The 72089-nt window shown below is 37.6% G+C and overlaps 2 protein-coding genes, 3 non-coding genes and 1 pseudogene across 6 annotated transcripts; 3 read left to right on the top strand and 3 right to left on the bottom strand.

Annotated features, from left to right (window-relative positions):
- Positions 1–19545: 19545 nt before the first annotated feature.
- Positions 19546–19652, bottom strand: LOC147925547 (small nucleolar RNA R71). Its single transcript, XR_015585532.1, has one exon. It is a non-coding gene; the product is annotated as a small nucleolar RNA R71 (small nucleolar RNA).
- Positions 19653–26432: 6780 nt separating this feature from the next.
- LOC147925548 (uncharacterized) lies at positions 26433–30836 on the bottom strand (annotated as a pseudogene).
- A 655-nt stretch (positions 30837–31491) lies between these two features.
- On the top strand, positions 31492–31598 carry LOC147925549 (small nucleolar RNA R71). The gene has a single exon (XR_015585559.1). It is a non-coding gene; the product is annotated as a small nucleolar RNA R71 (small nucleolar RNA).
- A 7209-nt stretch (positions 31599–38807) lies between these two features.
- LOC147925550 (transcription factor MYB114-like) lies at positions 38808–39901 on the top strand. The gene is made up of 3 exons (XM_087489912.1): positions 38808–38928; positions 39314–39443; positions 39537–39901. The coding sequence occupies exons 1-3, from the start codon at positions 38808–38810 to the stop codon at positions 39871–39873; spliced, it is 588 nt and encodes a 195-aa protein (XP_087346038.1). The 3' UTR covers positions 39874–39901.
- A 294-nt stretch (positions 39902–40195) lies between these two features.
- Positions 40196–41626, top strand: LOC104750419 (transcription factor MYB114-like). Of its 2 annotated transcripts, none has more exons than XM_087490331.1 (3): positions 40196–40513; positions 40793–40936; positions 41023–41626. In XM_087490331.1, the coding sequence occupies exons 1-3, from the start codon at positions 40488–40490 to the stop codon at positions 41513–41515; spliced, it is 663 nt and encodes a 220-aa protein (XP_087346457.1). In that variant the 5' UTR covers positions 40196–40487; the 3' UTR covers positions 41516–41626. The 2 variants fall into 2 exon arrangements, with proteins under 2 accessions (XP_087346457.1, XP_010470513.2); XM_010472211.3 differs by having other exon boundaries at positions 40200–40513; positions 40807–40936.
- Positions 41627–67844: 26218 nt separating this feature from the next.
- On the bottom strand, positions 67845–67951 carry LOC147925551 (small nucleolar RNA R71). The gene has a single exon (XR_015585533.1). It is a non-coding gene; the product is annotated as a small nucleolar RNA R71 (small nucleolar RNA).
- Between the last annotated feature and the right edge of the window lie 4138 nt (positions 67952–72089).

The following is a 72089-nucleotide window of genomic DNA, read 5'->3' on the forward strand; positions in this document are numbered from 1 at the left end:
TATTGATTATTTTGTGCAAGATAGGGATGCTTAAATATTTCCACATATCTCTTGTACAGCAAATACCACTTGCCGCACTAATCAATCCCTCCATATCCTGACTAACATTACTTGAACAAAATATTTTTGATTTTTTCTCAAGCGTACATTATGTCTCGAAGCAAGAAAAAATGTCTCCAAAACCTTTCGAATCACTCTCACTTTAGCAACAAATGCATCTGCAAACAATATAAGGTCATCAGCAAAGCAAATATGTGACAACTTAAGCCCTCCCCTTAAAAGGCAAATGGTATTCCAATCCCTTCTTCCTACTGCAGCCTCAATGAGATGACATAGTCTCTTAATGCACATAACAAACAAATAAAGAGATAACAGATCCCCTTGCCTCAAACCTCGTGAGGGCTGAAAAGATTCCCTCTTCTCCCCATTCCACAACAAGCTCATACTCGAATTAGAAACACATTCGATAATATATGCAACCTCTAACTTTTCCTTCAAGAAATCTCATGTTATGCGACCTTATGCTTTCTCTAGTTCCAACTTTAACAACATCCAACCCTTCCTTCTGTTTTTCCTTCGCATAGAGTGCACCGCCTCCAGAACCACGACCACATTATTGATTCTTAGGCTTCTCGGGATGAAAGTAGCTTGGGTTGGACAAATAAGCTTCGGAATAACATTCTTAAGCCTTATCACCATCATCTTTATTACCACCTTGATAGAACGCTACACAAACTCACAGATCTGAATTGTGTGATCCGCTCCAGCGTTGAAAACTACACATCAAAATCGCCAAAAATAGTTTGTTCCTTGTCAAGTATTATACCAATTCGACCTCAACCAATTTTTGTAACTGTGTATTTAGCCGAATCCCGGCTCGTATATCAACGAGACTCTTCCTATTTACCTTTGATCCCATAAATTATTTGTTATAGATTCATACATCAAGTATTAGGTTACTTACTTACAACTTCCGTCGGCTTCTATATTATGTCGTGCGTTGTTTCTTGGTCAATCCTTTTGCTTTTCTCGTTTGGGTTATGGACTTAGGTTACATCATATGTGCTTAAGGTTTTTATTGTCAGCTCGAACGTCTTCTGTGTGTAAGGTTTTAATATTACCGCGTATATGTATTGTTGTAAATCGATACAAAAACTTTAGATTCAATCAAGTATTGATTAATGGATCTGACACAAGCTTTAAACACGGAAATAGAGAGAACACATAAACAGAGAACACAGAGATTTGGTAACCCAGTTCACTGCATCAGCAGCTACGTCTGGGGAGGAAACATAGTCCTCCACATCCATTATAGATCAAGAGTTACATATGTGTTATGGTTACAACATACCTCTCACACTCGTCTAACATCCTAGATCGAGTCTCACAAGAACAACATATGAAAGAAGAATAACAAGAGATTGGGCCTAAATACACCGAGAATCTACATCTCTCTCTAGCTCTGTTCACCTCTTCAGAACCGCCTGAACTAGGGTTCGGCGCAACTCCGTTTTGCTCTCTCTCTCTCTCTCATCTGGTTGACCTTATGTATTTATACCTAATACATAGTCGGTTCTGTATGGGCTTCAGACCAATATCTGGCCCAGTTTCTGACAGACCAAACAGGCCCACATTAAACAAACATATACAAGCTTCTGATCCACTACAGATTCCTGTTTCAAGTTGGATCACATCTCAACAATCTCCACCTTGATTCAAGCTTGAAACTTTGAAGAAACACGCCTCATAGAACCTTTGGAATCCAGCTCTAAACTTGGCTAAACAATCTTCATTAACCTGGAGAAGCCACACTCATACAACAAACATATCAGCAAAATCAACTCCTGAAATTTGCATCAACCATCAACAGATTATTCTGTGAATAACCACACAGACCCCTGAACCTTGACAATTCTTATGTCCATTACTTCAGAGATCTTCTCAGGGCTTCAACTGCCTTTTACTAAGGAGATTATTCAAACTCCACCTTATGATGCAAACATACAACTTACAACTTCTCAAGTAGTTGTCTTCAACTGGTCAACAAATGCAATTTGTCTCTCTTTCATTATCAGCCTTTCTATGACTTCATATCACTTGCAAATACTTTAAGCCTCGAGATAAAACATGTTTCCATGCGAGATGCACAACAGAATTTCCTGATACGAATTATAGAGACCATACTTCAGTACCAGAGATCACTCCATGATTGAATACCTTCGACACTACACAATCAATTATGTATCTTCAAATCAAACAGTCTTTCCTCTATGGTTCTAACTGACTCCACAGAGACTGTCCTAGTGACTGAATCAAAATCTTTTAATCTCTGCTTACTAACTCAGAAAATCCTTCTGAACCACATAGTAGAACTCTAGAATCAAATATGTTCCAAACATCTAAAAACAGTCTTCGATTCAACAGCAATTTGTATGACAACAATAGATTGAATCCCAAAATGCACCGCTGTTGTTTTCAACAGGTCACGCCGCCTAACTTCCTAAGGCTAGGAAGACTTTCGACACAAAACTTTGTTCAATCCACCATACATAACAAATATTCGGCTAACAGTTTTGACAATCACCATCTTAGCTTACCTTTTTTCAATTCACACTGACCTCTGATACACTTCAAAATGTAGACAAACATCTCTTGAATGTGAATTCCCACACTCGGTTATAGCTTCATACAATCTTGATACATTTACAAACTCCCTTGACTGCTATTATTCAAGACTTTGTATACTTCTGCACTAGTCGCAAAATATACCAGAGCGAGATGCCTGATCTATTCTAAGAATAACCACATTATTCTTGATTAAACTAGCTTCTAACTAACATTATCAATCCAGTTTAAGCTACACAATCATATTGATTTCTATCATCAAATGTAAACTCCATCTTGATGACAACCAATCTGATCAGCTACCAATTATGAATGCAACCTCATGTTTTCTCTTGATCATCATGTCAAACCAATAATGATGGCCTACTATGCAAACTTTAAGACCTTGAGTCTTCCACGTCTGAATTTCACCATAACCATGTTATCTCATCACTTATGAAATTGAAGCCTTTAGTCTCCACATCACTGATTTTTTCCTTATCAGCTTTCACCATGAGTCGGTACTTGTCTTCACACAACTCATGTGTCGCATCAACTATATCCCGGGCTTGATCAGTCTCTGCAACATCCACAGAAACCTGAACAATGACTACACACTTACATGTTATTCCAACAGAACATCCATCTGTTCTTTCTGCTTCAGCACTCGTGTGCCACAGACTATCAAACAACAAACCTTGTAGTCTTGAGCCAATTTCTTTAGACTCTTTCAGCTCCTTGATGATCTCCTTTAACACCTGATCATCAACACTCTGAACCTTCCTTAGATTCACAAGAATCTAATTATTGACACAGATACTCACATCTTGCAATCAACTACACACTTTCTCAAATCTTAGTTAGACTTGAATTCCTCAAAGATCCTAACATGTCTTATTTCCAACAGATTAACCTGAAACTGTTTCATGCTCATCTGCAACTTCTTCTTTGATCTGAACCAGAAAACCTTATTGATACTCAAACAACCATTAACACACATAGGAACTCAAGCTTTTATGGCGTCCCATTGTAGCAGAATCCTATTCATATGGATTGTTCGAACTTCTGAAACTCGCACACAAGCTGCATCAGACCTTCAGCAAACTGAATATACCAAAACACAACCTGAAACCCAACATTGAATCTTGGATAATCCCTTGCAAAATCAACAGCCAACCTTTTGTGCTATACCAAGATTTTGATTCTCTTAACTCATGCAGACCATCAACAAATAGAAACAAGTCTTCAAAACATCACACTTTGACCTTGTGACTGCCGAGGATACAGACTTGACGTTTTCAATATTTGAGCCTAAAACAAGTAGAGGTTAACTCCACCTCAAACTAATCTCTAGTTGGTAACGCAACATTGATGTTTAACTCTTGAGCCATTGGAGGAGACAAGGTGTAGATCCTTCAGAGTTCATAAACCTGAAAACATATGATCTTATCAAATCCGCTGTAGTGAATCTTCCTTCCACCAACATCAACGTTCTGAAACCCATAACAACCACCATCTTCTTCTTTCATGTTATTATAGCACCATCTCTCTGAGAACTATAGATCTGATATAAAGCTAACACTTTCCTTCACAGATCTGAAAGCTTTCTCACAAAGCTTGCTCCTCAAGAACCTGAGGCTCTGATACCACTTGTTGTAAATCGATACAACAATTTTAGATTCAATCAAGTATTGATTGATGGATCTGACAAAAGCTTTAAACACGGAAATAGAGAGAACACATAAACAGAGAACATAGAGATTTGGTAACCCAGTTCACTGCATCAGCAGCTACGTCTGGGGAGTAAACAGAGTCCTCAACATCCATTATAGATCAAGAGTTACATATGTGTTATGGTTACAACATACCTCTCACACTCGTCTAACATCCTAGATCGAGTCTCACAAGAACAACATATGAAAGAAGAATAACAAGAGATTGGGCCTAGATACACCGAGAATCTACATCTCTCTCTAGCTCTGTTCACCTCTTCAGAACCGCCTGAACTAGGGTTCGGCGCAACTCCTTTTTGCTCTCTCTCTCTCTCATCTGTTTGACCTTATGTATTTATACTTAATACATAGTCGGTTCTTGTATGGGCTTCAGACCAATATATGACCCAGTTTCTGACAGAGCAAACAGGCCCACATTAAACAAACATATACAAGCTTCTGATCCACTACAGATTCCTGTTTCAAGTTGGATCACATCTCAGTACTAGGAAGATCACGAATTACACGAATTACTTTACACGCATTCAGTATCCTTGATTTAACAACTGAAGGAACTTTTTCAGAAAAAGAAAAAGAAGCTAAAATAGGTATGAAATTTCTTGCTAAAAATATCAATATTATATAAAATGAAATGTTATGGTATTACAAAAGAAAAGAGTAGAGTGACCTATAGTAAAGTAACCTTGGCAAAAAGCATGAGCTTCCCAAACGCTTTCTATGCTTTGGTGTAGCGATTTTATTGCGGAACTCTCGATTGATTTTTCTGAAAATTGTTAGAGGAGGAATGGATTGGTGAAGAATATTGTTCTTCTGCTTGAGAGCTACAGCTTTCCTAAAAGGAGTTGGATTTACAATCACTAATTTTGCTGCTCAATAGCTATGACGACACATTTGTAGCAAAAAGAATGATGCGAACTTTAGGCATAATTATAGAAAAATTATTTTAAATACCACTAAAATTTTGTTTTTTTCCAAAAATATCATATTTTAGTTTTTTTTTTCAAAAATACCACAAAAGTTTTTTTTCCAAAATTACCACAAACATAAAAAATTGATTTGTAAGGATGTATAATTTTTATTTTTAGGTTTGGATTGACACATAGTTTTAGAATATAGTTTTTAGGGGTAGGGTTTAGTATTTATAATTTGGAAATTAGTTTTTAGTATTAGAACTTCAATTCAATTATATAAAATTTTGGAAAAAAAATTACATTTTAGTGGTATTTTTGGAAAAAAAAAGTAAATTGTACTATTTTTGAAATAAAAACATATTTTAGTGGTATTTATGACAATTGCCCTTAATTATAGCTACACCACTTTTGTTGTTAATGCAGTAGCCAATTTGACAACCTGTAGCCCGTGTTAAAGTTTAAATTTAAATTTAAATGTATATTCCTCGTAAAAAGTGTTAATAATTTAAATTTAAATTTTTATCTTTCTTAAAAATTGTTAATGATTTAAATTTAATGAAAATGAAAACTACGTTAAATAAAAATTATAACTTAACTTAAAATGATTTTTCTTTGTGAAAAAAATTAAAAAATGACAGATGTTCTGAAACAAAAGGAGTATATTGTTTTTAGTCATCCATAAATCTATTTTCCATCGTAATTTTGATTTTGACTACAAAATCATTATTATTCAACCAAAAAGATTTCTTACAGTAGAAAGGAAATAAATTTAGTTACAAATATTGGAGTTCCTGGTGGCCGTCTCACTGTTCCAAATAATAAGATTTTTTAGCTTTACTATTTTGTTTCATTTTATAAGTTTTTTTCGATTCTTATATCTTATTTATGTTTATTTAGTAGTATGTTATAACCATTTAGTCTATTTTTTCTATTCGTTAATTTTTTTGAATAAATATTTAGTCATATATTTTATATAAAAATTTATGATTTTAAAATTTTTATGCTTTCAACTAGTGTAACATCCGCGAACCAAAATGTGAGTTTTGGGAAGGGGTATCGATTGATACCATAGGGGTGTCGGTCGACACCAATAATTTTTGGTCCGACCAGTTTGATTTAATTCACGATTTTGGGTTGGTTTGGTTTATTTGGGTTAACTAAACCAAATATATAAGTGGGAAGCGATGAATTGTGGGTTTAGATAGTATTTTGTCGTCGTTTGCAGAAGAAAAGAGAGAACTTGGGGTTTGAGAGGTTTTTGGCTTCTTTTCGGTGATTTTGGTGAGATCTGTAGCTGTGGAAGGGAGAGTTGTTGCTGGGAACGAAGGAGAAGCTTGTTAAGGTGTTGTTTCCACCGTTTCGCAACCAAATCTTCCTGTAAAAGAGGTGAGTGCTTGACCATGCCTGATCTAAGCCTGAGATCTCTTTTGTTTTGGCTGTTCTTTGTTGTTTGTGGTGTTTCTCTTGCGTGGGTTGGCTGGTTTCATGTTTCTATAGGTTCCTGAGGTGTTTGGGAGAGTTCGGGACGGATTGGAGGCGATTTGGAGCGGAGGTTCGTCGTTCGGTTTCGTGCAGATCGTGTGTGCGAAGGCGGTGTCGATCGACACCAGTTAAGTGTCAGTCGACACCATGTTTGTTGAGTGTCGGTCGACACCAACCTAGCGCCGGTCGACACCGGACTCAACCGAGACTTGTTTTTCTGGTTTGATGTGTTGTTTTGTTTGTTTTTTTTTTTGCCTTAATAATAGAATCTCAGTTGCTTATGTGTATAGTACAATAGATGGGAGGATGACCTCACTGAGTGTTTACGACAATACTCATGCATCTCAATTTGTGTTTGTGGTACAGATAAAGGCAATGTGTGATCGTGGAATCAAGGCGATGAGGAAGAGGATGATCTAGGGTCTCGTTTGTGTGTTATTGATTATGATATTGATCTTGGAACCTTGGTTAGAGTTATAATAGATTATTGGATAGAGTGGATAGGAATGTTATCGTATTGATTATATACTGGTTTTGTATTATTGGTGGGTTTCCGCTGTGCATAACGTTTATTGCTGGGTTATTAATGAGTTGTGGTTGGGTTGGGATATTTAAGTAGTATGGGATGCTTAATTATATATTGTATTTAATATATAAAAAAATGAGTCGGATTGTTTCAGTTTGGTATCAGTGCCCTTACAGCTCTAGGATGGTTAAGTGGATGGTTTAGAGTGGTTTAGGGGTTTAATTGGTTGAATTGATATCTATGTTTGTTGATGCATGATGTTGTGTGATGGAATTGATTATGAGTAGTTATTCAATTTGTATGTGGTATGGAGTCCTAGTATCATCCTCTTTGAGTCTTCAATGAGATTTCACGGTAAGTTGGGTGCTCTGTGTGCGGTTTTAAATTGTGTGCTTAGCCGTCTGTTCTAATAGTGCAAATTGTTAGAGAGGGTGCTGTTGCTGGTCGTGGTCGAGGACGCGGACGTGGTCGTAGTAGGGGCAGAGTCCCAGTGGTTAGTAAGACTGTGGATCAGAGTGTGACAGCTGAGGGTGTTGGCGAGTCGCAGGGCTTCCAGGAGGGGTCCATGAGTGTGGCCGGTGGGGTACCGATGGGACCGTAGGCGCTGAAGGGGTGTCGGTGCTGGAGTGGCCGGTGATGCTAGGGTTCCAGGTGCAAGAGTCCCAGAAGGTGGAGCCCCTGGAGGAGGTGTTGACCTGGCGGGCTTGTTAACACAGCTGTTGGAGCAGATACCGGGAGTGGTACCGGCTCAGACTCAGGTAGTACCGCCAGTAGCGGCGGGGGTGCAGCAGCCAGTGGCTGCGGGTGTAGGAGTTCATTTTCAATATGTCAGTATGTTGAGGGAGATGAACTACATTGGTGCAGAGCGGTTTTCGGGAGGTACTGATCCTACTGTTGTAGATGAATAGAGGACGAGAGTGGAACGTAACTTCTAGTCTCTCAGATGTCCGGAGGAGTTTTGGGTGGACATAGGGGTCCACAACCTGATTAATGATGCTTAGTTGTGGTGGAGATCAGTGGCTGCTAGGATAGTGCAGAGGGAGATGTCTTGGGCTGACTTCGTCGAGGAGTTCAACCGTAAGTATTTTCCTAGAGAGGCACTGGACCAGTTGGAGGTGCAGTTCCTACAGTTATCTCAGGGGACTCGGTCGGTGCGGGAGCTGGACTTGGATTTTGGTCAGCTTCTGATGTATGGTGGTCGGGCGATGGAGTCTGAGGTCGCTCAGATCAGGAGGTTCATGAGGGCGCTTTGTGAGGACTTGAGATTCCACTACAGAGGGAGGAGTTACGCCACGAGGCCGGATATGATGGAGACCCCAGCGGAGATAGAAGATGACTTGAGGTCACAGGTAGAGGTGGTTAGCCCAACAGTTCGGGCATAAGAAACACTAGAGAAGATCGTTCCGGTCAAAGGTAGCAAGCCAGCACAGGAACAGAAGAGGAAGCAAGAAGACACGCCAGGTATGCGGCAAGTCGGGCGAGGGTGTTTCGGATGTGGAGGCAGGGATCACAAGTTGGCAGAGTGTCCCAAGAAAGGTGACATGTAGGAGTATCGTCGATTGTGTTATCATTGTGGGGAGGATGGGCATATCAGGCCTTTCTATCCTAAGTGGAGGCAGACGATAGAGGTACTGACGCAGCCGAAGGGTGGACCAGATGCCCAACCCGATGTTTTGTTTTAGCTGTTAGTTCTCTTTCTTTCGTTTATGTATTTTCGTTTGGAGTTGTTAACGATTATTGCATTTGAGGTTTTTAATAAAAATTGATTTTTTGGGATTTGTGTTTGTGAACCTTGTGGAAAAAAGAAATCGCTTGGGGGTTCTATAAATGGAAAGTTTCCATAAATAAAAAGTTTTTAAAGATGGAAAATGTTAAAGGAGTTAGTGTTTTGCTATTTATGGAAAGTGGCGTTGCAAAAGGAAAATAGAGAGTTGGAACTTGTTTATTTTTGGAATGGGTGCGGGGAGCATCTAAGTGTTCGAGATGTGTTGGAGTGAGGCCTGGGGGTGGCCATGGTAGTCGTGCTATTCTGACGGGGGGGGGGGGGGAATATGATGTTGGTAGGAAATTGCGATGTTCTACGCGGATCACGGGGGGTGGTCCCTGTTAGGGAAATGCTTATAGACGTTATGACGGGGGGTCCTGAACAACTCATAAGGAGATGGGGGTTCTCCTGGGGGGACGGGGGTTCCCTAGATACCGATAGCTCAAGGGACTGCGTTCCTTAGGGTGGCAGAAGAGATGGGGGTTCTCCTGGTACTGAGATCCCGAGGGTGACGACCTGAGGGTGAGACAGTATGACTGGAAGACAAGGGGGTCTGTGAGTGAGATCGGTATGGCTTGAAGGTTGCGGCCTAAGAGCATGTAAGTTGGTGGCAAAAGTGTCAAGGATGTGGAATAAGCAGTGTGACCGGATGCAGATTTAGGAGATTGATGGGGGTTCAATCTCAGATTTCCTGTTGTGATCGGATGCAGATTTAGGAGATTGATGGGGGTTCAATCTCAGATTTCCTGCTGTGATCGGGTGTGGATTTAGGAGATTGATGGGAGTTCATTTTCGGAATTCCTGTTGTGATCGAACACGAATCTCGGGGTTGATAGGGGTTTAGCCTCGGGTTTATGTGTGTTGACCGGGACGATCAGGTTTATGCTGGCCGGGGGACCAAAGTTGTGATGATTGGGAGACTCTTTTTTGGGTTAACCGGTGGGGTCAGGGTTATGTTGACCGTTGGGTCACGTGGATGTGCTGACTGTTGCAGCAGTTGCACGGGAAGCCTTTGTTGGCGGTGTTCAGTCTGGTCGGAGGATGTGCGGGCCGTGATGATGGTTGCACGGATGTCCTTGGCGGATGGACGGTGTTGCTAGATTCGGGGACGAATCCTTGTTAATGGAGGAGAATTGTACCATCCGCGAAGAAAAATGTGAGTTTTGGGAAGGGGTGTCGATTGACACCTAAGGGGTGTCGGTCGACACCAATAATTTCTGGGTCGACCAGTTCGATTCAATTTGCAATTTTTGGTTGGTTTGGTTCATTTGGGTTACCTAAACCAAATTTATAAGTGGGAAGCGACACATTGAGGGTTTAGAGAGTGTTTTGTCGTCGTTTGCAGAAGAAAAGAGAGAAAGGAGATAACTAGGGGGTTGAGAGGTTTTTGCCTTGTTCTTGGTTATTTGGGTGAGATCTGTAGCTGTGGAATGGAGAGTTGTTGCTGGGAACGAAGGAGAAGCTTGTTAAGGTATTGTTTCTACCGTTTCTCAACCAAATCTTCCTGTAAAAGTGGTGAGTGCTTGACCATGGTTGATCTAAGCCTAAGATTTCTTTTGTTTTTGCTGTTCTTTGTTGTTTGTGGTGTTTTGCTTGCGTGGGTTGGTTGGTTTCATGTTTCTATAGGTTCCTGAGGTGTTTGGGAGAGTTTGGGACAAATTGGAGGTGATTTGGAGTGGAGGTTCGTCGTTCGGTTTAGTGCACATTGTGTTTGCGAAAGCGGTGTCGATTGACACCAGTTAAGTGTCGGTCATGTTTGTTGAGTGTCGGTCGAGACCGACCTAGCGTCGGTCGACACCAGACCTAGTGTCGGTCGATACCGACCTAGCGTCGGTCGACACCGGACTCAACCGAGACTTGTTTTCCTGGTTTGATGTGTTGTTTGTGTTTGGTTTGTTTGCCTTAATAATTGAATCTTATTTGCTTGTGTATATGACCCAGTAGATGGGAGGATGGTCTCACTGAGTGTTTATGACAATACTCATGCATCTCAATTTGTGTTTTTGGTGCAGGTAAAGGCAATGTGTGATCGTGGAATCAAGGCGACGAGGAGGAGGATGATCTTGGGTCGCGTTTGTGTGTTGTTGATTATGATATTGATGTTGGAATCTTGGTTAGAGTTATGATAGATTATTGAATTGAATGGATGAGAATGTTATTGTATTAATGATATACTGATTTTGTATTATTGGTATGTTTTCGTTGTACATAACGTTTATTGCTGGTTTATAAATGAATTGTGGTTTGTTGGATTAATTAAGTAGTATGTAAATTTAATTATATATTGTATTTATTATTAAAAAAACAAAACGGGTTGTTTCAAATAAAAAATCTGATATATTAAAAGAGTATTTTTGCAGTGAATATTTCAACAAGTTAGTTAATTTTTAGACAGTGATAATTGTTTTTGACGTATTTTTGTAGTTACCGATACATCTAAATTTGTAATAATAGTCTCAATAACTCAAACCAAATAATTTTTGGCAAATAAAAGGTTTAAAATGTGGATATCAGATATGCACGTTGTCACTCCTCCACCCCACCCCCTCACATGTGTAACAGTATATCTTCTTTAATCTCTCTATATATATATGCCTAACAACTAACAAGGATTCCATATACACTGTTCCGCGACATCTTTATATTTATATATTTTAGTGTATTTAATTAGTCATTTTATAACTTTTATCTTTAGTCCATGGAGGGATCGTCGTACAAAGGTCTGAGAAAAGGTGCATGGACTCCTGAAGAAGATAGTCTTTTGAGGCAATGCATTAATAAGTATGGGGAAGGCAAATGGCCTCAAGTTCCTTTACGTGCTGGTATACTACATACTACTAAGTTGAAAACTATAATTTCGTAAACACGTAAAAATATTATACGCTTTAGACAATCATGTTTTCCATACTTTAGAGTATAGCGTGTAAGGAGTACAGTGAGAAGTGTTCTTCACATTTTTTCCTCGTTCACCCATCTTTATCACGAGTAAAAAAAACTAGGGCTATGAAAAAAAAAAAAAAAACAAAAAAAAAAAAAAACTAGGGCTATGAATGGCAACAGGTTTTTTATTGGTTTTTAGTTTTTAAATTTTAGTTTTTGGATTTTAGTTTTTGAAAATTTAGTTTTCCGTTTTTGGAGTATATTTTAAAATTAATAAACCAAAAAATCAATCATAAAACATTACGTTGAAAATAAAAGTTTTCCACAAAACCTCAAAGTTATGATTTTTAGTTTCTCTTTGAAAATTGGAAAAATTACTCAAAAACTAGTTTACCTTTATATACTTGATAGATTTCATCGGTTTAACTTAATAGATTTTATCTCAAACATTGGTTATCTAGGGTTAAACCGATGCAGGAAGAGCTGCAGACTAAGATGGTTGAACTATTTGAATCCCAATATCAACAGAGGAGAATTTACTTCTGAGGAAGTTGATCTTCTCCTTCGCCTTCATAAGCTTCTAGGAAACAGGTTTATATTGTTCAGACACAAATTCAAATAATTTACTTATTGTAGCTAGTGATTAAATACTACTAAGTCATATATACACAAGTCTTTCATATGCATGCTTAGGTGGTCACTGATTGCTGGTAGATTGCCTGGTCGGACGGGTAATGATGTCAAAAATTACTGGAACACCAATTTGGCTAAGAAGAAAAAAACGTGTTGTACGAGCAAAATGAGAACAAGAGAAGGGTCTTGTTCAGCTAATGCAACGGCCCAAATGCACAATGTTATAAGGCCTCGGCCTCGATCCTTCTCCAACAACAATGGGTGCAGCTCGATAAACAATATGTCAGCAATTTCCTTTGGCGAAGCAAGCACCAAATATGGTATCACAAGTAACAAAGATGATTTTCTCAACAATCAAATGGATGGAGAGAGTATGTGGGCGAAGAGATTTCTGGAAGAGAACCAAGAGGCGGATGCAGTGGGTAGTGTAGGTATTACAATCGACGAGGGAGACAGTTTTTCGATCGATTCAATGTCTTCGACGTTTGAGAATCTTGGAAGTTTGTTCAGTGCAGATACTAGAGAGGTGGATTTGGTTATTACTCAATGATTATCTTAGGTTTGATTTGAGGTGTTGTTATTTAACATTTTTATTTGGTAATATGCAGTTTACTTAACCAAATCAAGACTTGTTCTGACACTGGCAACGCCTATGCGGAAAATGGCAAAAGAGAGGATGCATTGAAAATCCAAATCAAGACTAATCTAAGTTTGGTGAATCTGTTTTTTTCTTTTACTTCTTTTGTTTGTTTTTCATTTGGCTATATGTACTATGTGTTTTTGATTTTACTATTCTTCCTCCCAATTAAGCGTGTATGTTAGACATCTCCAACTTTCATGCTTAGGGAGTATGAGTATCTAACTAATTAAAAAAATGAAATAACAGGAGAGAGAAACTGAAGAGTGTCTATAAGATAACCACAGAGAAACTCTTACAAGCCCTAGCAATGAGATAACCAATGATTGAGATAAAATCTATATTCCTATTAATCAAAAATTTTTATACCCGAGTTCTAAATGTAGTAAAAATATCTATATCTAATTACATTAAGAACCTCAAGTGGGTATCTCCACGAATGGAGATGGTCTTATGTTCTTAACTATTTACATCTCATTCCCTCAGATCTCATGTTTAGATATTGATTTTTGCATTCGCTTAGGGATTTCTCATATTGAGGGAATGTATTAGGTTTTGCAAGACGAATAATACAATGTATCTAATATGTTGTCTGTAGGACATGAGTTAATTAGTTTAGATTTAAAAACTATTAAAGCTTAACATGGTATCATTGTTCAAATTTTGACACAAATAGAAATATCCACATGAGTACTGTATCATCTCGAAGAGATGTGTGATTGCTTTACAGCACATTTTACAATCTGTTTAAGGACTAATCTATCCATATTAGGTTTCCTGAACCTTTCAACCATGAGTTACGGAGGTTAATAAACTCTATCAAAACTTGAAGCCTTTAGTGCGTATATTCTTCTTTGATAATCTGTGAAACACACAAACTATTGTGATTCTACCTTCAAAAAGGACTTTCATATTCGTATTTCTTAGTTTGAGATCACACACTTAATTCTATTCATTTAATAAATTCTCCATTGCATGATTTCTTGCTATATTAAAATGAGCACTCGATAGCCTTTTTTATTTTTATTTTTTTGGCAAAGAACATTCGATATCCTTTATTATCAAATTTATTCATCTATTTTGCTGCATCTTTATTTTTCCTGAGATCATGAAAACAAACTTTAAAGATTGTTCTACCTAAATAAACATATTGGATGAGAAGTTGCAGCACATTTGTCTGATTAATGGAGAAATTTAAGATGTAGTTACAAATAGTGGATAGATTCCTTTTATTTTATTTTTGATGTCATCTATTTCTACTTATTAATTTTAACTCGCAGTCTTACGAAATAATAATTATGCATATGCGATACATTTTCAAATGATTAAACTTACTGTGAAATGGTTTGTGAATTTAAAAGAAAACACAGCATTCTATATATATATATATATATATATATATATAAATATATCAAATGCTATATATATTTTAGTTTTTCATAATAGAATAAAATAAAAATTGAGACTGTTCTACAGTTTTTGAAATCAACAAAATAGATCAAATTAAACCTCGCATTCTAAATTCAAAATTTAGTTATTTTAAAACCAAATACTAAATTATATGAGCAAAACCATGAACCCAAAATCTTAAACCCTAACCTCCTCCCAAAAAAGAAAAAATCAACAGGAAAATATTGCTCTTTTTTTTTGTTAGACAAAAATTGACTTATGAACTTGAGGGATAACATGTCATTCAATATATAGAACGTATGAAATGCTATTTCTATTTTGGGGCATTAGCAAAAATACTATTTTTCTATACTTTTTTGCAAAAATACTTGCTTTTGTTGTCTATTTTCATTAATATCCTCTTCTATGTACAAAAATGACTAAACAAAGGATAATCTCTAAATACTAAACTCTGATCCTTCTTAAATGTAAAATAGAGAACGATAATCTTAGAAAAAATCTAAAAGTTAATTAAGCATACTGTAATTGTATTATAAAAACAAAAAAAAATGACCTAAAAAGAATAATTTTGAAAGGTTTATCTACAAAGGATTATTTCTAATGATTCTCTTCTATTTTTTTTCAGTCTACATAGATAAAATAAGTTTCAGACTACGTATTCTAAATGTTTTTAGATTAAGAAAATTGTCTGAATTCTACACTTTTTATTTTTTTAAAAACTAAACCATACATCATAGAACTAAACCAAGAACTCAAAATCTTAAACCCTAACTATTTCTTAGTTTGAAATAGTTAGAATATAGAGGAATTGCACCTTATAACCAACAAAAAAACTTGGTTTTTTATTGGATTAATATATTCTAGTATTTATATATTTATTTGCATGCATTTAAATTAAATATTGAAAGGGTGAATTTATTTTTTTGGATGGGGTTAACTTAAAAACTATAAGAAAAAATTCACTAGTTTCAAAATTTAACCTATACCCCTCCTAGTTAGACATGACCAAAAATTAAACAGCTGTAACTGTATTTATAACCATAACCAAATCATTCATAAACTGTAATTAAAACGTTTAAATCCCGTAACCGTAACCAAAAATTAGATTTTATCATGGCTAAAAGTTATACTAATCATAACCGCATAACCATAAACATATTAAAACTGGTAATTAACTGTACGGTTAACGGCATGGTTAAAACCTTTGAAATATGTATAGTGCAAAGTCTATAACTGTGCACACACTATTTTTGTTTTTGGTGAAAAGTAACTGTACACAGACTATCACTTAAAAGAACTATATAATATTTTGGTGCTAATCTTCTTGAAGCTATGTATTTCTCTTCGAAGAGGTGGATGGAGGATTTCAATTTTAAGCCACAAAGTTTAACAAATAATGAATAAAAAAAATAAGGGGCCAAAAATTTTATTTTGTCGGGTGATGCTCTGAAAACAATCATAACATTTTTTTTTTTTTTTTTGAATATTACCGATATGCAGTCAGAAGGCAAATAATTTTGTAATTTTATGTATGAAAAATTCCTAAATGTAATATATTTTGTTTTCTGATATTTCCATATGCTATAATTAGCTCCACAAATAAAATTATAAAAATCTGAATGGAACATCTTTGACAGCAAGTATAAATTATGAAAATATGTCCAAAATTTGGATATTTGTACGATACTAACACAATAATATCACAATACAACCTTACCGCTTTTGACCCAAAAAAAAAAAAAAAAAAAAAAACCTACCGCTTTGATGAGAAAAACGTCTTATATGCAGACGAGCAGAGCATGTACAATTTATTGATAACCACATCCTGGTGTACTCTAGTGTAGCAACTAGCAAGCAAACGATTCTATGTCCTATGTATTGGTCCCCTATGCTTTTTACTCGTAACGTGGCAAACAACCATAATAAAAATATGGTACATTTTTTATAATAACGAATATATATAAAATGTAGAGAAATGCTTTAGAATAATACCTTTTTAGTTTTTTTTTCCAAAATTAACACATATGTTTAAATGTTTTTTTTGTTAAACATGTTTAAATGTTCGAATAGTAGCATTATTATCAATTTATCTTAAATATTAAAATTAATTATAATTTGTACTTAACCATTTTAAGAATTTTTGTGAAACTTTGGACGATGTTTGCGCTGACGACGAAATTTCCATCAACATTTCTTTTTTATGTATTAATTACGTTCTCAGATTTTAAGATTCTCGGCGTAATTCTTATGACTTTTAATCGAGGAATCAGACAATTTTGTTATGAATCTGTTTGTGGTTCTATGGTTGGTGTGTATTTATTGCCAAAGTAGGGTTTGTAGTTTTTGGTAATCTATTTGTTGACTTTGTTGATGTAGTTCTTGGATGTGATTGAGATTCGTTCTAGGTTTGGGATCAAAGATCTTTGGAATTTAGTTGGTAGATCTCTGAATGAGTTTGATTTCTTTTTCTATTAGTTTTGATTTGGTCACTGGTTTTGTGATTGGTGAACTATTCTATAAAAGAGGAGAAGAAATCTTGGAACTTGAAGACTTTGTGGTGGTTTTGTTTTTGGATGAACTTGATTTGGACAGATTTGTTGTTTTGTTGATTAAAGAATTAATGGGTTTTGTGGAATTTGTTGGTTTTGTTCTGGAATTGAGCTTCTTGAGCTTGGATTCAGTCTTAGTCGTGTTAGAAGAAGATTTGGTGGACTTAAGTTTGCGAGACTTACCCATGGAGGTGGTGGCGAGTTTATAATAACTCTCTAATTTACATGTTTTAGACACCCTTTTTTGTCCATATTTTGCATTATATATACCCTTACCTTAGCATTTTTAGGTCATTAACTGTAGGAATTTGCATTTAGACCATTTAGGGTGCTGCATTGTTGCATTTGTGCATTTTGAATGAAAACATGTGCTTAGGAGCCTAAAATGAGAAAAACGAGGTCAAACCCGAGCATATAGCCGAAGGAGCGATTTTGCAAGAAGAACAGTCCGAACTTCAACCCGATCAAAGAGGATCTAAAAGTAGGAAGAACAACCCGAAGACCTACCCGAGGAACTACCCGACTAGATCCTCTTGCAACGCCTCGAGCAGACCCTCGGGCAGGACTGAGCAGCTAGGATAAAGGGGTTTCCGTATATAAACCCCCCCTCTTCTACCTCTCGCCGAAGGACGCCGCAGACACTCACAACAGAGAGCAAGAGCTTCTGAGAAAGAGATTGAGCGACTCAAACACTTTTTCTACTTTGTTAGGATTCGATTTTGTTTTCTTCTGGTATTCTTTCTAGTTTTTGATTCTGCACTCTACTACTTTTATCCTATTTTCAATACAATGAAATGTTCATTCATTTGTGTTTTTATGCTTTCTATCATGAGATCTGAGTAGTGAAATAAAGTTTCTAGGTATAGGATAGACAAATATGTGTTCTTGATGGGTTAGGATGTCTTAGCTTGAATGTTTATTATATATAAATTTCCTTCTAGATTGATGTTCTTAATGCTATTTTTGGACCAACAGGTTGAGACTAGATCTACGGTGTTTTGTCATCGAGATATGTTGTTGAAATGCTTGAATCAATCAAAGATAGATATTTGCTCACTTAGCCTAAGAGATTAGATCTGTAAAGAGTTTATTGACAATAATGAATCGGTTCGTAATGCCAACTTGGTCATGTTTCTCCAACGAGAGTTGGGTAAAGGAGTGACCAAGGTTGATTGTTTCCATCACAAAAGTGTTTTAGCAAGATTTAAGGGATTCATTGTCAAGGGAATATTTACTTGAGGCACGTAGGACATCCCAAATTGGTCAGGAACACTTATGATTCAATTACCTTATCCTTAGGAGCTTTCTTATCTTGATTGTTTAGCTTTATTTTATAACTCGACCCCTTACCCGAACTGGTACTCGATCACCAGCTTCGTGTATACCTTCGAGCTGTTCATCTTTGTGTTCTTGATTACCTATGTCACCCGATTATCCACTCGATCATGTACTGGACTGCTTGCATCGAGTGCTTAGGTTGTGTGGTTCTTGCTCTTTTATTTACCTTTGCTTATTTTAGATTGTTAGATAAAACCCCCATTACTGCTTGGCTTGACTTGCTTGTTGTTGATTGCATCATATTTACTAGCATAACAACCATTTGGATTGATAACCCTTTGTTCTACAACTGCAAAGGGAATTGATACCCTCGGTGAAAATCCTGTTATTAATTTGGCGTCATTGCCATTTGGTTAAATTTTGTTTGCTACTTTTAAGATTTTAGCACTTGCTAGATCAAGTTCTTTTCTATACATTGGTTTGGAACTGTCTTGTTTAGTTTTGTGTTTGTTTGATTTGTATTTCAGGAACAACCCAAGTACCCACCCGACCCGTCACTCGATCACTTGGATCAAGAAGACCTTCATGTACTCACTTGGTTAACTGATTGTGCATGCAAACACGATCCAAGGGTAGCCAACACTTGAGTCCTTTCATTGAAACCATCGACAGACCAAGGTTACTCCGTCAGCAACAAGTCCAGCAACCGCAACCAACCACAATTGAGGAGAACATGAATAATCAGAATGGCCCACCAGCTCCTCAAGAGAGGACCAACATAGGAGCAGGAGATGCACCATCTACTCATACTGAAAGATATGGTATTGTGCCACCAGCTGTTCAAAACAACAATTTTGAGATCAATAGTAGTCTCATATATACATGATTTAGAGTAACAAGTTTCATGGCCTGCCAATGGAGGACCCATTGGACCATGTAGATGAGTTTGATAGGCTCTGTAGCCACACAAAGATCAATGGAGTTAGTGAAGATTGATTCAAACTATGGCTGTTCCCATTTTCTTTGGGTGACAAGGCACATATTTGGGAGAAATCACTTCCCAAGGAGTCTATTACCACATTGGAAACATGCAAAAAGGCATTCCTTGCCAAATTCTTCTCCAACTCCAGAAGTACAAGGCTGCGAAATGACATCTCCAGCTTTGTTCAGAAAAGCAATGAGACGTTCAGTGAAGCTAGGGAACATTTCAAGGGATACACAAGCCGATGCCCGCATCATGGATTCAGCAATGCTTTGTTGCTAAGTACACTTTACCGCGCTGTAGTCCCTAAGATAAAGATGTTGCTGGACACCGCTAGTAATGGAAATTTCCTCAACAAAGATGTTGATGAAGGTTGGGATCTATAGGAGAACTTAGCCCAATCTGATGGGCACTATAATGAGGAGTATGATCGCACAATACGATATTCCAGCGAGGATGATGCCAAGTACAAGAGAGACATGAAAGCCCTCAATGACAAATTGGGAAAACTCCTCAACCAGCAGCAACATGTCCATTCCATCTCAGAGGAAGACCAGTTTCAACAACAAGATGGGGATAATGCTCAGCTAAAAGATTTGAACTACATCAACAATCAAGGCGGTTACAATAAAGGGTACAAAAACTACAAATCAAACCCGAATCTCTCATACCGTAACCCGAACGTTGCAAATCCTCAAGACCAAATATACCCCTCCGCATTCCAAGGGAACCAAGGACCGCAAAAGCCTTTTGTCCAATACAATCAAGACTATGCTCCAAAGTAGCAGTACCCTGGCAATTATCACCAACCAATTGCACCACCTAGATTCCCACCACAACAAGGATCACAGAACCAATCACAATAGGCTGACCTACGTGGATTAATTCAGCAGATGGTACAAAGTCAAGCATCAACATCAATGGACAACGCCAAACGATTCACAGATATGAGCAACAAGATCGATTCTGGATACAACAACCTGAATGCTAAGTATGATTCTCTCAATACTAAGTTGAGATACCTAGAAGTCCAACACAACGTCCAACCAACTCCAAAACTCGGCCAGCTTCCAGGTAAAGCTATACAGAACCCAAAAGACTATGCAACTGCCCAGGCCATCTTTCTTGAAGATATTGATGATTACCTCACTGAGGACAGTGATGTTCAAGATGGGGAGGATATAGATCACAGTAGTATGTATGAGCACCAATATTATGTATCCGAGTATGAACCCGATCCTTCACTCGGGGTGACTGATCGAGTTGATGATAGAAAACTGGTTTTAGAATCGCTAACAGATGCACCACTCGAGGCTGAACCTGATGACATACCCAACAATGGTGATCAGACAATCCATCGGGTAGACGTTCAAATGACGAATCAATCACAAGTTCCTGAAGCTGAAGAAGGGGAATTAGAGGAAAGATTCAGAGTAGCTCTTGATATCCAATTAGAGGCGCTTGCAGAGCGTATGTCCAAGCGAAAAGCCCCACCTCCTAAACTCTTGCCCCCACACGTTCTTCGAGAGAAAATCATTAAGGAGACAGCTCAGTTGGAGATCAAAGTAAAGGAAGCTATTAAGGAGATTGGAAATGCGATTCTGAGGAGTGGAGTGTGTTTAGATCCTGAACTGCGAATCAATGAGAAATTGGAGGATCCCGACTCTTTTACTTTGCCATGTTCAATAGGCCTTCGGATCTTCAACAACTGCTTGTGCGATTTGGGAGCTTCGGTCAACATCATGCCACTTTCAGTTGCCAACAAGATGGGTTTCAGTAGTTTTAAACGAAGCAGCCTGTATTTGGTCCTAGCTGATAGGAAAATCAAGCACCTAGTTGGTATCTTGGAAAACTTGCCTCTCAGGATCGGAAGAGTGGATATCCCTACCGATTTCATGATCCTTGACATGGATAAGGAACCAGAAGATCCACTTATCCTAGGAAGACCATTCTTGGCAACAATAGGTGCAGTGATAGATGTAAAAAAGGGACGGATCAGCATTGAGAATGGAGAGCATTTCAAAATGGAATTTGACATCAAGAAAGAAATAAAAAGGCCAAACATTGATGGTCAGGTTTTCTCCACTCAGACAAAACCAAGAAAAATCAAGCATCGCCAAGGAGTTCATACTACACTTGCTGTGGAACCAGGACAAGACAAGGAAAATCGGTTGAATCAGTCTGTTTCAGTAGAGAGGATTTCAGAACCTCTCCCTCCCAAATTTATTGCTTGAAGAGCATGAACAGTCAAGCTTAGTGACTTAAAACAAACTCACTTGGGAGGAAGTCCCAAAGGTATCTTTTACTCTATTTTAATTTTAATTTATTTATTTTGTTTTGTTTAGTTTGGATTTTACAATATTTTTATGTTTTTTATAAGTTTTGAAATAAAAAAAATGGAGATTTTGGGGAACCCGAAGCTCTACTCGAATCAGTACACGACGCGCCAAATCGTGTTTCCACTCGGGTGGCGAGTGGAGTCCGAATTCCACAAACCCTAGTCCAATCTCGATGAAGCCCAAGTAGCCAACCTCCCCTATTTAAGGAGCCTCAACTCCATAACTTCACAACTACATAAGTTCTCTCTAAACCCTAAAACTCTTTGTTTTCCAAACTTCTTCTCTCTCCCCAAACTCCCAGATTAACCAATGGACTCAACTTTCGCAGGCAACGACGCATGTCGACCAGCTCGTAAAACAAGTTCGATACATTCACCAAACTCCGCAACTAAACTTACGCAGGTTACGACGCGAGGTTTTGGTATAACACTAGTTCGGAGAAGTAGGATAATGCGGTTATTGCTCCCGTTCTCTAGTCAGCACTTGGTGATCAATTCAAGCACATGCATTAAGATAAAGATGTCCCAAAAGAACTCTAATATAAACCGAAAACAAGATCTAACAACCTAATTGAAGCGAACCTATGAATTCCCCTTGAATCACCCCATAAAACCCAACAAATAAAACTACACGCTCATGATGCAAAGAAACGACATTGATATTATAAAGTATAGCATCAAAAACGAATCAATAACAAAAAGGGGTTCAAAGGAAACTTCTCTATTTGTCACAAAAGTAACTTGATCCCAAAAGCAATGAAAGTATGAAATAAGAAGGAGTAGAAAGACATTGGTAACTTCGGTGATGGCTTCTAAGAGGAGGAGAGAGAGGTCGAGCTTCGAAGGCGGTAGAGGATTCTCTGGTCGTCTCTAGGTCGGCTGCTAGTGGCGTGGATGAAGAACTTAGAGGCACAAAGGAAGCACACCTCAAAACCCTAGGTATTAAGAGTATTTATAGGGTTTTGACTAGGTTTAGGGTTTGTAAGGGTAGAAACGTCTTCTCTTCTTAAGTGCAGGACAAGGGGCGGAGAAATAGGCTTCTAGACCGTGGAGCAGGTTTGGACTGGGCCGTGGTAATGGTCGCTGGTCAGGCCTTGGATAAAAGCCCATCGGCTGGATGCTTCTCTTCACGTCGTTTTATAACACGTCTTAGTAAGTCGGGCATATCTTCCGGATGAATGAATGTATTGACTTAGTTCCACTTCGAGGAGAAGTATGACTCTTTCAGCTTTCTATAGACACCAATAGCTTCAAAATATGAGTTCTAGAACGTCTTCAAAAGTGGCCCGTACTGTAAAGCTCTAAACTGTCCTGAAATGTATTATCCTTGTCTTTTGGTCCTTTTTGCTATAAAACCTTCTTTAAACCTGAAATACTTGATAATAGACCTTTTCTACCTGAAATCTCATCAAACTAGTCCTAAATGCATATGAAAACTATGGCTAATATGGGTAAAACAATAATGTTATCAAAGATCAAAGAGACAACATAATGTCAATTATTAACAATTGGATTCAAGTGTATGATAAGAATAAGCCTCGGTCGGATCTTATCAATCTTATCTGATAAACTTAGAAATCAGTGATTAAGTCAAACTCTGATAACATCTATACAAAGATGATACACAAAGTTTTAAACCCTATTTTCCTACTGCAAGTGCACAGCAAAGAAGTAGTACTTAGGGGTCGAATCCCACGAAGACCAAGTTTTACTCTATGGTTCTATTGGTTCAATTTCAAGCTAAGACAATTCAAATTTGGGTTTGTTTGGTAACAGTAACGCGATTAAAACGGTATAAAAAGGCAATAAGCAAAACACTAGATCAGGGGTAATTCTCGGGAATTTCAGAGATATCAACTAAACAACTATTCAGGGCATAGATTAAGTACCAGTCTAGAACTCAAACATAAATATAAACTGATCCACTGTCGTGGTATCAATAACTCTATCTGATCGATTCTGTGCGGAAACGCGGAGCACATGCTCAGACATCCGGAGCACATGCTCGGCGGTCCATAAACCCTAAACTGTCGTTTGAGCCCAGAATCGCAGACAAGCACTAAAGAACAGGAATGATAAGTTCACAAATCACCTACACATCAACTTTCGCAGGTCTAGGATAATTTGCCCACTAATGTCTTTTCTAGCAACCTATTACACTTTTGATGAATAGATAAACCTAGAATCATAGATTGGGTGATCAAATCAACCTAAGCATTAAGTCTAACAATAGTGAAGACAATCGATTATATAAAGCCCTATTTGTGTTCTGTTGCTAACCCATGAAACCCCTTTTGAAACCCCTAATCTAGCAAAGAAAACTACTCAGACATAGAGAAATGAATAACCAACATAGATGAGAAATTCAATAGCATGAAAATAGAAAAATCACAAGGGTTCAAAATATGCTTCACGAGGTAGCCGCCCTTCTCCCTCTCACAAAAGCGTCGCTCAAAAACCAAAAGAAAAAGGTATATCCATCTCTCCTAAAAAACCTAGGTTAAATAGCATACAAGTAGAGAAAAATAAGGAAAGATTCCAAATTCAAATCTCCCTATTAAAAAGCGATCTCAGCCCTCTTTCTCTCACAAAGGATCGCCTAAAATAAGGGGAATTAGGCAGGGAATCGGCGCCTAGATGCTTGCCACGTGTCGTCATGAAACCGTAGAGTTGGGAGCATGTGCTCGGAAATCGGGAGCATGTGCTCCTGGGTCTAAAATCAGCTTTTCTGCTCCAATTCAACTCCTTTCTGCTCTGATTGCTCCTGCTGTTCCAATCCTTGCTTTTAGCTTCCTAGCCTCTCATTATAACCTGAAAAGGACTCAAACAACTACAAAACTATCAAATAAACGGGGTCAAAGTGAGTCAAAACCGTAACATATCAACTCCCCCGGACTTAGATCTTTGTTTGTCCTCAAACAAACTCAAACCAAGCGCCAAGAGAGCCAAGGTGGGAACTCGCAAAAATCTCAGAAACCGTGAGTAGACCATGACCTGCAGACCACATGTGTTAGAACAAGCTATACCGATAAAATTCTCCAGCAAACATCTCCAAAACCAGAACCATAATTGGCAATCAAACCCAGAAAAAGATCACTTTCCAGACAAAGACTCTTTACATTCAATTAAAATTGGCGTGAGCTTCTCATTAAGGGCATTAAGCTAGTGAAATCGAGGCTTGGTAGATAAAAGGCTGTTTTAATGGTGGAGCTATAGAGTGTTCAGGAGTTACCATTACTTCGAAAGAGATGCAGGATATCGCACAAAATGGTAAGGGAGAGTGGACTCATTGATGTCCACAACCTCTAATCACTCTCCTCTTCTTATCTTCTCAAACTCAGCCTCTCTTTTCTCCTCAGGGTACAACGCATGCTCGGGGGTGTGTAACACTAGCTCTGGTCCCTTTCCATCATCCTTAAACGTTTTTTTTTTTTTTTTTTTTTTTTTTTTTTTGATGAGACATATGAAGGATGATGGGGGATCTTCTTCTGATATTGCCCCAGGAGCATGAGGACCGTATCCTAGGCTCTCTCTCTGCTCAAAACAACTCGCGGACTCGGATTTATATAATTTTGGAGCAGGTGCTCGCTGGGTTGGAGCACGTGCTCTGTCCGTCCGGCATTTTCCTCTTTGGTTCTCCAGCAAGAGCGAGTTAGAGATTGTTTCAGCCCTGCTCTCCCCGACCGTTTTGCACATAGCTGCACAGAATGAGAAAACAAAAATACAAGTGCAAGTGGTTTAAAAGGAGGTTAGGCTCGGGGTGGTACTAACTTAAAATGAGCTAGCTATTCAGGATCAGCAAGATTGGCAAAATGAATAAGAAGTCCTGAATATGTGACACGTCCCCTATCCTAATGCCCAAAACGAGAAGAATTTAAATCCGGTTAGGTTCCAATAAAGTAGAGTCTAAGTCTTTCCGGTGAAACCTTAATGGGATGAAGCTTTTCTGGCCAGGAGAAGGGTCCGAATGTGAAGAGGTATTAGCTCGTCTCTGTACTCTTAGTTCTGCAACAATGGTCACTAGGAAAAACGGTCAAACTCACAAATGGTTAAAAACATCACAGATTTCGGTCCTAATTCCCACAAGTTTTGGTTCGACTCACATGACAAACTGACTCAATAAAAAGAAAAATAAAGAAAACAAATTTCATAGGTGACCCTCCCCCGGACTTACTTCACACCGTCTCCGGTGTGAAAATAAGCCAAAGAGAGACCTAGACAAGAAGAAAAATAAAGATAACAATAAAAATAAAAAGAAAATAAGGCGGATAGGACAATGATGGTGTGTGTAACCGCGATCAGGCGTCGGAATCGTCTGGGCTTGGGTCGGCGGCGGTGGTGGTGTGGTGGCAGCAACCGCGAGATAGTGCCGTCAGGATCCTCCGCATCATGTTGTTCTTTTGCTGCGACTCGACCATCCATCTCCTGGGCCTGGTGGGCCTGGTGGGCCTGGGCCTGAAATTCATTAATCTTACCTGGCCCAATCGCTCTTCTCTTTTTCTTTGGTTCTCAGTTCGCCGAGCATGTGCATCGGGTTGCTCGCGTCCTGCGAGCATGTGCTCCGCGTCTTCTTCCAACATTCCTGAAACCGAAAAAATAAGAAACAAATCCTAAAAAGAAAAAGAAAAACTCAGCAATATATACCTGGTGGGTTGCCTCCCACCCAGCGCTTGTTTTAAGTCATTAGCTTGACTCGAAAGCTCCTTAGGCAATAGGAGGGTCGCCTAGGGCGAAGGTTTCACCCCTTTCGTGCTCAGAGGTGGCAAGATATGGCTTCAGCCTCTGTCCATTCACCACAAATTCTCCTCATTTTGTGTCCAGCAACACAACAGCCCCATATGGTCTAATCTCCTTGATGGTGAAGGGTCCGGACCATCGTGATCTTAGCTTTCCGGAAAACAGTTTCAGCCTAGAGTTGAACAACAAGACTTGATCATTAGGAGCAAAGGTCCTAGTGAGGATCCGCTTGTCATGGTAGGCTTTGGTACGCTCCTTGTAGAGTTTTGAGTTTTCATAGGCGAGGTGCCTAATCTCCTCTAGCTCATGCAGTTGCATCTTCCTCCTTTCATGGGCGCTCTTAGTGTCAAAGTTCAGCATTTTCACTGCCCAAGCAGCCTTGTACTCTAGCTCAACAGGAAGGTGACACGCCTTACCATACACCAAGTGAAACGGTGTAGTCCCCAGGGGTGTTTTGTAGGCGGTTCTATAAGCCCATAGAGCCTCATCTAGCTTCAAAGACCAATCCTTCCTTGTTGTGTTCACTGTTTTTTGCAAAATGCTCTTAATCTCCCGGTTAGAGATCTCAACTTGGCCGCTTGTTTGTGGGTGGTAGGGGGTGGTGACCTTGTGCCTCACTCCATTCTTCTTGAGAAGACTCTCAAAGACCTTGTTAATGAAATGCGATCCACCATCGCTAATGACTACCCGTGGGACACCAAACCATGGGAAAATAACCGACTTGAACATCTTGAGCAAGGTATTTGCATCATTATTGGGGCTGGCCAAAGCTTCTACCCACTTGGACACGTAATCGACAGCCACCAATATGTACTCATTGCCGAATGAGTTCGGGAAAGGTCCCATGAAGTCAATTCCCCAAACATCAAATACCTCAACCTCCAAGATGAAATTCTGAGGCATTTCATTCCTCCTGCTGATGTTCCCTTGTCTCTGACATGTGTCGCAAGTAGAAACGAACCGCTGCGCATCTCTGAACATGGTAGGCCACCAATAACCCGCTTGAAGAGCTTTGGACACGGTTTTGAAAGTAGCAAAGTGTCCAGCATAGGGTGAGCTATGGTAATGAAACAAGACTCCAGGAACCTCCTCCTCAGTCACACACCTCCTGAAAACACCATCCGAGCAATGCCTATAGAGGTAAGGCTCATCCCAAAAATACCGCCTTATGTCTTTTAGGAACTTCTTCTTCTTGTTCCCCACAAACTCAGTAGGTTCTTTTTCTGCTGCTAGGTAGTTTGCATACTCTCCAAACCAAGAAAAAATCAGCTGTTTGTTAGTATCGATTGCCTTGCACGGGGTTTTCGGAGCATGTGCTCCCAGGTGGAGCATGTGCTCGGCGGGATCAAAGGTGCCGATCGAGTAAACATGTTCTTCAGGAAGGCTATCATCCAAGGGTAGCTCTTCTTCTATCCTCATTCTTGACAAGTGATCTGCAACTCCGTTCTCAATACCCTTCTTGTCTTTAATCTCCAAGTCAAACTCTTGAAGCAACAAAATCCAACGGAGTAGCCTTGGTTTTGCATCCTTCTTGGTCAGTAGATACCTTAATGCTGCATGATCAGTGTGAACAACCACTTTGGAACCAACAAGGTATGATCAGAACTTCTCAAAAGCAAACACAACCGCTAAAAGTTCTTTCTCGGTTGTAGCGTACTTGCACTGAGCCTCATCCAAGGTGCGGCTGGCATAGTATATCACGTGCAGCTTCTTGTCTTTTCTCTGTCCCAGAACCGCTCCCACGGAAAAATCACTCGCATCAGTCATGACCTCAAAGGGAAGGTCCCAATCTGGCGGTTGTACAATCGGAGCGCTAACCAAGGCTCCCTTGATCGTGTGAAACGCTTCCAAGCAAGCAGAATCAAAATCAAACTTCACTTCCTTACACAACAGCTGGGTAAGTGGTCTTGCTATCTTGGAGAAATCCTTAATGAACTGTCTATAGAAACCGGCGTGGCCAAGGAAACTGCGGATCCCTTTTACCGAATTAGGCGGTTGTAAACTCATCATCACCTCAACCTTGGCTTTGTCAACCTCAATCCCCTTTTCAGAAATCTTGTGTCCCAGCACTATCCCATCTCTGACCATGAAGTGGCATTTCTCCCAATTCAGCACCAGATGTTTGTCTTCACACCGCTGCAACACCCTGCACAAATTAGACAAACAAACGGAAAAGGAGCTCCCGTAGACGGAGAAATCGTCCATGAAAACTTCCATTATATCCTCAATCAGGTCAGTGAAAATGGACATCATGCATCGTTGGAAGGTCGCTTGTGCATTGCACAAGCCAAACGGCATTCTGCGGTAAGCAAAGGTGCCGTAAGGACATGTGAATGTGGTCTTCTCTTGATCGTCGGGATGGATTGGGATCTGAAAGAAACCTGAATAGCCATCTAAGAAACAGTAGTAAGGATGGTTAGCCAATCTCTCAAGCATTTGATCAATAAACGACAAAGGAAAATGATCCTTACGGGTCGCAGCATTAAGTTTTCTATAGTCTATGCACATGCGATGTCCCGTAACTGTCCTAGTAGGAATCAACTCATCCTTATTATTCTTAACCACTGTAATTCCACCTTTCTTAGGGACTACATGAACTGGACTAATCCAGGAACTATCAGAAATAGCATAAATTACACCCGCATCTAGAAGTTTCATTATCTCTTTCTTAACAACATCCTTTAGATTCGGGTTCAACCTCCTCTGATGTTCTACCGAAGTCATTGATTCATCTTCTAAATGTATCCTATGCATACAAAGATCTGGTGAGATTCCTGGGATGTCATCTAGTGAATACCCTAGAGCATTTCTATACTTCCTAAGTTCACAAAGGAGCAAAGCGGTCTCTACATTGTTTAGTTCAGAGTTCACTATCACGGGGTATGTAGAGTTAGGACCTAGGAACGCGTACCTTAGCCCGGCTGGAAGTGGTTTTAGCTCTACCTTTGGAGCTCTTAACTCGCTCCAAGGACCGTCCGCTGACTTCACCGGAGCATGTGCTCCGGAATCCGGAGCAGGTTATCCCTCGGCGGATTCCTCCCCTGATTGGTTCTCATCGTCTAGGCTGGCGTAAGCTACCAGTTGCTGGAACCGTGTACCTGCATCCAAAATGCGTGTAAAACCATCAGCTTCCTCATTCAAGAATCCATACTTACCCTCTGCCTTTGTCAAGGCAACCTCCAACGGGTCGAGAGTGAGAACTTCATCGGTAACCTCATCTGCAACCTCTGAACCATCATCAACCACAAAAGTCTGACCATCTATCATAGGTTTCTTGAGCAGCTTATTCATCTCAAACCTTGCTATCATATCCCCCAGCTGGAGATCGATCGCTCCCCCTCGCACATCTATAATCGCACCAGCTGTGCATAAGAATGATCTACCTAAGATCAGGGGGTCACATGGTTCTTCTTCAAGTTCCAGAACCACAAAGTCTGCTGGTATAAGCGTGTCCCCTATCTGGACATGTAAATCCTCCAACACTCCTATGGGGCGCTTGGTGGATCTATCCGCGAATACTAATGAAATCCGTGTAGACTTGAACTTCGTGTATCCCAGCCTTTTAGCCACTGAATATGGCATAAGGTTCACACTGGAACCTAGATCACAGAGGGAGTTTGCAAAAATCGTTTTACCGATTCTCACGGATAAGCCAAATCGCCCTGGATCATCTCTCTTCTTTAGCACTTTGTTTTGCAGCACAGCACTGCACTCTCTTGAAACCATCATCACGTTCTCTTCCTCTGACACTCTCCCAGAAACTAACCCTTTCACATATCTCTTCAAAGCAGGTATCATCTGAACAGCATCAGCTAGGGGTAGTTTTACCGTCAATTCTCTCAACATCTCCTTGCACTTTGCATCCTCCAAATCCTTGCGAGATTTCTTAGGAGGAACAGGGTAAGGAACCCTAGGGGTGTACACGCGTGCAGGAGGTACCTCAGAAGGAACGGTCTGATCGGGAGTCGGGAGCACGTGCTCGCTGGATGGGAGCACATGCTCGCCGGATGCTTCGACTTCTTTTTGACTCAACGGTGGAGTCTCAGCAGCATGTTGAGGAAGGTATTCTTCAGCAATACCCTTGCCCTTGTCAAACCTAGCGGATGGTGCTTCTCTAGGGGGTAACTTCTTTCCTCCCCTTAGCTCAATCGCATTGACATACTCGTTCCGCGGGTTTGCTTCCCCTTTTCCGGGCAGAGTCCCAGGAGTTCTTTTCACGGCTTCAGCAGTCTGTGCAACCTGAACATCGAGCTTCTTCACATGTGACATTACTGCCTCATACTTCCCATTAAGGTCATTGTACATGGTATCGACCTTAGCGTTGATTTCCACTGAAGCTTTTTGTTGATTCACCAAGAGTTGTTGCATCATGTTTTTCAGCTCATCCTGAGAGCTGCTAGCAGATGAAGGTCCCAACTGCAGGTTGGTGAAAGGCAATGCTTGCTGAGCGCTTGTATATGCCTGCTTGTTCCCCCCTTGGAAACGGTTTTGAGTGGGCACAAACTGTTTGCCTTGGAAGTTGTTTGAGAAGGTTTTCTGATAACTCATCTGATTCTGAGCTCCTTGCTGCGGATACACCTGATCCTGAGGATTCTCCACGTTGGTGCTTCTGTAGGACAAATTCGGATGGCTTCTGTAGTTCGGGTTGAAACCCCTGTTCTGCACAAAACCTTGCCCACTCACATAATTAACCTCCATCGATTCATCATCTCCATCACAAATCTCCTGAGCTAGCGGCATGTCTCCGGTCTCATCGACAAAATGGACATTTTTCTGGCTCCCCTTTAGAAGAAGGTTCACCTTGGCTGTCAACTCGTCAATCTTTTGCGTATCGACACTGTTGACCTTCACGGACCTGTCATACTCAGGAGCCTTGTTGCTGGAGCTTGCAGCTAGGTTCTCAATCAACTGATATGCTCCTTCCTTAGACTTTGTCATAAAATCCCCATTGCTGGCCGAGTTGAGAGCGTTTCTGTAGTCCCAATTAACTCCATCATAGAAAATGCCCAGAATCTGTTCATCACTGAATCCATGGTGCGGACACTCTCTACGGTACTCTTTGTACCTCTCCCAAGCCTCGCAGAAGGCTTCTCCAGTGTGTTGTTGGAACGATGAAATCTTGTTCTTCAGGGCAGCGGTCTTAGCCTTGGTGTAGAAATGGTCCAGAAACGCAGATCTACACTGTTCCCATGATTTCAGAGACCCAGGTGGCAATGACTTCAGCCAACGTGAAGCTCTATCCGCAAGAGAGAAGGGAAAGAGCTTGCACTTCAAAAAGTCTGGTGGTATCCCATTTGAACCAGTGGTGCTACATATCTCCTCAAAATTCTCGATGTGGTCCATCGGAATCTCAGCTGAGAGACCGTGAAATAGGTGCTGCTTCACTAGAGAGATCATCTGTGGCTTGATCTCAAAATCTTGTCTCGGGATGGCGGGAGGAACAATCGCCGCTCGGTAGGTGTAGAACACATGCGGTTTGTCCTTGTCCCCAATGGACGGTTGTGGCGGCGCGGCTCTTTCGTGTTGAGCACGGAGCAACTGCCCCAACTGTTGTCGAAGTTGCTGCAACTCGGCAGCCATATCCTCATTGTTTCTGTTGTCACCCATGTTGACGGATTGAAACTTTCTGTTCTTACGGTTTGTTCTTTCTGCGGCTGACAAAGCAACTAGTTCTTCGGTGTTGTTTCTTTTTGTAGATCTTCTTTACATGCACCTGAAACACACGCAAAGAAGAAGCATAAAGACAAATCAGTAAGGTCTTAGTCTAGTAATTTCGCCAAAAACCAAAGGTAACAATTTGGTCCCCGGCAACGGCGCCAAAAACTTGATACACAGAGTTTTAAACCCTATTTTCCTACTGCAAGTGCACAGCAAAGAAGTAGTACTTAGGGGTCGAATCCCACGAAGACCAAGTTTTACTCTATGGTTCTATTGGTTCAATTTCAAGCTAAGACAATTCAAAGTTGGGTTTGTTTGGTAACAGTAACGCGATTAAAACGGTATAAAAAGGCAATAAGCAAAACACTAGATCAGAGGTTATTCTCGGGAATTTCAGAGATAGCAATTAAACAACTATTCAGGGCATAGATTAAGTACCAGTCTAGAACTCAAAAATAAATATAAACTGATCCATTGTCGTGGTATCAATAACTCTATCTGATCGATTCTGTGCGGAAACACGGAGCACGTGCTCAGACATCCAAAGCACATGTTCGGCGGTCCATAAACCCTAAACTGTCGTTTGAGCCCAGAATCGCAGACAAGCATTAAAGAACAGGAATGATAAGTTCACAAATCACCTACACATCAACTTTCGCAGGTCTAGGATAATTTGCCCACTAATGTCTTTTCTAGCAACCTATTACACTTTTGATGAATAGATAAACCTAGAATCATAGATTGGGTGATCAAATCAACCTAAGCATTAAGTCTAACAATAGTGAAGACAATCGATTATATAAAGCCCTATTTGTGTTCTGTTGCTAACCCATGAAACCCCTTTTGAAACCCCTAATCTAGCAAAGAAAACTACTCAGACATAGAGAAATGAATAACCAACATAGATGAGAAATTCAATAGCATGAAAATATAAAAATCACAAGGGTTCAGAATATGCTTCACGAGGTAGCCGCCCTTCTCCCTCTCACAAAAGCGTCGCTAAAAAACCAAAAGAAAAAGGTATATCCATCTCTCCTAAAAACCCTAGGTTAAATAGCATACAAGTAGAGAAAAATAAGGAAAGATTCCAAATTCAAATCTCCCTATTAAAAAGCGATCTCAGCCCTCTTTCTCTCACAAAGGATCGCCTAAAATAAGGGGAATTAGGCAGGGAATCGGCGCCTAGATGCTTGCCACGTGTCGTCATGAAACCGTAGAGTTGGGAGCATGTGCTCGGAAATCGGGAGCATGTGCTCCTGGGTCTAAAATCAGCTTTTCTGCTCCAATTCAACTCATTTCTGCTCCGATTGCTCCTGCTGTTCCAATCCTTGCTTTTAGCTTCCTAGCCTCTCATTATAACCTGAAAAGGACTCAAACAACTACAAAACTATCAAATAAACGGGGTCAAAGTGAGTCAAAACCGTAACATATCAAAAGATCATGAGACAGACAAGGTCGAAGGCGGAGAAGGAGAACCTGGATGTACATGCTCTCTTACGCTCGTTCCTCTTCGCTGAGCACCTGATCTTTGCCCATCAATGGCTCCTCTGTTGATGATTGCAATGTCAGTCACGTTGTTGGCCACAACCACCTACCAATCCGACAAAGTCTCCACCGAATGATAATCCTCGATCCTGGATGTACATGCCCATCGAGAATCATAATGTCCTCCATCACATCGAGAATGACGCTAGATCGGAGATGGAGCTTGGCGGTCATATAAGTGTCGGAAGGTAAAACAACGCGGCAGATGGAAGAAGACCGTATTCTCTCTCAGTTTCAGGTTATGATTCATCTCGACTTCAGATTCGATCGGGTTCGTCGGATTCATGATTGGGTTCACCGGATTCATATTTCTTTGGTTCTTTTTCGCCGTATTCTCTCTCGGCGGAGGAACATCGAGTTTACGTTCTCACAATTTTAACAACTTATTTCTTTTTTAATCCCCTTAATTTTATTATTAATGTTATACAAGTTTGTGCTAATTTTGTCACAATTAATGATGTATGATAAGTTTGGAAGAAAAACTTAAATTAGTGATATTATTGAGAATTTCCCATAACGAAATACATTTTAGAGAGTGACCTTTGTGTTAGTATTTTCAAAGAATGTCATTAATTTAAATAATAAATTAGGAAATTCATTAAGGATAAATATGGAATAAATAAATGCTTATATATATATATATATATATATGTATCCAACCATCTCTTATAATTAATTCTTTACATATATCCAAACATAGTCATATATTTTATCATTAATCAAAAAATTAAATTATCCATAGAATGTTTCATTATTATTATTTTTATTTTTTTGACAACAAAAGATCAGCTCAAACGAGCCAATACGATGGAAAATTGTTTACAAATAAAACATGCTGCGGAGATAGACGCCATCTGCGTGCTAAGGAATCCGCACGAACATTTGCAGTACGAGACACAAAAGATAAAGAGAAAGAAGAAAACTCTTCCCTTTCAATCCTTATGTCGTCAAGATATGTTGAAAAAGTCGGCCATTCTTGAGGAGAAGACACCATCTTCACCAAATCCGAGCAGTCGGTAAAAAACACCACCTCCCGGTAATCATGCCCGATCATGTACCGCATAGCCCAGATGAAAGTTTCTACTTCTGCATGTAATGGAGACAAACTACGCCGGAAGTTGGTGGCTCCCTTGATTGGAGATCCTTGAGAACCATCCACAAAACACCGATAACCTGAAAAAACCTGAGGAAGAGTAACCGAATTCCCCCTAATCCGAGAAGGTATAGCGAAAGAAGGTATATGTACCTCCTCACCCTCAGCTTCCGCTTGAGCTTGCTGCCATGTCATTGCCTCCTGTTCCGCAATCCGAACAACCTCATCGGGCGGTTCTACCTGTTTCATTAATTAATAGTATAAATATTTAGAAGATTTTGTTGAGATTTAAAATGATGATGTTTCTCATCTTCGTTTGTTTTTTTTAATTTTTTTGAGTCAACATATATATAAAGTTAACAGAAAACTAATATGTACTTCTGCATATGATATTATTTGAAGTTTTAAGAATGGACTTGTATTACTCAATCAATGAATGAAAATGTGTGTGTTCGATCTTACGTTGCATGGAATCAGAAGCGAATGCGTGGAAGCGGATACGTTTGGAAACGCGAAAACGAATTTTATGAAAAATATTGGAATCAGGTATCTTTTGGAAGCGTATAAATATATATATATATATATATATATGGTTAATAATGATGATATATTGTTTAAAATATAATTAGAATCAAAATTATAATAAAAAAAAGATCTTACGACTAAAAAAAATAACTTTAAAGGTTATGCTAACTTTAAAAATTTAAGTTAGTATGAGAATTAGGTGTTCAAAAATTATTGTATTTTTGATATAAAAAAGAAAACACAAAATAAGAAACGTAAAAAGAAAAAAAAAACTAAATTGGTAAAAAAAAACAAATGGGCCTCGCTCGAGCCCAAGAAGTAATAAAAGACATTAAAAAATCTGAAGGCACGTGGAGGAAGAGTTAATCATCTTTTTTCCTTTGGATTTGGTTTATGACACAACCCCAACGACGAAGAAACCAATTACGATTCCGATTTATAATCAATCACGCTTCCATCACAGAATCGAACGATTCTAAAACGTTTCCATCGTCTTTTCTAGGAATCGCGCTTCCCTTGCGATTCCCAGCGATTCTGACCGCTTCTGCTTCTGATTCCGATTCCGGAGCGAGAATCAGAGCTTCACCGGCAATTCCGTGCAACGTAGTTTTTAACAACCAATTTTTTCTGAATTAGGGAATTAAAATTTCTCTTATCAACTGCGCAATTTTGTCGATTTGGCCTATGTCTTAGTATATTTGTTCTGAGATGCGACATTGAATCCAAAACAAATATATAGAGATTAGAATTGGGCCATGCATATTTGTCGATTTAGTCTTTGTCTGTAGCATATTTATTGTATATCAGAATTGGGCCATGCATTAAGTTGGGAAAGCATGAGTTGAAGGGCTTTTTGGTACTAAAGGTTCGTAACCGGCTGACTAGTAACTTCTTTGATATATTAAAGGTGCAAATGGTTGTATGGTTGAAGAGATTGAACAGGTTGAAATAAATTATTCAACCAATTTTCACCATTTGCATTCAAAAGGTTGAAGAGCTTGGAAAAAAGTATACAGCTTTCCCGTTGAACTGAAAAAAATGAAAAAATAAACTAATCCTATAGCAAAAATGTTCAATCTGTTCAACCACTATTTTGGAGATGAATGAGTTGAATACTATTCAACCCAATTTTGTTCAACCCATTTTTTCAATATCAGACAACCATTTGCAGCCTAAGTTTGATGTATTATTATTATTCCTTTCAAATAGATAAAAAGTCTAACCTACTATTTAAATTAAAATTAATAAATAAATTTTATATTACTTAAAATAAGTAGCTAAGATATATATTTCATAATGTTGTATCATGGTCTCGTATGTTATCTTTTTAATTATCTTTTTAAGTTTAATTTTGTACATACGTATCTTTTCTGGTTCCTAGTTTTTTTTTTCATATATACTACTAGGTAACAACCCGCAATATGTGCGGGATAAATCGATTTAAAGAAAATTATTATAAGTAAAACTATTTACATATTTATGTTTTTTATATATTGGGTTAAACATAATATGTAACTAAAGTTTTTTATTTATTATTCAAAACTGCAATTTTTCGTGTAAAAGGTACATTTCACCCGTGAAATTTTTGAATTGGTAAGATGTTTTATGGTAGAGAAAATACTTATAAAATGTTATTATTTATTGCAACATGTCTTTTGTGTGGTTTAAAAATCAAACTCATATCTTCTTATGTTTTATTTTGTAATCATAACAATTTTGTATGTTTCTTCTTATGTAACATAACAACATATACTATATTACTTGGTAGTTTAATTATTTAATTTTATTATATGTTAGTAACAATCGGATTCTAAACTAAAAATTTTGAAGATAATCTAACTTATTGATTCAATTTTTCTTTATCAGGCTATTTAAATATTTTGAGTTAGTCGGTTTGTTAATATTTTCTATAAATGACCGGTTATTACCACAAAAAAAGTTATGAAAAAACTAATGAAAGTCCAAAATCAACATATTCGTGTAATAATACATTTCACCCGTGAAATATGTGAGTGTTGTAAAGAAAATATTAACAAAATGTTACAATTTATGGCAATAAATATTTTGTGTGCTTTCAAAATCAAATTTATATTTATGGTTTATCGAGTAACTATAACAATTTTGCATAATGTAATAGCTACTCATTTCAAAAATATTATATTTTTTTGGGTACTAAGTTTATTTATAACGATAAGAGTTATTTTATCATTCCTTTTTAATAGCACATAGAGGAATATACAAGTAGAACATATATTCCTATTAGGTTATCAATATTTCCATTTTTTAACTAATAATGACACTAAATGTTGAAATTAATTAGTTTACATACTTTATATATATATATATATAAATAATCACACATCATAATATCCTCTAATTTGTTGTCATTTTTATATTTATTTATAAATATATAAAAATATATATTTATTGGGAATCAATTTTCTTTTAATGAGTTGGAGATAATTCAGGGATAATATACTTCTTTCTATAATCAATTATAATAACTATTAAAGGTTTGTTATTTAAATTATTATGGTTATAATACTAACATAAAAATTATATTTTGTTTTTATATGATTATGTTAATAAGTTATATGTTTAATAAGTTATATCTTTTTTTTTTATTAACTTTATATTAATTGATATTTTTATAGCCTTTTTAGAATATTTTACATATAATGATTCTAGGAAATCAATATAACTTTGACTTGTATATTTATAAGTAAATTTTAGTGAAATTTTGCCTTAAAATAGTATGTAATTATTTAATTAGTATTTGATATTTAAATTTGTGTGAAAATGATGACATATTTAACTATTATTCAGTTAATTGGTTTTATTAAAATATAATGGCATTTTTATGTAATTAAGTAGTAAATTTAAGAGTATTTTGCTAAACTTGCACAAAGCTTTCTAGCGGCGACACATCAACTTTTTTAAGAATGTGCTTCTCTATTAATATATAGGGGATTAATCGTATAGAGAAATCTTAGTCACTGTGTGCAAATTATTACGGTACTCTTTAAACATGTTATCCTGTAGTGGAGAAGTTCAATGTTCCTATATGAAAAACAGAAGAATATTTTAAATTATGAATAAAGAGTTCAAAGCTTTTTCAGATCTGCGGTGAAGAAACATACTCCAAATATAAAGACTAATCCATCATATTCCCCTATTATGTCATATATGTTATGCATGAAATGGAAAAGAAATATAGAGACCAGCTAACTAGCTAAGTGCTATGAACCTTTTTTCTAGTCCAAATCAGTAGCAGTAACATAACAGACAACTAACTTAGCAAACACGATACCAAAAACATGAAATGTGGATATCAAACATGCACGTCATTTCCTTATGCCCTTCACGTGTATATATATACAGATTTGCTTACATACTCACCTTATTAATAAAACTTCCAAAGATTTGTGAAGCCACGATATATACCCTCTTCCTCGACGACCCCTTTACTTATAAATTTTTTGATAACTTGGTTAGATTCTTCTAATATTTATCTTTGGAACATGGAGGGTTCTTCAAATGGGTTGAGAAAAGGTACATGGACTGCTGACGAAGATAGTCTCTTGAGGCAATGTATTGATAAGTATGGAGAAGGCAAATGGCATCATGTTCCTTTAAGAGCTGGTATATATGTAATATATAACATTTATCTATAGTGATTTCCTACTTTATTCTTATCTGCCTCCAATTACTTAACAGGTTGAAAAAATAATATATCTGTTAACAAGTGTGTGCACTTTAATTCTTCTGATAATATATCTAGATATCACATAATGAAAAATATTTTTTGTTGGCAAGATAAATGGTGAACTTAATCACTTAACAAAATGTATTTAAAACTGGAGAAGTTGTTGGTAAACCCTCTCGTTTGTTTGTTTTTTAGTAAATTAGCTAAAAGGTTAAGTATATGTGCATGTATCCATATGTGTGTAAAGGCCGTATGGTTTATGTCGATCCTGTGGCTGTTCATAGATGCTTCGTGATAACTGATAAAATAAAGGTTCCATAGGGTTAAACCGATGCGGGAAGGGTTGTAGACTAAGATGGTTGAACTACTTGAAGCCAAGTATTAAACGAGGAAAATTTAACTCAGACGAAGTTGATCTTCTCATTCGCCTTCATAGGCTTCTAGGAAACAGGTTTAAATCGTTCAGACACAAATTCATAGTATTTACATGATGTATATGATCCAGTACTAAGTCATTTTACAAACTGTTCAAATGCATGATTAGGTGGTCACTCATCGCCGGTAGGTTGCCTGGTCGAACAGCTAATAATGTCAAGAATTACTGGAACACTAATTTCTCGTGTTGTAAGAGCAAAACGAGAAAGAGAGAAAATACTTCTTCAGCTACTCCTCCGATCCAAAGAATCAATGTTATAAAGCCTCTACCTCAATCCTACAACGACTGCAGCCGGCTCTACTGGCAGCCAGAAGTTGGCTTTGGCAAAGCAAGCAACAAAGATGGTAGTATCACATGTAACAAATATAACCAGAAAAATGAGTCTGTGAACAGTCTTAAGGTTTGTAAGATTTGCAGTAAAGAAAAACTCTCCAAAAGTGTGTAAAATGAAAGAAAAAAAGAAAGAGAAAATAAGCTATTTTCTCTATACTGTTTTATGTCTTGTGCATGAATTTGCTCTCTCTGTTATAATTATGGAATCTCTCTCTCTCTCTCTCTCTCTCTCTCTCTCTCTCTCTCTCTCTCTCTCTCTCTCTCTCTCTCTCTCTCTCTCTCTTGTAAGCCATCATCAGCCACCAATCATTAATCTTCCTATCTCCTAATTTTGCTAGGAGACTTGCTGGTCGCTAGATTCCACGAAACCTTTTCTCTAACAGTGACCATAAAATGTTACTGAGCAAATAAAGCACGACAGGTAAATCATGAAAATGTGGATATCAAACATGCACGTCACTTCCCTATCTCTTCAAAAATCCATTGTGGATATCATAGCTCTTCTCTAGCTATGTGTATATATAATTTTGCTCGGACACTCACATTCTCTACAACTTTTGCATGGATTTTTGAAGCCACAATATAAACCCTTCCTCCTCGATATATACTTCTAATATATTTTTGTTTTTCCATGGAGGCTGTGTCCAATGGGTTGAGAAAAGGTGCATGGACTGGTGAAGAAGATAATCTCTTGAGGCAGTGTATTGATAAGTATGGAGAAGGCAAATGGCACCAAGTTCCTTTAAGAGCTGGTATGTTACACACATATATATATATACATAATCACTCCGAATATTCTATTTCTCTATCTAACATGAATTCGGCAAATTAATTAATAACCTATTGCACAAATCACTATTTTCCTTTTTGCTTTAAAAAACAATTCATTGTTTAATATTGGACCTAAACGAAGATTTTAAGTTTAAAATTGAAGACCAAAAGCTATATTGCCAGCCTCATCTGGTAAAAAAACAATACAATATTTACATTGCTGCGCATAGATAGATTCTTCATGATATTATACTGCACAGTTTTTGTTTCGCAGGGCTAAATCGATGCAGGAAGAGTTGTAGACTAAGATGGTTGAACTATTTGAAGCCAAGTATCAAGAGAGGAAAACTTAGTTCTGATGAAGTTGATCTTCTTATTCGCCTCCATAGGCTTTTAGGAAATAGGTAGATACTGATTACTCTAGTTTTTATTTCAGAACACACAAGTTCAACACTAATAACTCATATGTATGTTATTTTACTATGCTTAGATGGTCCCTGATTGCGGGTCGATTGCCTGGTCGTACCGCAAATGACGTTAAGAATTACTGGAACACCCATTTGAGTAAGAATCATGAACCCTGTAAGCCCAAAATGAAAAAGAAAATCATTACTTTCCCTCCTACCACATCAGCCCAAAAGATCGAAGTTTTAAAGCCTCGACCTCGATCCTTCTCCTCAAAGAGTGGCTTTAGCTATCTCAATTGCTTTCCAAAAGTTGATGTTATTCCTCCATGCTCTGGACTCAAGAACAATAATGTTTGTGGAAGTAGTATCACATGTGGCAAAGAAGAGAAGAATTATGAGTCTGTCTATAATCTATTGGATGGAAAAAATATATGGTTGGAGAGTTTATTAGAAGAGAGCCAAGAGGTAGATGCACTGGGTCCAGAAGCTACGACAACAGAAACTGGGGCCACTTTGGCGTTTGACGTTGAACAACTTTGGAATTTGTTCGATGAAGAAACTGCGGAACTTGATTAGTGTTTCTTTCCGGCTGTTCGCATTTGTTTTCCTGGTGTGTATATTGAATGTTTTTTTGTAGTATCTATGTATTTTTATGTTTGTATTTTTCAAAAATAAAAAGTTATATTCTGGAATTAGAAGAATATTTTTATAAGGGCAATTGTCATAAATACCACTAAAATAAATTTTTATTTCACAAATACCACGATTTAGTTTTTTTCCCAAAAATACCACTAAAATGTATTTTTTTTCCATAATTGAACTAAAATTCTAATACTAAAAACTAATTAATAAATTCTAAATATTAAACCCTACCCCTAAAAACTATACCCTAAAACTAAATGTGTCAACCCAAACCTAAAAAAAAATTTACATCCTTAAAAATCAATTTTTTGTGTTTGTGGTAATTTAGGGATAAAAAACTTTTGTGGTATTTTTGGAAAAAAAAATTTTAGTGGAATTTAAAGAAATTTATCCTTTTTAATGTGTTATACTGTAGAAATATAAATAAAATTTACATTGTTTGTTACACTTACACTATAACTCAACATGACTTAAAGCATAAATTAATATGTCACAAGTAGAAGAAAATTTAAGGAAAAATGGCTTTTAAGGAGATATCCAAAACGTCGTCGTTTTAGTAGTAGAAATGAAGATAAAATCATTGCTTCCAACAAGGCTTAAACCTAGTAACTTGTTGAACAATAATGAACAAAGACTTCATACATGGTATTTGGTCTTCTTCTCCCTTTTCTATTTCCATGGCTGATATATTTTTCTCACTTTGATTTACAGATCCCGAAATGAATAAACCTAAGATTAAAATGAAGATGGAAGCGGAGGGTGGAAATGAATTAGGGCTTCTAAATCCATATTTTCAAGCTTGTGTTTTTTTTTTACAAATTTGGTTTCATATTTGGGATGAAAATAATTCCCAAAATCACTGGATGATTTCTTTTCTAAATAGTATTTGAATGTTTCAAATCCTTATTAGTTCCAGAGAAAATTCAATTACAATACATTGGCTAATATATTTAATGTCATTGTATGATATTGAGTAATTCAAATACCCAAAATATATCTCAGCGAGCGGAATTGCAACACACACGTTGGCCTAAATGTATCAGTTTGGCCATGGAAAGAGAGGAGGAGGAGAAGATCGAAGAAGAAGAAGAGAGACCGTAGGTGATATATTTGTTTTTTGTTCGCTAAATTTCAATAATTTGATGTGTCCTAATGGTTAAGTACTCTACTAAAACGATTAAAACCATTTAAACACAAAATCATAAATCCGGATATGAAATTTAAATATTTTAAAAGTCTATGTATGTTTCAGTACAGTCAATATAGTTTGATGTATGAATGGAATATATTGTAATTGTCCACGTCTAAAAAAAAACTGTTTTCCGAAAGTTTAAACCCGAGAAAATATCACATGATTAATGTGAGTTTCATTTGCATTAGCCTGTAACGCATGTCCTCTGTTTTTTTGCATCTTAGTTTGGTTTTGAACAATACTTGGGTTTTGCATCTTAGTTTGGTTTTTATGTGTTATATGCTTAGGGTTTTGACTATAAGCTCGCGCAGTGTAAAAAACTCTTGCTCTGTCCATAGTCAACTATAAATTGAGTGTCTTCCAAAACGACTAAAGTAGGTTAAGAAAATTTGATTATGTAAGAGTAGTTTCTTGACATTTAAACCCTTCTGATACTTTGTCTACAAATTCTCAATTTATATAATCAAGCTCTTAAGCTAAAACCTCCCTTTAAATCTGATTTAATACTTTTAATACTACTCCTCTTTTAATACCAACTAACCAAGAATAACGCCTCCTCTTTGAATCTTGTGGGGGTTATTGGTTTGAGATTTGAATAGAGTTTTAAAGATGTTAAATGTTATGTAGAATATGTTGTTATTAGATCAAGATTTTGTTAAACTCTGTTAAAGTTTAGTGTTATTAGTTTGTGATTTGTAAAAAGTCATTTAAAATCTTAACAAATTTGGGTTATTGGATTCAGACTTTTATAAAGTCATTAAGTTTTTTGTTATTTAATTAAAACAAACGAATCTAGGATTGTTAATGAGTTTAATTATTATGTGATTGGTTCATGATTTTAGGCACTTTCTTTACAAAATAAATTCATGGAAAATATCATAAAAATATAAGGATAGTTTGGAAAACTTTATAATATTTTTGAAAAACTAATCAATAAAACTCTCTAGCAATCTTTAACAATTTTTCACTTATTTACTTTTAATAATTTGGTTGAATTCTTCAAAAAATTTTATAAATCTCAAACCAATAATTGAAACCTTCTTAAATGTTATAAAGAGCTAAGTAAATGTTACGGGAAAATTGTTTTCAAAGCAGGTTAGGGCTAACAAACGTTACAGATTAAACGACCGGTTATGAAATATTGTGTAAAGTATATATGTTTCAAAACTCTATGAAACTTACGATTCAAAATCTTTTTTATGATTTTATATAAGAACTAAGAAATTAGCGCAAATCAATAATTTTGAACTCACAAACAATTTATATAAGATCTATATACGGAAATTTAATTTGTAATTAATAATCTTTCTTGGGTTAAGCTATAAATGCATGGGATACCAACAAAAAAAAATTGAGTGACTTTGACATATTTGTATTTTTGACTTTTTGGTTCATGGCTCCTCTTAAATGAACCTCTTGTCGTTATTATAAGTTTTGGAGTTTGGACCATCGATTTTTGTCAATGTCATGTATTAATTTTGACAGGGCAAACTTGTTCTAATCGTACATGTTAAAATTGAATTATTTATTAGTTTTTTTTTGTTAATATGTGCGTAATACGTGAATATTATTAACAACTCATGGGTCGTTTTGCCACTACGGTCCAACTGGAGAACCGACAATTTACTTGATTGCCCTATAATGAAAGCAGTGGCGGAACGAGAGAAAAATTTTAGAGGGATCCAAATTTCTTTTTTTTTTTTAAATAGAAATTTAGTCTCAATTGAGGTTAAATCAAAATGCAAAATTTGTAAATGGTTTATAACTAAAAATATCCCATACTCCCTTAATTACTACATGTGCGCCTGAATGAAAGGTTACACATTTACACATTTTTGTAAATGGATCCCACCAAATTCCAACATGTTCAATGTCCTAAACTCAGCACTATTTGGATTTATACAAACTAAGAAGTGACTGCAATATTTATTATATTACCTTATCTTTCACTAAATGAATGAGGTAAAAGAAGTTTAATTTGTTCATAACATGTTATTGTTCTTTTGTACATGTCTTTTACCATCAAAGTTAGAGTGTAGGGTTTATTTTTATTAGAGTGTTATGCTAAATTAGTCCACACAACAAACTAATATACTAAACGTATTCGTTGCCATACTTGTTTTTGGAAAGACATGATCATTTTATTTCCTTAAAAGGGACATGATCATTTTGAGAATACAAGTTAAATCACTTATGAGAAGGAAAGCTTATGTCTACAAATTACAAGAAAATTAAGAAACAAAAAAGCGAAGCAGACCAAGAGGTTTATTTCGTTAAACTAAGAGGTTTACTTAATTACTTCCTTAAACTAACTATACACTGAATTATAGATACATTGATAAATGACAGTTGAACTATTTTCGTTCATTGTTAGGTTTAGGTAGGGCATGTTGAAAGCAAACAATCGTATATGCGTGGTCCACAGTAAGATATTTTAAACGCCCAGACTAGTTTTTGTTGAAAACAATTAATATACGAAAAAGACTTCGATCTAGATGTAAAAGATAAATATATTATTCATCAAGTCGATTGTTTTTATTGAAATTATACAAAATGACTGTAGTTGTATTCTCACAAAATTTTAATTTTTGATTTAAAGTACTTTTAACTGTATTTTTTGTGTGTGTGTAAAACAATAGATTATATTTACTCTATATCTTTGATATAACCAGATAATTTATAAACCAATTAAAACCTTTAATAGCAGGCTACCTGAGGTCCTGAAGCACAATTGCTTCTTTGGGAGAAGATGCCACAGTCAAATTGTAAAACTTAACTGCCAGTCAGATAGCACACTAACCTACCAACAATATTGCATGTATAATTGTGTAACTAAAGCTACCATTCAAGTTTAGGAGTTTGAACTAACCTACCAGTCGTAAGGATAAAGGTAAAAGACAAACACACTAGAGATATTTTTCATATACACATTTTGTTTCCTCACTAATGAGTGGTTAGAATGACAATTGTACCTTCATTTAGTCAATTTTATCAAACATAATCATAACTTGTTGAGAATATGATTTAGAATTAGTCGTGCAAACCTTCCAACTCAACCAAAAAGTTGAAACTTATTCAAAATCCCTTTTTTGTGAAATAATTTTGAGTCAAAGAAAAGTATGCTACCACAAGAAAACGGACTTTTGGAAAATTTTCTTAATATCATATCAGTGTCGTAATTCATCTTATATTTCCATATTGTTTGGTTACAAAAAAAATATCTGAAACAGTCAATAAGAGTAAATTCGATTTCTATAATGTAAAATAAATCCAAAGTGTGAGTATTGGAAGACAAATTGGAGACTTTATATGAAAATGACGTTCCTTCCCTTTTCAGCTTTGTCAATATACGAAAAAACAATCTTTCAGTATCTATTTGTCAATTGTCATCAACTGTGCGATTCTTATCATCAACTCTCGTTGATTCTACCTTTTTATTTATATTTATTTAAAAATTTATTTACAAAGTTAATGAATAACAAATAAAATGCATAGTTCGCTAACCCATCAGCCAGACGATAAGCCTTCTTATACACATGTGTAACCCGGACTAGCCAGTCTCCTACAATAATGCTATGGCATAAATGTATCAGGAACGATATCATATGAGCATCATTTATCCATGAACGAATAAAATCTACCACCAACTGTGAATCCACCTCCAACTCAACCCGTCTCAGTCCACACTCCCATGCTATGGCCAGCCCATAGTAAACTCCACACAACTCCGTCATCGGAGAGGAATAGAGTCTGATATTCAATGTAAACCCGCATAACTAGTTTCCCCTCTCATCCTGAATGACTCCTCTAACCATAGCCGGTCCCGGATTCCTCTGAGGAGCACCATCCGTCAGGAACCACCCCACACTCGGTTTTTAACAACCAATCAACTGTTCCACATAAGCTGTAGAATTTGTAACGAGAGCGGATGAACATCACTTATTCCTGATCAAATAAAATCTACCACCAACTATGACTCCACCTCCAATTCAACATGTCTCCATCCACACTCCCATGCTACGGTCAACCCATAGTACACTCCCCACAACTCCGCCATCAAAGAGGAACAGACTTTGGTATTCAATGCAAACCCGCATACCTAGTTTCCCCTCTCACCCAGAATGAATCTTCTAGCCGTATTCGGTCCCAAATTCTCATGAAAAACACCATCCGTCATGACCTTAAACCAGCCCACAGTTGGTTTTTTCCAACCAATCTATTTTTCCATGAAGCTATAGAATTTGCAATGAGATGGTGAGCTTTCGTTTCCTCCAAAGATAGCTCTCTCAAAAGTCTCATTCTATCTCAACAAGTCATGTGCTCACCAAACACATTCTCACACCTCCATTTAATTTACACACCCACCAAGATGCAATACTAAAAAGAGTTGACCAGGACGCTCCCCGTCACTCCTTGCACTCTTGCAAATTATCAAAGAACCATTCAAACAATGACTTGGTAAAAACGCTAGCCGCTTACTTTGTGGTACCAGCTGCAACCAAAGCCCATGCATTGTTGGGCAATCCCGCAACATATATATAATCATCTCTATAGCTCCGTTACACACTGGGCAGACCTCACTCTCCCCCATATGTCATCGTAAACGCTCTACATTGGTCATGATAACCTGGTGGCTAACTAGCCATAAAAAAAAACGAACTCTTTCTAGCGCTACCACTATCTAAACTCCACTGTAAAATTGTGCCATACACAGCCTAGGTAAGTGATCTTGCGTAAGCAAAGATTACGTGGAACTCACCGTGAACCCCCCATTCGTGTTCCCCACCCAAGATAAAGTATCCTTCTTCCGCAGTATGTGCTTAAGCACAACCGCATATAATTGCAAACTTGTACTAGCCTGAATATAATGCTCCAGTTTTGAAATATCCCAACCCAAGCCCTCAACCTAATACTTCTCCGCCCTCTTATGCAACTCCTCCTGGGGTACCAAAATCACTGACCGCTGTAACAATGTTTCCGTCCCCAGCCATCTATCCGTATTGAACCTAATTGATCGACCATCGCCATGAACCCAGCCTAATCCCAGCAAAATAACATCCCGTAACCCCACTCCCACAGTTTGCTAAGTAGAAGACCAATTACTCTTCGGGAATAACCTAAGAACCATCATCAACCTCTCCCACTCAATCCTTACAACGCAAAACACGTGCCCACAGGCTTGTGTGATCGTGTAAAAGCCGCCACCCCCACTTTCTCCAGTAGAGATTTATTCATCTCACGTGAACCCCGTAACCCCAAACCAACCACAGCTCGCGGTTTACACAATCTTTTCCACACAAGCAGATGTTGTTTCTTTTTCTCCGCCGTACTTCTCCACATAAACGATCTCAGCATTTTATCCAGGCTCTTTAATATCAACAGATGAAGTACAATGGATCTCATACAGTGAATAAGAATCAAAGAAAGAACCACTCTGGTCAACATGACCCTCCTAACCAAACTTAGAGTCCTACTTTTCTAACCTTCCAAGCGAGATGACACTCACTTCAAACCTTCCCGTAAGTCATTTTATTGATTATTTTGTGCAAGATAGGGATGCTTAAATATTTCCACATATCTCTTGTACAGCAAATACCACTTGCCGCACTAATCAATCCCTCCATATCCTGACTAACATTACTTGAACAAAATATTTTTGATTTTTTCTCAAGCGTACATTATGTCTCGAAGCAAGAAAAAATGTCTCCAAAACCTTTCGAATCACTCTCACTTTAGCAACAAATGCATCTGCAAACAATATAAGGTCATCAGCAAAGCAAATATGTGACAAGTTAAGCCCTCCCCTTAAAAGGCAAATGGTATTCCAATCCCTTCTTCCTACTGCAGCCTCAATGAGATGACATAGTCTCTTAATGCACATAACAAACAAATAAAGAGATAACAGATCCCCTTGCCTCAAACCTCGTGAGGGCTGAAAAGATTCCCTCTTCTCCCCATTCCACAACAAGCTCATACTCGAATTAGAAACACATTCGATAATATATGCAACCTCTAACTTTTCCTTCAAGAAATCTCATGTTATGCGACCTTATGCTTTCTCTAGTTCCAACTTTAACAACATCCAACCCTTCCTTCTGTTTTTCCTTCGCATAGAGTGCACCGCCTCCAGAACCACGACCACATTATTGATTCTTAGGCTTCTCGGGATGAAAGTAGCTTGGGTTGGACAAATAAGCTTCGGAATAACATTCTTAAGCCTTATCACCATCATCTTTATTATCACCTTGATAGAACGCTACACAAACTCACAGATCTGAATTGTGTGATCCGCTCCAGCGTTGAAAACTACACATCAAAATCGCCAAAAATAGTTTGTTCCTTGTCAAGTATTATACCAATTCGACCTCAACCAATTTTTGTAACTGTGTATTTAGCCGAATCCCGGCTCGTATATCAACGAGACTCTTCCTATTTACCTTTGATCCCATAAATTATTTGTTATAGATTCATACATCAAGTATTAGGTTACTTACTTACAACTTCCGTCGGCTTCTATATTATGTCGTGCGTTGTTTCTTGGTCAATCCTTTTGCTTTTCTCGTTTGGGTTATGGACTTAGGTTACATCATATGTGCTTAAGGTTTTTATTGTCAGCTCGAACGTCTTCTGTGTGTAAGGTTTTAATATTACCGCGTATATGTATTGTTGTAAATCGATACAAAAACTTTAGATTCAATCAAGTATTGATTAATGGATCTGACACAAGCTTTAAACACGGAAATAGAGAGAACACATAAACAGAGAACACAGAGATTTGGTAACCCAGTTCACTGCATCAGCAGCTACGTCTGGGGAGGAAACATAGTCCTCCACATCCATTATAGATCAAGAGTTACATATGTGTTATGGTTACAACATACCTCTCACACTCGTCTAACATCCTAGATCGAGTCTCACAAGAACAACATATGAAAGAAGAATAACAAGAGATTGGGCCTAAATACACCGAGAATCTACATCTCTCTCTAGCTCTGTTCACCTCTTCAGAACCGCCTGAACTAGGGTTCGGCGCAACTCCGTTTTGCTCTCTCTCTCTCTCTCATCTGGTTGACCTTATGTATTTATACCTAATACATAGTCGGTTCTGTATGGGCTTCAGACCAATATCTGGCCCAGTTTCTGACAGACCAAACAGGCCCACATTAAACAAACATATACAAGCTTCTGATCCACTACAGATTCCTGTTTCAAGTTGGATCACATCTCAACAATCTCCACCTTGATTCAAGCTTGAAACTTTGAAGAAACACGCCTCATAGAACCTTTGGAATCCAGCTCTAAACTTGGCTAAACAATCTTCATTAACCTGGAGAAGCCACACTCATACAACAAACATATCAGCAAAATCAACTCCTGAAATTTGCATCAACCATCAACAGATTATTCTGTGAATAACCACACAGACCCCTGAACCTTGACAATTCTTATGTCCATTACTTCAGAGATCTTCTCAGGGCTTCAACTGCCTTTTACTAAGGAGATTATTCAAACTCCACCTTATGATGCAAACATACAACTTACAACTTCTCAAGTAGTTGTCTTCAACTGGTCAACAAATGCAATTTGTCTCTCTTTCATTATCAGCCTTTCTATGACTTCATATCACTTGCAAATACTTTAAGCCTCGAGATAAAACATGTTTCCATGCGAGATGCACAACAGAATTTCCTGATACGAATTATAGAGACCATACTTCAGTACCAGAGATCACTCCATGATTGAATACCTTCGACACTACACAATCAATTATGTATCTTCAAATCAAACAGTCTTTCCTCTATGGTTCTAACTGACTCCACAGAGACTGTCCTAGTGACTGAATCAAAATCTTTTAATCTCTGCTTACTAACTCAGAAAATCCTTCTGAACCACATAGCAGAACTCTAGAATCAAATATGTTCCAAACATCTAAAAACAGTCTTCGATTCAACAGCAATTTGTATGACAACAATAGATTGAATCCCAAAATGCACCGCTGTTGTTTTCAACAGGTCACGCCGCCTAACTTCCTAAGGCTAGGAAAACTTTCGACACAAAACTTTATTCAATCCACCATACATAACAAATATTCGGCTAACAGTTTTGACAATCACCATCTTAGCTTACCTTTTTTCAATTCACACTGACCTCTGATACACTTCAAAATGTAGACAAACATCTCTTGAATGTGAATTCCCACACTCGGTTATAGCTTCATACAATCTTGATACATTTACAAACTCCCTTGACTGCTATTATTCAAGACTTTGTATACTTCTGCACTAGTCGCAAAATATACCAGAGCGAGATGCCTGATCTATTCTAAGAATAACCACATTATTCTTGATTAAACTAGCTTCTAACTAACATTATCAATCCAGTTTAAGCTACACAATCATATTGATTTCTATCATCAAATGTAAACTCCATCTTGATGACAACCAATCTGATCAGCTACCAATTATGAATGCAACCTCATGTTTTCTCTTGATCATCATGTCAAACCAATAATGATGGCCTACTATGCAAACTTTAAGACCTTGAGTCTTCCACGTCTGAATTTCACCATAACCATGTTATCTCATCACTTATGAAATTGAAGCCTTTAGTCTCCACATCACTGATTTTTTCCTTATCAGCTTTCACCATGAGTCGGTACTTGTCTTCACACAACTCATGTGTCGCATCAACTATATCCCGGGCTTGATCAGTCTCTGCAACATCCACAGAAACCTGAACAATGACTACACACTTACATGTTATTCCAACAGAACATCCATCTGTTCTTTCTGCTTCAGCACTCGTGTGCCACAGACTATCAAACAACAAACCTTGTAGTCTTGAGCCAATTTCTTTAGACTCTTTCAGCTCCTTGATGATCTCCTTTAACACCTGATCATCAACACTCTGAACCTTCCTTAGATTCACAAGAATCTAATTATTGACACAGATACTCACATCTTGCAATCAACTACACACTTTCTCAAATCTTAGTTAGACTTGAATTCCTCAAAGATCCTAACATGTCTTATTTCCAACAGATTAACCTGAAACTGTTTCATGCTCATCTGCAACTTCTTCTTTGATCTGAACCAGAAAACCTTATTGATACTCAAACAACCATTAACACACATAGGAACTCAAGCTTTTATGGCGTCCCATTGTAGCAGAATCCTATTCATATGGATTGTTCGAACTTCTGAAACTCGCACACAAGCTGCATCAGACCTTCAGCAAACTGAATATACCAAAACACAACCTGAAACCCAACATTGAATCTTGGATAATCCCTTGCAAAATCAACAGCCAACCTTTTGTGCTATACCAAGATTTTGATTCTCTTAACTCATGCAGACCATCAACAAATAGAAACAAGTCTTCAAAACATCACACTTTGACCTTGTGACTGCCGAGGATACAGACTTGACGTTTTCAATATTTGAGCCTAAAACAAGTAGAGGTTAACTCCACCTCAAACTAATCTCTAGTTGGTCACGCAACATTGATGTTTAACTCTTGAGCCATTGGAGGAGACAAGGTGTAGATCCTTCAGAGTTCATAAACCTGAAAACATATGATCTTATCAAATCCGCTGTAGTGAATCTTCCTTCCACCAACATCAACGTTCTGAAACCCATAACAACCACCATCTTCTTCTTTCATGTTATTATAGCACCATCTCTCTGAGAACTATAGATCTGATATAAAGCTAACACTTTCCTTCACAGATCTGAAAGCTTTCTCACAAAGCTTGCTCCTCAAGAACCTGAGGCTCTGATACCACTTGTTGTAAATCGATACAACAATTTTAGATTCAATCAAGTATTGATTGATGGATCTGACAAAAGCTTTAAACACGGAAATAGAGAGAACACATAAACAGAGAACATAGAGATTTGGTAACCCAGTTCACTGCATCAGCAGCTACGTCTGGGGAGTAAACAGAGTCCTCAACATCCATTATAGATCAAGAGTTACATATGTGTTATGGTTACAACATACCTCTCACACTCGTCTAACATCCTAGATCGAGTCTCACAAGAACAACATATGAAAGAAGAATAACAAGAGATTGGGCCTAGATACACCGAGAATCTACATCTCTCTCTAGCTCTGTTCACCTCTTCAGAACCGCCTGAACTAGGGTTCGGCGCAACTCCTTTTTGCTCTCTCTCTCTCTCATCTGTTTGACCTTATGTATTTATACTTAATACATAGTCGGTTCTTGTATGGGCTTCAGACCAATATATGACCCAGTTTCTGACAGAGCAAACAGGCCCACATTAAACAAACATATACAAGCTTCTGATCCACTACAGATTCCTGTTTCAAGTTGGATCACATCTCAGTACTAGGAAGATCACGAATTACACGAATTACTTTACACGCATTCAGTATCCTTGATTTAACAACTGAAGGAACTTTTTCAGAAAAAGAAAAAGAAGCTAAAATAGGTATGAAATTTCTTGCTAAAAATATCAATATTATATAAAATGAAATGTTATGGTATTACAAAAGAAAAGAGTAGAGTGACCTATAGTAAAGTAACCTTGGCAAAAAGCATGAGCTTCCCAAACGCTTTCTATGCTTTGGTGTAGCGATTTTATTGCGGAACTCTCGATTGATTTTTCTGAAAATTGTTAGAGGAGGAATGGATTGGTGAAGAATATTGTTCTTCTGCTTGAGAGCTACAGCTTTCCTAAAAGGAGTTGGATTTACAATCACTAATTTTGCTGCTCAATAGCTATGACGACACATTTGTAGCAAAAAGAATGATGCGAACTTTAGGCATAATTATAGAAAAATTATTTTAAATACCACTAAAATTTTGTTTTTTTCCAAAAATATCATATTTTAGTTTTTTTTTTCAAAAATACCACAAAAGTTTTTTTTCCAAAATTACCACAAACATAAAAAATTGATTTGTAAGGATGTATAATTTTTATTTTTAGGTTTGGATTGACACATAGTTTTAGAATATAGTTTTTAGGGGTAGGGTTTAGTATTTATAATTTGGAAATTAGTTTTTAGTATTAGAACTTCAATTCAATTATATAAAATTTTGGAAAAAAAATTACATTTTAGTGGTATTTTTGGAAAAAAAAAGTAAATTGTGCTATTTTTGAAATAAAAACATATTTTAGTGGTATTTATGACAATTGCCCTTAATTATAGCTACACCACTTTTGTTGTTAATGCAGTAGCCAATTTGACAACCTGTAGCCCGTGTTAAAGTTTAAATTTAAATTTAAATGTATATTCCTCGTAAAAAGTGTTAATAATTTAAATTTAAATTTTTATCTTTCTTAAAAATTGTTAATGATTTAAATTTAATGAAAATGAAAACTACGTTAAATAAAAATTATAACTTAACTTAAAATGATTTTTCTTTGTGAAAAAAATTAAAAAATGACAGATGTTCTGAAACAAAAGGAGTATATTGTTTTTAGTCATCCATAAATCTATTTTCCATCGTAATTTTGATTTTGACTACAAAATCATTATTATTCAACCAAAAAGATTTCTTACAGTAGAAAGGAAATAAATTTAGTTACAAATATTGGAGTTCCTGGTGGCCGTCTCACTGTTCCAAATAATAAGATTTTTTAGCTTTACTATTTTGTTTCATTTTATAAGTTTTTTTCGATTCTTATATCTTATTTATGTTTATTTAGTAGTATGTTATAACCATTTAGTCTATTTTTTCTATTCGTTAATTTTTTTGAATAAATATTTAGTCATATATTTTATATAAAAATTTATGATTTTAAAATTTTTATGCTTTCAACTAGTGTAACATCCGCGAACCAAAATGTGAGTTTTGGGAAGGGGTATCGATTGATACCATAGGGGTGTCGGTCGACACCAATAATTTTTGGTCCGACCAGTTTGATTTAATTCACGATTTTGGGTTGGTTTGGTTTATTTGGGTTAACTAAACCAAATATATAAGTGGGAAGCGATGAATTGTGGGTTTAGATAGTATTTTGTCGTCGTTTGCAGAAGAAAAGAGAGAACTTGGGGTTTGAGAGGTTTTTGGCTTCTTTTCGGTGATTTTGGTGAGATCTGTAGCTGTGGAAGGGAGAGTTGTTGCTGGGAACGAAGGAGAAGCTTGTTAAGGTGTTGTTTCCACCGTTTCGCAACCAAATCTTCCTGTAAAAGAGGTGAGTGCTTGACCATGCCTGATCTAAGCCTGAGATCTCTTTTGTTTTGGCTGTTCTTTGTTGTTTGTGGTGTTTCTCTTGCGTGGGTTGGCTGGTTTCATGTTTCTATAGGTTCCTGAGGTGTTTGGGAGAGTTCGGGACGGATTGGAGGCGATTTGGAGCGGAGGTTCGTCGTTCGGTTTCGTGCAGATCGTGTGTGCGAAGGCGGTGTCGATCGACACCAGTTAAGTGTCAGTCGACACCATGTTTGTTGAGTGTCGGTCGACACCAACCTAGCGCCGGTCGACACCGGACTCAACCGAGACTTGTTTTTCTGGTTTGATGTGTTGTTTTGTTTGTTTTTTTTTTGCCTTAATAATAGAATCTCAGTTGCTTATCTGTATAGTACAATAGATGGGAGGATGACCTCACTGAATGTTTACGACAATACTCATGCATCTCAATTTGTGTTTGTGGTACAGATAAAGGCAATGTGTGATCGTGGAATCAAGGCGATGAGGAAGAGGATGATCTAGGGTCTCGTTTGTGTGTTATTGATTATGATATTGATCTTGGAACCTTGGTTAGAGTTATAATAGATTATTGGATAGAGTGGATAGGAATGTTATCGTATTGATTATATACTGGTTTTGTATTATTGGTGGGTTTCCGCTGTGCATAACGTTTATTGCTGGGTTATTAATGAGTTGTGGTTGGGTTGGGATATTTAAGTAGTATGGGATGCTTAATTATATATTGTATTTAATATATAAAAAAATGAGTCGGATTGTTTCAGTTTGGTATCAGAGCCCTTACAGCTATAGGATGGTTAAGTGGATGGTTTAGAGTGGTTTAGGGGTTTAATTGGTTGAATTGATATCTATGTTTGTTGATGCATGATGTTGTGTGATGGAATTGATTATGAGTAGTTATTCAATTTGTATGTGGTATGGAGTCCTAGTATCATCCTCTTTGAGTCTTCAATGAGATTTCACGGTAAGTTGGGTGCTCTGTGTGCGGTTTTAAATTGTGTGCTTAGCCGTCTGTTCTAATAGTGCAAATTGTTAGAGAGGGTGCTGTTGCTGGTCGTGGTCTAGGACGCGGACGTGGTCGTAGTAGGGGCAGAGTCCCAGTGGTTAGTAAGACTGTGGATCAGAGTGTGACAGCTGAGGGTGTTGGCGAGTCGCAGGGCTTCCAGGAGGGGTCCATGAGTGTGGCCGGTGGGGTACCGATGGGACCGTAGGCGCTGAAGGGGTGTCGGTGCTGGAGTGGCCGGTGATGCTAGGGTTCCAGGTGCAAGAGTCCCAGAAGGTGGAGCCCCTGGAGGAGGTGTTGACCTGGCGGGCTTGTTAACACAGCTGTTGGAGCAGATACCGGGAGTGGTACCGGCTCAGACTCAGGTAGTACCGCCAGTGGCGGCGGGGGTGCAGCAGCCAGTGGCTGCGGGTGTAGGAGTTCATTTTCAATATGTCAGTATGTTGAGGGAGATGAACTACATTGGTGCAGAGCGGTTTTCGGGAGGTACTGATCCTACTGTTGTAGATGAATAGAGGACGAGAGTGGAACGTAACTTCTAGTCTCTCAGATGTCCGGAGGAGTTTTGGGTGGACATAGGGGTCTACAACCTGATTAATGATGCTTAGTTGTGGTGGAGATCAGTGGCTGCTAGGATAGTGCAGAGGGAGATGTCTTGGGCTGACTTCGTCGAGGAGTTCAACCGCAAGTATTTTCCTAGAGAGGCACTGGACCAGTTGGAGGTGCAGTTCCTACAGTTATCTCAGGGGACTCGGTCGGTGCGGGAGCTGGACTTGGATTTTGGTCAGCTTCTGATGTATGGTGGTCGGGCGATGGAGTCTGAGGTCGCTCAGATCAGGAGGTTCATGAGGGCGCTTTGTGAGGACTTGAGATTCCACTACAGAGGGAGGAGTTACGCCACGAGGCCGGATATGATGGAGACCCCAGCGGAGATAGAAGATGACTTGAGGTCACAGGTAGAGGTGGTTAGCCCAACAGTTCGGGCATAAGAAACACTAGAGAAGATCGTTCCGGTCAAAGGTAGCAAGCCAGCACAGGAACAGAAGAGGAAGCAAGAAGACACGCCAGGTATGCGGCAAGTCGGGCGAGGGTGTTTCGGATGTGGAGGCAGGGATCACAAGTTGGCAGAGTGTCCCAAGAAAGGTGACATGTAGGAGTATCGTCGATTGTGTTATCATTGTGGGGAGGATGGGCATATCAGGCCTTTCTATCCTAAGTGGAGGCAGACGATAGAGGTACTGACGCAGCCGAAGGGTGGACCAGATGCCCAACCCGATGTTTTGTTTTAGCTGTTAGTTCTCTTTCTTTCGTTTATGTATTTTCGTTTGGAGTTGTTAACGATTATTGCATTTGAGGTTTTTAATAAAAATTGATTTTTTGGGATTTGTGTTTGTGAACCTTGTGGAAAAAAGAAATCGCTTGGGGGTTCTATAAATGGAAAGTTTCCATAAATAAAAAGTTTTTAAAGATGGAAAATGTTAAAGGAGTTAGTGTTTTGCTATTTATGGAAAGTGGCGTTGCAAAAGGAAAATAGAGAGTTGGAACTTGTTTATTTTTGGAATGGGTGCGGGGAGCATCTAAGTGTTCGAGATGTGTTGGAGTGAGGCCTGGGGGTGGCCATGGTAGTCGTGCTATTCTGACGGGGGGGGGGGAATATGATGTTGGTAGGAAATTGCGATGTTCTACGCGGATCACGGGGGGTGGTCCCTGTTAGGGAAATGCTTATAGACGTTATGACGGGGGGTCCTGAACAACTCATAAGGAGATGGGGGTTCTCCTGGGGGGACGGGGGTTCCCTAGATACCGATAGCTCAAGGGACTGCGTTCCTTAGGGTGGCAGAAGAGATGGGGGTTCTCCTGGTACTGAGATCCCGAGGGTGACGACCTGAGGGTGAGACAGTATGACTGGAAGACAAGGGGGTCTGTGAGTGAGATCGGTATGGCTTGAAGGTTGCGGCCTAAGAGCATGTAAGTTGGTGGCAAAAGTGTCAAGGATGTGGAATAAGCAGTGTGACCGGATGCAGATTTAGGAGATTGATGGGGGTTCAATCTCAGATTTCCTGTTGTGATCGGATGCAGATTTAGGAGATTGATGGGGGTTCAATCTCAGATTTCCTGCTGTGATCGGGTGTGGATTTAGGAGATTGATGGGAGTTCATTTTCGGAATTCCTGTTGTGATCGAACACGAATCTCGGGGTTGATAGGGGTTTAGCCTCGGGTTTATGTGTGTTGACCGGGACGATCAGGTTTATGCTGGCCGGGGGACCAAAGTTGTGATGATTGGGAGACTCTTTTTTGGGTTAACCGGTGGGGTCAGGGTTATGTTGACCGTTGGGTCACGTGGATGTGCTGACTGTTGCAGCAGTTGCACGGGAAGCCTTTGTTGGCGGTGTTCAGTCTGGTCGGAGGATGTGCGGGCCGTGATGATGGTTGCACGGATGTCCTTGGCGGATGGACGGTGTTGCTAGATTCGGGGACGAATCCTTGTTAATGGAGGAGAATTGTACCATCCGCGAACAAAAATGTGAGTTTTGGGAAGGGGTGTCGATTGACACCTAAGGGGTGTCGGTCGACACCAATAATTTCTGGGTCGACCAGTTCGATTCAATTTGCAATTTTTGGTTGGTTTGGTTCATTTGGGTTACCTAAACCAAATTTATAAGTGGGAAGCGACACATTGAGGGTTTAGAGAGTGTTTTGTCGTCGTTTGCAGAAGAAAAGAGAGAAAGGAGATAACTAGGGGGTTGAGAGGTTTTTGCCTTGTTCTTGGTTATTTGGGTGAGATCTGTAGCTGTGGAATGGAGAGTTGTTGCTGGGAACGAAGGAGAAGCTTGTTAAGGTATTGTTTCTACCGTTTCTCAACCAAATCTTCCTGTAAAAGTGGTGAGTGCTTGACCATGGTTTATCTAAGCCTAAGATTTCTTTTGTTTTTGCTGTTCTTTGTTGTTTGTGGTGTTTTGCTTGCGTGGGTTGGTTGGTTTCATGTTTCTATAGGTTCCTGAGGTGTTTGGGAGAGTTTGGGACAAATTGGAGGTGATTTGGAGTGGAGGTTCGTCGTTCGGTTTAGTGCACATTGTGTTTGCGAAAGCGGTGTCGATTGACACCAGTTAAGTGTCGGTCATGTTTGTTGAGTGTCGGTCGAGACCGACCTAGCGTCGGTCGACACCAGACCTAGTGTCGGTCGATACCGACCTAGCGTCGGTCGACACCGGACTCAACCGAGACTTGTTTTCCTGGTTTGATGTGTTGTTTGTGTTTGGTTTGTTTGCCTTAATAATTGAATCTTATTTGCTTGTGTATATGACCCAGTAGATGGGAGGATGGTCTCACTGAGTGTTTATGACAATACTCATGCATCTCAATTTGTGTTTTTGGTGCAGGTAAAGGCAATGTGTGATCGTGGAATCAAGGCGACGAGGAGGAGGATGATCTTGGGTCGCGTTTGTGTGTTGTTGATTATGATATTGATGTTGGAATCTTGGTTAGAGTTATGATAGATTATTGAATTGAATGGATGAGAATGTTATTGTATTAATGATATACTGATTTTGTATTATTGGTATGTTTTCGTTGTACATAACGTTTATTGCTGGTTTATAAATGAATTGTGGTTTGTTGGATTAATTAAGTAGTATGTAAATTTAATTATATATTGTATTTATTATTAAAAAAACAAAACGGGTTGTTTCAAATAAAAAATCTGATATATTAAAAGAGTATTTTTGCAGTGAATATTTCAACAAGTTAGTTAATTTTTAGACAGTGATAATTGTTTTTGACGTATTTTTGTAGTTACCGATACATCTAAATTTGTAATAATAGTCTCAATAACTCAAACCAAATAATTTTTGGCAAATAAAAGGTTTAAAATGTGGATATCAGATATGCACGTTGTCACTCCTCCACCCCACCCCCTCACATGTGTAACAGTATATCTTCTTTAATCTCTCTATATATATATGCCTAACAACTAACAAGGATTCCATATACACTGTTCCGCGACATCTTTATATTTATATATTTTAGTGTATTTAATTAGTCATTTTATAACTTTTATCTTTAGTCCATGGAGGGATCGTCGTACAAAGGTCTGAGAAAAGGTGCATGGACTCCTGAAGAAGATAGTCTTTTGAGGCAATGCATTAATAAGTATGGGGAAGGCAAATGGCCTCAAGTTCCTTTACGTGCTGGTATACTACATACTACTAAGTTGAAAACTATAATTTCGTAAACACGTAAAAATATTATACGCTTTAGACAATCATGTTTTCCATACTTTAGAGTATAGCGTGTAAGGAGTACAGTGAGAAGTGTTCTTCACATTTTTTCCTCGTTCACCCATCTTTATCACGAGTAAAAAAACTAGGGCTATGAAAAAAAAAAAAAAAAAAAAAAAAAAAAAAAAAACTAGGGCTATGAATGGCAACAGGTTTTTTATTGGTTTTTAGTTTTTAAATTTTAGTTTTTGGATTTTAGTTTTTGAAAATTTAGTTTTCCGTTTTTGCAGTATATTTTAAAATTAATAAACCAAAAAATCAATCATAAAACATTACGTTGAAAATAAAAGTTTTCCACAAAACCTCAAAGTTATGATTTTTAGTTTCTCTTTGAAAATTGGAAAAATTACTCAAAAACTAGTTTACCTTTATATACTTGATAGATTTCATCGGTTTAACTTAATAGATTTTATCTCAAACATTGGTTATCTAGGGTTAAACCGATGCAGGAAGAGCTGCAGACTAAGATGGTTGAACTATTTGAATCCCAATATCAACAGAGGAGAATTTACTTCTGAGGAAGTTGATCTTCTCCTTCGCCTTCATAAGCTTCTAGGAAACAGGTTTATATTGTTCAGACACAAATTCAAATAATTTACTTATTGTAGCTAGTGATTAAATACTACTAAGTCATATATACACAAGTCTTTCATATGCATGCTTAGGTGGTCACTGATTGCTGGTAGATTGCCTGGTCGGACGGGTAATGATGTCAAAAATTACTGGAACACCAATTTGGCTAAGAAGAAAAAAACGTGTTGTACGAGCAAAATGAGAACAAGAGAAGGGTCTTGTTCAGCTAATGCAACGGCCCAAATGCACAATGTTATAAGGCCTCGGCCTCGATCCTTCTCCAACAACAATGGGTGCAGCTCGATAAACAATATGTCAGCAATTTCCTTTGGCGAAGCAAGCACCAAATATGGTATCACAAGTAACAAAGATGATTTTCTCAACAATCAAATGGATGGAGAGAGTATGTGGGCGAAGAGATTTCTGGAAGAGAACCAAGAGGCGGATGCAGTGGGTAGTGTAGGTATTACAATCGACGAGGGAGACAGTTTTTCGATCGATTCAATGTCTTCGACGTTTGAGAATCTTGGAAGTTTGTTCAGTGCAGATACTAGAGAGGTGGATTTGGTTATTACTCAATGATTATCTTAGGTTTGATTTGAGGTGTTGTTATTTAACATTTTTATTTGGTAATATGCAGTTTACTTAACCAAATCAAGACTTGTTCTGACACTGGCAACGCCTATGCGGAAAATGGCAAAAGAGAGGATGCATTGAAAATCCAAATCAAGACTAATCTAAGTTTGGTGAATCTGTTTTTTTCTTTTACTTCTTTTGTTTGTTTTTCATTTGGCTATATGTACTATGTGTTTTTGATTTTACTATTCTTCCTCCCAATTAAGCGTGTATGTTAGACATCTCCAACTTTCATGCTTAGGGAGTATGAGTATCTAACTAATTAAAAAAATGAAATAACAGGAGAGAGAAACTGAAGAGTGTCTATAAGATAACCACAGAGAAACTCTTACAAGCCCTAGCAATGAGATAACCAATGATTGAGATAAAATCTATATTCCTATTAATCAAAAATTTTTATACCCGAGTTCTAAATGTAGTAAAAATATCTATATCTAATTACATTAAGAACCTCAAGTGGGTATCTCCACGAATGGAGATGGTCTTATGTTCTTAACTATTTACATCTCATTCCCTCAGATCTCATGTTTAGATATTGATTTTTGCATTCGCTTAGGGATTTCTCATATTGAGGGAATGTATTAGGTTTTGCAAGACGAATAATACAATGTATCTAATATGTTGTCTGTAGGACATGAGTTAATTAGTTTAGATTTAAAAACTATTAAAGCTTAACATGGTATCATTGTTCAAATTTTGACACAAATAGAAATATCCACATGAGTACTGTATCATCTCGAAGAGATGTGTGATTGCTTTACAGCACATTTTACAATCTGTTTAAGGACTAATCTATCCATATTAGGTTTCCTGAACCTTTCAACCATGAGTTACGGAGGTTAATAAACTCTATCAAAACTTGAAGCCTTTAGTGCGTATATTCTTCTTTGATAATCTGTGAAACACACAAACTATTGTGATTCTACCTTCAAAAAGGACTTTCATATTCGTATTTCTTAGTTTGAGATCACACACTTAATTCTATTCATTTAATAAATTCTCCATTGCATGATTTCTTGCTATATTAAAATGAGCACTCGATAGCCTTTTTTATTTTTATTTTTTTGGCAAAGAACATTCGATATCCTTTATTATCAAATTTATTCATCTATTTTGCTGCATCTTTATTTTTCCTGAGATCATGAAAACAAACTTTAAAGATTGTTCTACCTAAATAAACATATTGGATGAGAAGTTGCAGCACATTTGTCTGATTAATGGAGAAATTTAAGATGTAGTTACAAATAGTGGATAGATTCCTTTTATTTTATTTTTGATGTCATCTATTTCTACTTATTAATTTTAACTCGCAGTCTTACGAAATAATAATTATGCATATGCGATACATTTTCAAATGATTAAACTTACTGTGAAATGGTTTGTGAATTTAAAAGAAAACACAGCATTCTATATATATATATATATATATATATATATAAATATATCAAATGCTATATATATTTTAGTTTTTCATAATAGAATAAAATAAAAATTGAGACTGTTCTACAGTTTTTGAAATCAACAAAATAGATCAAATTAAACCTCGCATTCTAAATTCAAAATTTAGTTATTTTAAAACCAAATACTAAATTATATGAGCAAAACCATGAACCCAAAATCTTAAACCCTAACCTCCTCCCAAAAAAGAAAAAATCAACAGGAAAATATTGCTCTTTTTTTTTGTTAGACAAAAATTGACTTATGAACTTGAGGGATAACATGTCATTCAATATATAGAACGTATGAAATGCTATTTCTATTTTGGGGCATTAGCAAAAATACTATTTTTCTATACTTTTTTGCAAAAATACTTGCTTTTGTTGTCTATTTTCATTAATATCCTCTTCTATGTACAAAAATGACTAAACAAAGGATAATCTCTAAATACTAAACTCTGATCCTTCTTAAATGTAAAATAGAGAACGATAATCCTCGAAAAAATCTAAAAGTTAATTAAGCATACTGTAATTGTATTAAAAAAACAAAAAAAAAATGACCTAAAAAGAATAATTTTGAAAGGTTTATCTACAAAGGATTATTTCTAATGATTCTCTTCTATTTTTTTCAGTCTACATAGATAAAATAAGTTTCAGACTACGTATTCTAAATGTTTTTAGATTAAGAAAATTGTCTGAATTCTACACTTTTTATTTTTTTAAAAACTAAACCATACATCATAGAACTAAACCAAGAACTCAAAATCTTAAACCCTAACTATTTCTTAGTTTGAAATAGTTAGAATATAGAGGAATTGCACCTTATAACCAACAAAAAAACTTGGTTTTTTATTGGATTAATATATTCTAGTATTTATATATTTATTTGCATGCATTTAAATTAAATATTGAAAGGGTGAATTTATTTTTTTGGATGGGGTTAACTTAAAAACTATAAGAAAAAATTCACTAGTTTCAAAATTTAACCTATACCCCTCCTAGTTAGACATGACCAAAAATCAAACAGCTGTAACTGTATTTATAACCATAACCAAATCATTCATAAACTGTAATTAAAACGTTTAAATCCCGTAACCGTAACCAAAAATTAGATTTTATCATGGCTAAAAGTTATACTAATCATAACCGCATAACCATAAACATATTAAAACTGGTAATTAACTGTACGGTTAACGGCATGGTTAAAACCTTTGAAATATGTATAGTGCAAAGTCTATAACTGTGCACACACTATTTTTGTTTTTGGTGAAAAGTAACTGTACACAGACTATCACTTAAAAGAACTATATAATATTTTGGTGCTAATCTTCTTGAAGCTATGTATTTCTCTTCGAAGAGGTGGATGGAGGATTTCAATTTTAAGCCACAAAGTTTAACAAATAATGAATAAAAAAAATAAGGGGCCAAAAATTTTATTTTGTCGGGTGATGCTCTGAAAACAATCATAACATTTTTTTTTTTTTTTTGAATATTACCGATATGCAGTCAGAAGGCAAATAATTTTGTAATTTTATGTATGAAAAATTTCTAAATGTAATATATTTTGTTTTCTGATATTTCCATATGCTATAATTAGCTCCACAAATAAAATTATAAAAATCTGAATGGAACATCTTTGACAGCAAGTATAAATTATGAAAATATGTCCAAAATTTGGATATTTGTACGATACTAACACAATAATATCACAATACAACCTTACCGCTTTTGACCCAAAAAAAAAAAAAAAAAAAAAAAAACCTACCGCTTTGATGAGAAAAACGTCTTATATGCAGACGAGCAGAGCAGGTACAATTTATTGATAACCACATCCTGGTGTACTCTAGTGTAGCAACTAGCAAGCAAACGATTCTATGTCCTATGTATTGGTCCCCTATGCTTTTTACTCGTAACGTGGCAAACAACCATAATAAAAATATGGTACATTTTTTATAATAACGAATATATATAAAATGTAGAGAAATGCTTTAGAATAATACCTTTTTAGTTTTTTTTTCCAAAATTAACACATATGTTTAAATGTTTTTTTTGTTAAACATGTTTAAATGTTCGAATAGTAGCATTATTATCAATTTATCTTAAATATTAAAATTAATTATAATTTGTACTTAACCATTTTAAGAATTTTTGTGAAACTTTGGACGATGTTTGCGCTGACGACGAAATTTCCATCAACATTTCTTTTTTATGTATTAATTACGTTCTCAGATTTTAAGATTCTCGGCGTAATTCTTATGACTTTTAATCGAGGAATCAGACAATTTTGTTATGAATCTGTTTGTGGTTCTATGGTTGGTGTGTATTTATTGCCAAAGTAGGGTTTGTAGTTTTTGGTAATCTATTTGTTGACTTTGTTGATGTAGTTCTTGGATGTGATTGAGATTCGTTCTAGGTTTGGGATCAAAGATCTTTGGAATTTAGTTGGTAGATCTCTGAATGAGTTTGATTTCTTTTTCTATTAGTTTTGATTTGGTCACTGGTTTTGTGATTGGTGAACTATTCTATAAAAGAGGAGAAGAAATCTTGGAACTTGAAGACTTTGTGGTGGTTTTGTTTTTGGATGAGCTTGATTTGGACAGATTTGTTGTTTTGTTGATTAAAGAATTAATGGGTTTTGTGGAATTTGTTGGTTTTGTTCTGGAATTGAGCTTCTTGAGCTTGGATTCAGTCTTAGTCGTGTTAGAAGAAGATTTGGTGGACTTAAGTTTGCGAGACTTACCCATGGAGGTGGTGGCGAGTTTATAATAACTCTCTAATTTACATGTTTTAGACACCCTTTTTTGTCCATATTTTGCATTATATATACCCTTACCTTAGCATTTTTAGGTCATTAACTGTAGGAATTTGCATTTAGACCATTTAGGGTGCTGCATTGTTGCATTTGTGCATTTTGAATGAAAACATGTGCTTAGGAGCCTAAAATGAGAAAAACGAGGTCAAACCCGAGCATATAGCCGAAGGAGCGATTTTGCAAGAAGAACAGTCCGAACTTCAACCCGATCAAAGAGGATCTAAAAGTAGGAAGAACAACCCGAAGACCTACCCGAGGAACTACCCGACTAGATCCTCTTGCAACGCCTCGAGCAGACCCTCGGGCAGGACTGAGCAGCTAGGATAAAGGGGTTTCCGTATATAAACCCCCCCTCTTCTACCTCTCGCCGAAGGACGCCGCAGACACTCACAACAGAGAGCAAGAGCTTCTGAGAAAGAGATTGAGCGACTCAAACACTTTTTCTACTTTGTTAGGATTCGATTTTGTTTTCTTCTGGTATTCTTTCTAGTTTTTGATTCTGCACTCTACTACTTTTATCCTATTTTCAATACAATGAAATGTTCATTCATTTGTGTTTTTATGCTTTCTATCATGAGATCTGAGTAGTGAAATAAAGTTTCTAGGTATAGGATAGACAAATATGTGTTCTTGATGGGTTAGGATGTCTTAGCTTGAATGTTTATTATATATAAATTTCCTTCTAGATTGATGTTCTTAATGCTATTTTTGGACCAACAGGTTGAGACTAGATCTACGGTGTTTTGTCATCGAGATATGTTGTTGAAATGCTTGAATCAATCAAAGATAGATATTTGCTCACTTAGCCTAAGAGATTAGATCTGTAAAGAGTTTATTGACAATAATGAATCGGTTCGTAATGCCAACTTGGTCATGTTTCTCCAACGAGAGTTGGGTAAAGGAGTGACCAAGGTTGATTGTTTCCATCACAAAAGTGTTTTAGCAAGATTTAAGGGATTCATTGTCAAGGGAATATTTACTTGAGGCACGTAGGACATCCCAAATTGGTCAGGAACACTTATGATTCAATTACCTTATCCTTAGGAGCTTTCTTATCTTGATTGTTTAGCTTTATTTTATAACTCGACCCCTTACCCGAACTGGTACTCGATCACCAGCTTCGTGTATACCTTCGAGCTGTTCATCTTTGTGTTCTTGATTACCTATGTCACCCGATTATCCACTCGATCATGTACTGGACTGCTTGCATCGAGTGCTTAGGTTGTGTGGTTCTTGCTCTTTTATTTACCTTTGCTTATTTTAGATTGTTAGATAAAACCCCCATTACTGCTTGGCTTGACTTGCTTGTTGTTGATTGCATCATATTTACTAGCATAACAACCATTTGGATTGATAACCCTTTGTTCTACAACTGCAAAGGGAATTGATACCCTCGGTGAAAATCCTGTTATTAATTTGGCGTCGTTGCCATTTGGTTAAATTTTGTTTGCTACTTTTAAGATTTTAGCACTTGCTAGATCAAGTTCTTTTCTATACATTGGTTTGGAACTGTCTTGTTTAGTTTTGTGTTTGTTTGATTTGTATTTCAGGAACAACCCAAGTACCCACCCGACCCGTCACTCGATCACTTGGATCAAGAAGACCTTCATGTACTCACTTGGTTAACTAATTGTGCATGCAAACACGATCCAAGGGTAGCCAACACTTGAGTCCTTTCATTGAAACCATCGACAGACCAAGGTTACTCCGTCAGCAACAAGTCCAGCAACCGCAACCAACCACAATTGAGGAGAACATGAATAATCAGAATGGTCCACCAGCTCCTCAAGAGAGGACCAACATAGGAGCAGGAGATGCACCATCTACTCATACTGAAAGATATGGTATTGTGCCACCAGCTGTTCAAAACAACAATTTTGAGATCAATAGTAGTCTCATATACATGATTTAGAGTAACAAGTTTCATGGCCTGCCAATGGAGGACCCATTGGACCATGTAGATGAGTTTGATAGGCTCTGTAGCCACACAAAGATCAATGGAGTTAGTGAAGATTGATTCAAACTATGGCTGTTCCCATTTTCTTTGGGTGACAAGGCACATATTTGGGAGAAATCACTTCCCAAGGAGTCTATTACCACATTGGAAACATGCAAAAAGGCATTCCTTGCCAAATTCTTCTCCAACTCCAGAAGTACAAGGCTGCGAAATGACATCTCCAGCTTTGTTCAGAAAAGCAATGAGACGTTCAGTGAAGCTAGGGAACATTTCAAGGGATACACAAGCCGATGCCCGCATCATGGATTCAGCAATGCTTTGTTGCTAAGTACACTTTACCGCGCTGTAGTCCCTAAGATAAAGATGTTGCTGGACACCGCTAGTAATGGAAATTTCCTCAACAAAGATTATGATGAAGGTTGGGATCTATAGGAGAACTTAGCCCAATCTGATGGGCACTATAATGAGGAGTATGATCGCACAATACGATATTCCAGCGAGGATGATGCCAAGTACAAGAGAGACATGAAAGCCCTCAATGACAAATTGGGAAAACTCCTCAACCAGCAGCAACATGTCCATTCCATCTCAGAGGAAGACCAGTTTCAACAACAAGATGGGGAGAATGCTCAGCTAAAAGATTTGAACTACATCAACAATCAAGGCGGTTACAATAAAGGGTACAAAAACTACAAATCAAACCCGAATCTCTCATACCGTAACCCGAACGTTGCAAATCCTCAAGACCAAATATACCCCTCCGCATTCCAAGGGAACCAAGGACCGCAAAAGCCTTTTGTCCAATACAATCAAGACTATGCTCCAAAGTAGCAGTACCCTGGCAATTATCACCAACCAATTGCACCACCTAGATTCCCACAACAACAAGGATCACAGAACCAATCACAATAGGCTGACCTACGTGGATTAATTCAGCAGATGGTACAAAGTCAAGCATCAACATCAATGGACAACGCCAAACGATTCACAGATATGAGCAACAAGATCGATTCTGGATACAACAACCTGAATGCTAAGTATGATTCTCTCAATACTAAGTTGAGATACCTAGAAGTCCAACACAACGTCCAACCAACTCCAAAACTCGGCCAGCTTCCAGGTAAAGCTATACAGAACCCAAAAGACTATGCAACTGCCCAGGCCATCTTTCTTGAAGATATTGATGATTACCTCACTGAGGACAGTGATGTTCAAGATGGGGAGGATATAGATCACAGTAGGATGTATGAGCACCAATATTATGTATCCGAGTATGAACCCGATCCTTCACTCGGGGTGACTGATCGAGTTGATGATAGAAAACTGGTTTTAGAATCGCTAACAGATGCACCACTCGAGGCTGAACCCGATGACATACCCAACAATGGTGATCAGACAATCCATCGGGTAGACGTTCAAATGACGAATCAATCACAAGTTCCTGAAGCTGAAGAAGGGGAATTAGAGGAAAGATTCAGAGTAGCTCTTGATATCCAATTAGAGGCGCTTGCAGAGCGTATGTCCAAGCGAAAAGCCCCACCTCCTAAACTCTTGCCCCCACACGTTCTTCGAGAGAAAATCATTAAGGAGACAGCTCAGTTGGAGATCAAAGTAAAGGAAGCTATTAAGGAGATTGGAAATGCGATTCTGAGGAGTGGAGTGTGTTTAGATCCTGAACTGCGAATCAATGAGAAATTGGAGGATCCCGACTCTTTTACTTTGCCATGTTCAATAGGCCTTCGGATCTTCAACAACTGCTTGTACGATTTGGGAGCTTCGGTCAACATCATGCCACTTTCAGTTGCCAACAAGATGGGTTTCAGTAGTTTTAAACGAAGCAGCCTGTATTTGGTCCTAGCTGATAGGAAAATCAAGCACCTAGTTGGTATCTTGGAAAACTTGCCTCTCAGGATCGGAAGAGTGGATATCCCTACCGATTTCATGATCCTTGACATGGATAAGGAACCAGAAGATCCACTTATCCTAGGAAGACCATTCTTGGCAACAATAGGTGCAGTGATAGATGTAAAAAAGGGACGGATCAGCATTGAGCATGGAGAGCATTTCAAAATGGAATTTGACATCAAGAAAGAAATAAAAAGGCCAAACATTGATGGTCAGGTTTTCTCCACTCAGACAAAACCAAGAAAAATCAAGCATCGCCAAGGAGTTCATACTACACTTGCTGTGGAACCAGGACAAGACAAGGAAAATCGGTTGAATCAGTCTGTTTCAGTAGAGAGGATTTCAGAACCTCTCCCTCCCAAATTTATTGCTTGAAGAGCATGAACAGTCAAGCTTAGTGACTTAAAACAAACTCACTTGGGAGGAAGTCCCAAAGGTATCTTTTACTCTATTTTAATTTTAATTTATTTATTTTGTTTTGTTTAGTTTGGATTTTACAATATTTTTATGTTTTTTATAAGTTTTGAAATAAAAAAAATGGAGATTTTGGGGAACCCGAAGCTCTACTCGAATCAGTACACGACGCGCCAAATCGTGTTTCCACTCGGGTGGCGAGTGGAGTCTGAATTCCACAAACCCTAGTCCAATCTCGATGAAGCCCAAGTAGCCAACCTCCCCTATTTAAGGAGCCTCAACTCCATAACTTCACAACTACATAAGTTCTCTCTAAACCCTAAAACTCTTTGTTTTCCAAACTTCTTCTCTCTCCCCAAACTCCCAGATTAACCAATGGACTCAACTTTCGCAGGCAACGACGCATGTCGACCAGCTCGTAAAACAAGTTCGATACATTCACCAAACTCCGCAACTAAACTTACGCAGGTTACGACGCGAGGTTTTGGTATAACACTAGTTCGGAGAAGTAGGATAATGCGGTTAGTGCTCCCGTTCTCTAGTCAGCACTTGGTGATCAATTCAAGCACATGCATTAAGATAAAGATGTCCCAAAAGAACTCTAATATAAACCGAAAACAAGATCTAACAACCTAATTGAAGCGAACCTATGAATTCCCCTTGAATCACCCCATAAAACCCAACAAATAAAACTACACGCTCATGATGCAAAGAAACGACATTGATATTATAAAGTATAGCATCAAAAACGAATCAATAACAAAAAGGGGTTCAAAGGAAACTTCTCTATTTGTCACAAAAGTAACTTGATCCCAAAAGCAATGAAAGTATGAAATAAGAAGGAGTAGAAAGACATTGGTAACTTCGGTGATGGCTTCTAAGAGGAGGAGAGAGAGGTCGAGCTTCGAAGGCGGTAGAGGATTCTCTGGTCGTCTCTAGGTCGGCTGCTAGTGGCGTGGATGAAGAACTTAGAGGCACAAAGGAAGCACACCTCAAAACCCTAGGTATTAAGAGTATTTATAGGGTTTTGACTAGGTTTAGGGTTTGTAAGGGTAGAAACGTCTTCTCTTCTTAAGTGCAGGACAAGGGGCGGAGAAATAGGCTTCTAGACCGTGGAGCAGGTTTGGACTGGGCCGTGGTAATGGTCGCTGGTCAGGCCTTGGATAAAAGCCCATCGGCTGGATGCTTCTCTTCACGTCGTTTTATAACACGTCTTAGTAAGTCGGGCATATCTTCCGGATGAATGAATGTATTGACTTAGTTCCACTTCGAGGAGAAGTATGACTCTTTCAGCTTTCTATAGACACCAATAGCTTCAAAATATGAGTTCTAGAACGTCTTCAAAAGTGGCCCGTACTGTAAAGCTCTAAACTGTCCTGAAATGTATTATCCTTGTCTTTTGGTCCTTTTTGCTATAAAACCTTCTTTAAACCTGAAATACTTGATAATAGACCTTTTCTACCTGAAATCTCATCAAACTAGTCCTAAATGCATATGAAAACTATGGCTAATATGGGTAAAACAATAATGTTATCAAAGATCAAAGAGACAACATAATGTCAATTATTAACAATTGGATTCAAGTGTATGATAAGAATAAGCCTCGGTCGGATCTTATCAATCTTATCTGATAAACTTAGAAATCAGTGATTAAGTCAAACTCTGATAACATCTATACAAAGATGATACACAAAGTTTTAAACCCTATTTTCCTACTGCAAGTGCACAGCAAAGAAGTAGTACTTAGGGGTCGAATCCCACGAAGACCAAGTTTTACTCTATGGTTCTATTGGTTCAATTTCAAGCTAAGACAATTCAAATTTGGGTTTGTTTGGTAACAGTAACGCGATTAAAACGGTATAAAAAGGCAATAAGCAAAACACTAGATCAGGGGTAATTCTCGGGAATTTCAGAGATAGCAACTAAACAACTATTCAGGGCATAGATTAAGTACCAGTCTAGAACTCAAACATAAATATAAACTGATCCACTGTCGTGGTATCAATAACTCTATCTGATCGATTCTGTGCGGAAACGCGGAGCACATGCTCAGACATCCGGAGCACATGCTCGGCGGTCCATAAACCCTAAACTGTCGTTTGAGCCCAGAATCGCAGACAAGCACTA

Source organism: Camelina sativa, chromosome 16, assembly GCF_030686135.1.
Source record: "Camelina sativa cultivar CO46 ecotype springtype chromosome 16, ASM3068613v1".
In the NCBI taxonomy this organism is placed as follows: domain Eukaryota; kingdom Viridiplantae; phylum Streptophyta; class Magnoliopsida; order Brassicales; family Brassicaceae; genus Camelina; species Camelina sativa.

Excerpts from the sequence above, each read along its gene's own strand:
- LOC104750419 (XM_010472211.3), top strand. The coding sequence starts at position 40,393 with ATGGAGGCTGTGTCCAATGGGTTGAGAAAAGGTGCATGGACTGGTGAA. Across the intron at positions 40,514-40,806 it reads CCAAGTTCCTTTAAGAGCTG|GGCTAAATCGATGCAGGAAG; the intron begins GTATGTTACACA and ends TTTGTTTCGCAG. Across the intron at positions 40,937-41,022 it reads CATAGGCTTTTAGGAAATAG|ATGGTCCCTGATTGCGGGTC; the intron begins GTAGATACTGAT and ends TACTATGCTTAG.
- LOC147925550 (XM_087489912.1), top strand. The coding sequence starts at position 38,808 with ATGGAGGGTTCTTCAAATGGGTTGAGAAAAGGTACATGGACTGCTGAC. Across the intron at positions 38,929-39,313 it reads TCATGTTCCTTTAAGAGCTG|GGTTAAACCGATGCGGGAAG; the intron begins GTATATATGTAA and ends AAGGTTCCATAG. Across the intron at positions 39,444-39,536 it reads CATAGGCTTCTAGGAAACAG|GTGGTCACTCATCGCCGGTA; the intron begins GTTTAAATCGTT and ends ATGCATGATTAG.